At 34.3% G+C, this 72,089-nt stretch overlaps 1 protein-coding gene across 2 annotated transcripts; it reads left to right on the forward strand.

Moving 5' to 3' along the window:
* The first annotated feature begins 3,237 nt into the window (after positions 1-3,237).
* On the forward strand, positions 3,238-41,178 carry LOC143228660 (homeobox protein SIX6-like). 2 transcript variants are annotated; one of them, XR_013015399.1, is made up of 3 exons: positions 3,238-4,030; positions 10,205-10,278; positions 12,638-12,874. XR_013015399.1 is itself a non-coding variant. In XM_076459900.1 (2 exons), exons 1-2 carry the CDS (start codon positions 3,408-3,410, stop codon positions 37,939-37,941), a joined length of 903 nt encoding a protein of 300 aa, XP_076316015.1. In that variant the 5' UTR covers positions 3,238-3,407; the 3' UTR covers positions 37,942-41,178. The 2 variants fall into 2 exon arrangements, 1 of the variants encoding a protein (XP_076316015.1); XM_076459900.1 differs by lacking the exons at positions 10,205-10,278; positions 12,638-12,874 and adding an exon at positions 37,662-41,178.
* The last annotated feature ends 30,911 nt before the right edge of the window (positions 41,179-72,089 follow it).

The following is a 72,089-nucleotide window of genomic DNA, read 5'->3' on the forward strand; positions in this document are numbered from 1 at the left end:
TCTTTCTTATTTATCTCCCAGTAGACAATGGCAGCTGGAAACCATACTACATTTGGGGCACCCAACAACGATTTCTCCTCCCTAGTAATCGGTTTTAGCATGTCTAGAGTCTAAGTACTCTTCACTCCCCAAGACTGCTCATACCTATCAATGTGTTACCATTCTCACGCTTCACAGGCCTTACAAACGCGATTCGATCTCTTCTATTAGTATTGAAGCCAGTCTGTTGTTACTATTTTCAATAATATTAGTTTGCCCTACTTTATCTGCATCACAGTTTCTTTTAGTGGCTTAGGAGCTCTTTGCTTTAATCCGTTAAGCCTAAAATATGTGAACTGAGTGCATCTGTAATTGTCTTGACACGTACACATACACAGTTATTGACCATACAGACGGAGGGTACGTTATCAACGTATAGATATTTACATGAACTAAAAGAATCTCTTCGTTGTGAGTATATTTTTATAATTAAATGAAGCATGATATATAGATAGATATCACCAATAACTTCTAATCAAAGCAAACCACATACGCATGTCAAAACTAAATAAATAATGTAGCTAATTAAATACACTAGGAATATGAAATATTCTTAAATTAAAACTTACAGTTAAAATGTATTGATTTATTAACTTATTACCATTGCTGTTATCCACATTTTCGGCCATAATCCTAATATCTTACGAGATAAATGAATAGATAGACAGTAGCAGCCCAAAACTCATAAACTTGCACAATTAAAAACAAAACATTTTGTTTAATATATCTTACTACACATTGCTTTCTTGTGAGCATAACCATCTCTTAGATTAAATTATTACTGGCTTAATCCTCTGCACAACGAACTATATTCACCTTACAACTCTCAGAAATAGTTTTAAACAGTATAAGCTTTGGATTATAGTTTAGAAAATAAGATACCATGACCTACATATTGAGTCAGCTCACTGTGTCTCAAGTATGTTACTTCAAACAAGTAGGGCAAAAAGAAAAAGTCCACCACATAAAGGACAAATATACTAAACAAAAGTTTGATACAAACCGCATTTAATGATTGTAAAATATATTTCTTAGTCAGAAAGATATTTGACACAGCGCGGCAGAAATAAGTTTTCATCATAACTTAAAAATTAGAAACATACACTGGCGATTAATTTTGCATCGTCCCAAATCTGAAACTCCTATTAAACTTTTGCAGCCAATTAGGTTTAATTGGCTGTTTCTTATGAGAAATAGAAACGTGCACAAGAGAAAGAAATTCGAACAATTGAGAGTTTATTAACAGTACAGCGTTGTAGGTGATAAGTCCGGTTTATCGCCTGAAGCTGTTATTAAGAAAAACACTTGGTTTCATAACCAATCACACTAACAAACGTATACGCGCATCTAGATACACTAGGTTATCTCCATGTGTTATGAGGCTAAAATAAGTAATGATGAACAGGAATTGCTTACATAATAAAGAAATGTAATTTCTTTTACAATTTTGTCAACTTTGTACTAAAACTTCATTCTCACTTTACAGCCTAAAGGAGCAAAATCAGTATAAAAATATAATAATTTGACCAATGATACGATGTACTAGCAAAGTTTCTTTAACGCTTCGCATTTCAGTCACCTTTGCTTTATTTAACAAATATTTTTATTTTTATTTTGTGCAAGAAAGATAAAAAACAACTTGATAAAAATTTTATCAATTTGTCCATTCATTATGCACCGAACCAGGAATCTCCATCTGGAATCATCTGTGACAAACTGATTTTACAATAACCATGGTATTTCAAGAATTAGTAAAGATATCTTATTGTAATAGCAACTCTTAACTTTTTTAACTACTAGAGAAAATATTGCTTCACAATTATGTTTGCTGAATTCAATATTAGGTAGTTTAACTAACAAAGATTACGTCATTAAAGTAAATGTGCCATTAATGTATGTTGTTTCTTTTATTAGTTTTTTAATATTAAAACTCTAAATCTAGAAAACGGTTATAAAACTGCACTTATTTGTATAAAAACATAAAAGGTTCCGAATAATCTTTTATATTGGGTAATGAAATAACTTAAAGTGATTGAAAATCCTTTTAGTTTTTCGCCTATACAAAAGAAAAATTTAAAAATGGATTTATATCGTAATCACTAGATGGCGCTGAACCCTTTTTGTGGTTCCCTCCCCCCACTTTAATCGAGCAGATAATAATTTTCAAGACATATATTCAAATATTTTTATATCTTCGCCGTAACTAGCCTTCACATTATGAAGATACATGTCATAACAATTATATTTGAGCTCCATTTCTAAGGAAGTGTGTTTCGTAATTAGTAACATCATATTTGTTTCAACATGTTCAAACCGGTCGTTGAATTAATTCGTGTTTAATGAAACAAGCATCGTGAAATTCTCTGGAGTATATTAAAAACGTGCGATTTTGCAAAAATTTACAGACAGATTGCTCGTTTTTATTTGTCATTTTTCAACTCATCACCAAACTGAAAAAGACATAATCATAATTTCCATTTTGAAAAACTACAAACTAAATATTTCGCGGCTTAACATCCTTTATTAATTCACATCACAAGGTAATTGAGTACCAAAAAAAAAGCCTGCTAACATTATAAAATCTCTCCAGCTTCTTGAGCACCAATTAATATACAAAAGTTAAACTCCAGTATAAATAAAAAATGTGAATACGGATGCAGAGTTACCAGTGATTCGAAAGGGAAAAAAAAATACGTTTTTAACACTTGAATCTTTGTAAGAATAATAATTATATATATAGATATATATATATGTACGATTAACAACGCTTATACAACACAGATGGTTTCAAAAGTTATCTTGATTTCCTTGAAAGTTGTTAAACCAAATGAAATAGATCTTAAGAACACAAAGAAGTTTCTTTACTGATTCTTCACGAATTATGGGCTCGGGTTACGTGACAGCGACGACGAAGAGTCTCAGATAAGTAACCCTCTTGTACGATATTGTCAACTATTGAGCAGCATCGCAACTGTCGTTTCTGAAATCTATCTGCCACTGGCTGCGCTCATCACTATTATGCACGATTGGCATCTGTAGCATATATTGGCGTGGTCGCAATAGCAAGTGAGCCAATGAGAGCCGCCGTTATGATCAGGAACGTCAACACCAGCAAATGAGCTTTCTTTCCAGCATTGCTCCTCCCGATCAAATGTGAGTCCTATCCATAGCCCCAGCTCCTCCCTTGTGTTTATTCCCGATGGTGTTGTTCTAAGCACGAGAACAGGCGATCGTAAAAGAGATCAAGGCTCGCGTCACTTCTCACTGAGGCAGGGGATCCCAGCCTGAGAGCTACCGGACACTGACACTTTAATGCCTGTATTGTGAAGAAGCCTCATCTGTAGTGTGATTCTTAACTCTTGTAGCGAATGGCGCTAGGCCTAGGGCCTGCCGCCGTCCCCGTGTCGGGATACTCTCCCATGCTCATTCTTCCTACCCTGAACTTTACGGTGGGCCAGGTGGCTGCAGTGTGTGAGACGCTCGAAGAGAGCGGAGACATTGAACGTCTGGGGCGATTCCTGTGGTCGCTGCCCGTCGCTCATCCGAACTGTGCGGACTTGAATAAGAACGAAGCAGTGCTCCGAGCCCGGGCGCTCGTGTCTTTCCATACGGGCAACTTTCGTGAATTGTATCACATTCTAGAAAATTACCGTTTTTCTAAGCATTCCCACGCCAAGCTGCAGGCTATGTGGCTCGAGGCACACTATCACGAGGCAGAGAAGCTCCGTGGCCGACCGCTAGGTCCAGTAGACAAATATCGGGTCAGAAAGAAATTTCCCCTGCCCAGGACCATCTGGGACGGAGAACAGAAAACTCACTGTTTCAAGGAACGCACGAGAAGTCTTTTACGAGAATGGTATTTACAAGACCCCTATCCAAATCCGACGAAGAAGCGAGAACTGGCCCAAGCAACCGGCCTCACTCCGACCCAGGTGGGAAACTGGTTCAAGAACCGTCGCCAGAGGGACCGTGCCGCTGCTGCGAAAAACAGGTAAGCTTGAATTATTGGTAAATATTTGAAAATTATAAATATAAAGCATTCTGTATGCACGATATATTACTGGGAGCTGATGTGAGGTTTACTCACGTTACAAAATAAAACAGCTTATTTCTTGAACTAAACTTCGTATGATATCACCACGTATCGAAAACTATGTCTACAAATAACATTGTAGACTAATTTAGATCATTATATGACACTGAAGTCTTTTTACCCACCACGCTATTATTCAAGCTTTTGTTTTTAACGTTCACAGGATCGTGACAAATTTACAACTGTTAGAATAAAGTATGCTAAAATTGCTGAGACAAATGCGTCGCTAAGACGTATTATGCAATAAATATATAACCTTAAAACCGCATTTAGTTATCACTTTACTTAAAGAGTTCCACGTCAAGCTAAGTAGTAAACAATAATTAATGTGTGCATGTTTTCTTATAGCAAAGCCACATCGGGCTATCTGCTATGCCCACCGAGGGGAACCGAACCCCTGATTTTAGCGTCGTAAATCAGCGGGGGGGGCACAATAATAAATAATCAATGTTTTTACTCGGTAGTGATATGTTGTAAAACGTATGTTGGTGCCTTTGTCAGCTAACCTCAGACTTATTAAACATCCGTATATTAATATTGTGTTGACACGTGAAGTTAGAGTCGAATATTGTGACTATTAAAACTTCGCGTAAACGTACTGTTAAGTCGATGAATGTGCTAAGTGATTTTGTTAATGAAACAAATATTTTAATGCTAAAACATAAATAATCAACACATTATTATTTTATTGTTATGGTGTTACTACTCGATTTCTTCATTCTGACTTGTTTCAAAGTCTGGTTGTGTATGGTATACGCCTGCCCTACTGACGTAATCCCGTCACTTTGTGTCGTTACATTTTAATACGATATGAATGCATGTGTGTACACCAGTATATATTAGATGTGGTATCATACGTAACCTTTGTTAATAACAGATTAATGTATTAGATCAATACAGACATTATAGTTTCAACGTTTCTTCTCGCTTCGTATAATGGTGATCTCGATACCACGGATTATCTATATAAACACCTACTGACCATTCGATGAAGTGTACTTTTATTCTTACTGTTTAATATATTGCGTTCGTCTGGATCACGTGGATGCATGGACGAACAACTGATTTGATCCCACTATACCTTCATCGTAATCCATCACTGGATTTTTCCAAAATCTGAGTGTTTCTTTATTATTATGATATCTAAGATAAGCATTTGGTATTTACAACATGAATGGTACCTTATACGACACCAGCGATAAACGACTAGGTTACAAGCCTTAAGACACATTTACCTCTAATCTAGCATTGCCTATCAGAGAGAGAATAACAAGTCAGTACCACCCATCACCTATGCAGCTATCTTAAGCGAATAATATTATAACGCCCCGATTGCTGAAATTGCGGACAACACTAAGCAGCATATCGTAGCTCGAGCTTTGGACCTCTCGATACGCAGCCCTGCACGCCAACAACTAGCACACGTCAGGTCCTGTTAAGATAAGGTTATCGCTCACGAGAATAAAGATGAAAAATTAAATCTGTTTTGTTAACTATCTCCAATTGAAAGGTTACATTTCGTTTTTGGAAAACTCATCCATAAACGTATCAAAGCGTAGAGCAGTGAAAAATGAAAGGAATTGTATAACATGTCGCATATTTTCTAAAAGCCTGGTGTGTTATCACGTTTGACTTAACAAGGTATGTTTGTATATAGCAAGGTCCTATAACATGTTTTTGCTGTGTAAATTAATTCCGGTTCTATAGAGTGTGATACACAACCAAAACCTAGACTCAACAGTGCAACGACAATAACTGTCACTTAAAGATCTAAAATGCTTTGACCAGAGTGCGAAAGGCTTTGTGAAAATCATCGAGAATAAGTTGTTGACTTTGAGAAATCACGAGAAGAACATTATGTAATCCTTTCCATTCTTTATGTAATTATTAACGCGCTGGAAACATTTGCCTATTCTTTATGAAAACAGATAACGGCCCCGAAAATATTGTTTTTACTTGACTGCAGCAGATTACAAATAGACATAAAGTGAACTAATTAACTTGCACAAATTCTCTTCAGCTGCTTTGCGTGTATTATTAGCGAGCGTTTTTTGTTTCTTTTTTTAGCCTGAACATTACTTGACTTGATTATTCTTTCAATTCTAGAAATTGGTAAAATTGGCGAAAACTTATAACCACGGGCTTATGAACATATAGTTCGTTTGTTTTTTTTCAAACTTACTTGGCGGTAGGTGTTGTTTTTTCGCCCTGATGAAGCCTAGCTGTAACTGACTACCAAAATAAAGTAGGAGAGAGGAAATAGCTGGTAGAAAAGTCTATACAGTTTGTGTTATATGCACACGTATATTGACACCCATACGCAGTTGGAGGAAGGACAGTAAATTAACTACACATCAATCACACTACACATATATATATATATAGACACACATATACAAAAAAGGCTATATATATATATATGTTTCGGGATGTTGTTTTTCAATAAGTACGTTTATTCTACGTACATATATTGTTAATTAGATTGTATTTTCTGGCGTAAGTGTATTTTGCATTTGAAAAATTGACTGTTTTCTCAGCCCAATCCTAATATATCTACTTGTGTGCTTAAGTCTTTTTAACATACTATAATAGTGCTTGTCTGCATTTAATGTTTTACAATAATAAAAAAAGAAAAACAAACGTGATAACCATTACGAGCTTGTATAAAAAGCTGGACTCAATAAATCACATGATACGTAATGAAACACTCTGCATAATTTTCATTTATGAATAGCGAATCACCCTAAACATACCGTATAATTTCTGCTACTTTTTCACGAGACTTTCCCACCCTTTCGATAGCTATTACCCGGGGAACTATTTAACTGAAAATAATTATGATTTTTACCATAATCTGTTTGCAAATGGTAGGGAAATGAATAGTGCATCTGATATTTTTAAAAAGGGGACGCATTAATTATAGATGGTAGTTTTTGTTTCGTTTATTATTCATGTAGATAAGAAATTTATTTATGGATTTTGTACTTGAAGAAAACATATTTGGCTGTGGCTTAGGTTCGTACGTGTGACTTTTTCATAGAGCTCCAGCAGGGTGTAGTGTTTTTATTAGTTAGTACACCACTTAACACCATTTTTTAGATGAGTAGAACGCTTCTCTTTCTACACGAAATTTATGAATTATTCTGTAGCGAAACAAAGTTTTTAAAGCTGCAATTAAAAGTTTTTTTTTACAACTAATTATATATCTTAACCACCATGTTTAGAGTTTTAAAACCAAGTGGACCATCTTGAGTTAAAATCACCACGGATGTAATTAAGTGTTATTTTCTTTTTTACCAAATGTGTCGTGGATACGCAGGGAAATATAACGAATTCTTTATTCCACAGAGTCTGCAAACTTGTTAGCGTAAACAAGGACAACTCTACAGCATATGAATATACATATATTCAATATTCATAATAAAAGCTGCATAGTTTTATTAGCATGGTTCGTGATTACGGAGCACGCTCCTAACGAACCAGATCTGTTCATACGAAATACACGGTTTTACACAAGGCATGCAGCCTCTCCGGACCAGGTTTTCAAGTTGTCTCTATTTAAACCTTTTTGTTCCGCCTGACGTTCACTAGTATTGCGTGCAAGACGCTCTGCTTCGAGTCACGCTATGTATAATCGTTTCCGTCCCCGTGAGAGACCGAAGAACATCGCTGATCTCTTTCATGACGTATTGATGAAACTTGACTGGTAAAATACAAATTTTACTTCGTATTCTACTGTACACTACAGTCACTCTGGTATGGACAGTACGAAAATACTAGTGTTAACTGTGACATTAAATAGTGCATAACCATTGTTACACGCTAGTTCTATTTGTGTGTATTTATGTAACAGAAAAATAGCCCTATATATATCTAAAAGCAACTGTAATTAGACACACAAATACTGTTGAATTATTAAGACCAAACACAGCAAACTGTATTTAGCAAGATCGTGCTTTTAGCACGTATTCCACTTCCAAATGTTGAGAAATATTGTAGTTATGATATTTACTTTTCACTATTAGACAAAAACCGTTTATGTAGCGGAAGTACATTAATAAAATAACTTATTGCATAACTAGACATTTCTTTAAATATCTAAATATCAGTTTCTTTTAAAGGTCTGTCGTTGAAGTTAACATCAAAGTATCATTCATGCCAAACCTATTTACAAAGCGATCGTGTATGGTGTGTTTTGTGGAAGTGTGATATAGGTCTACTTAAACATTTAGACATAATGAGAATAAACCTTTTGGAGGTTTTTTTCTTCTGTATTTTATCGTACCAAATAGATTGTAAATAATTACATACATTTTTCACTTAAAAGCATGCTGCCCCCAATGATCTCAACGGTATGTCTGCGGACTTCAACGCTAAAAACCGGGTTTTGATACCCTTGGTGGGCAGAGCCCAGATAGCTCATTGTGTAGCTTTGTTCTTAATTCAAAACAAAATAAAGTAAAAGCATCCTAACTGATAAGATTTGTTGTATGTCAAATGTGACAAATGTTTGAGGCTTTCACATATATATATATAATAATTTATATATGTATATAAACACATAACTTCAAACGTTTTTTTTTCACAATGTTGCGCCAAATTTACGCTACCATTCCTCCGTGATTTTTACATATTCCTTAAGTATCTTGTTACGCTTAATATAACGGTAAATAATACGGTTATGCGCAGAGACTTCTCCACATAAGAATGAATTTAATATTTTTTTTTTATATTCGAATTCAAAGCACACATATACATATATGCATGGAATGGAAAAATGTTTACTTGGCCACACTGAGTCTTTGCAAATGTGAATTCCAAGCCTTCAAATCTGGGTGAAATTATTTCAAAATTTTTTCTCGTTCTATTAAACAAGTCCCGTTGTAAGTCAGTGGTGAGTTTAACGAACTTACAAGCGTAAAATTCGGGGCTCGATCCTCCTTCGTGGTGAATATAACACAGGTAGCCATCCTATTGTGTAGCTCTGCGGTAAAAGAAGAATGGAAAAAAAAATGAAAGAAGCCAAACAAAACAACAATAGTAATCTAATAAACAGGAATTGTTAGCGTATTATCTTCAACAGCCGTAGTAACCGCTCGGTGACTACAGCGACACGGGCTGAAATCACGCTCAGTCTCGGTTTAGTCTCTTCGCGAAATTTACACGGGAGTCATTAATTGAATCGTTAGGCCTTCTCCAATATCTTATGTTGTATCTTTCACTCGACATTTCCATTAGAAGCCTAAAGTAACTGAATGAGTTTGTTTTGTTTTTCTTCATTTATAAAGAAAAGACGTGTTCATATTTTCTTTTGAAATACAAAATACGATTCCCGTGGGTATGTTTGTAAAGTTGGAACGATCAATACGAAGTGCTTTTCAACAATATTCAATACACTTGTAATATTTGATAATACATTTATTTAGACTTCGAGTAAGAAGGATGTATTTCCGACTGGTCAATAATATGACATTACAAACAGCGTCGGGTTCCACGTGTATATGCTTACAATAGCTTTCGTCATATTAAGGACTTAAAGTGGAGCCTTATTGACACACACAATATCAAGAATTATTGTAGTTCACGCGTATTGTATCTTTTTGAAAACAAAAGTATCGTATTGTTGTGAAATTGTTGTTTTTACAAAGCTTTTTTTTAGTGTCCAATATGTGTTTTCTACGTGTCAAATGATTATGTTGACCTTTGCACTTTTGAACTGAATAGTGTTGTGATTTTACATTATATAAAATATACTTTTCATTACATAAGTTTTTACTATATAGATAATTATTCTCCAAGTGGCAATGATCGAGTCAGTAACCCTGACTTTTGCCATTGTGAGCTAAGTAACATAGTTTTATGCTGGACGAATTATAACTCGTTAAAATTCGACCGTTTAAAAGTTTCTTGTGCAAGAGCTCAAAGTACATACCTTTCTAATAGTACTATCTATACACTGTGGAATACCATGCGTGATAAGCCTGTGATAAAACTTTCATCACTAGATGTAACTTCTGCGTCAGTTGCACGGCCTCTTAAGTCTAATGAATAAAACTTGAAACGTTTTTCCAGTTGACCTAAACATGACTGATGGAGCACGCGTGTGAGAAAGGAATAATTACTCTACCATTAGCCGTACCACACAAGTAGGACTTTTTAAATAATTGATTACTTTACCACTAGTAGCCGAATCGCATAAGTAGGACTATTTAAATAATTGATTACTTTACCACTAGTAGCCGTATCACATAAGTAGGACTATTTAAATAATTAATTACTTTACCACTAGTAGCCGTATCACATAAATAGCACTTTTTAAAAAATTGATTACTTTATAATTAGTAACCGATCACGTAAGTGGGACTTTTTAAATAATGTGTTATTTTACCATTAATAGCCATATCACATAAGTAGGACTTTTATCACATAAGTAAGACTATTTAAATAATTGATTACTTTACCATTAGCCGTATCATGTAAGTAGGACTTTTGAAATAATTGATTACTTTAAAATTAGTAACCGATCACGTAAGTAGGCCTTTTTTTAAATAATGTGTTACTTTACCATTAATAGCCATATCACATAAGTAGGACTTTTTAAATAATGTATTACTTCACCACTAGTAGCCGTATCACATAAGTAGAACTTTTTAAACTATTGATTACTTTAAAATTAGTAACCGATCACGTAAGTAGGACTTTTTAAATAATTGATTACTTTACCATTAGCCGTATCACATAAGTAGAACTTTTTAAATAATTGATTACTTCACCATTAGCCATATCACATAAGTAGGACTATTTAAATAATTAATTACTTTACCACTAGTAGCCGTATCACATAAGTAGGACTATTTAAATAATTGATTACTTTACCACTAGTAGCCGTATCACATAAGTAGGACTATTTAAATAATTAATTACTTTACCACTAGTAGCCGTATCACATAAGTAGCACTTTTTAAAAAATTGATTACTTTATAATTAGTAACCGATCACGTAAGTGGGACTTTTTAAATAATGTGTTATTTTACCATTAATAGCCATATCACATAAGTAGGACTTTTATCACATAAGTAAGACTATTTAAATAATTGATTACTTTACCATTAGCCGTATCATGTAAGTAGGACTTTTGAAATAATTGATTACTTTAAAATTAGTAACCGATCACGTAAGTAGGCCTTTTTTTAAATAATGTGTTACTTTACCATTAATAGCCATATCACATAAGTAGGACTTTTTAAATAATGTATTACTTCACCACTAGTAGCCGTATCACATAAGTAGAACTTTTTAAATTATTGATTACTTTAAAATTAGTAACCGATCACGTAAGTAGGACTTTTTAAATAATTGATTACTTTACCATTAGCCGTATCACATAAGTAGAACTTTTTAAATAATCGATTACTTCACCATTAGCCATATCACATAAGTAGGACTATTTAAATAATTAATTACTTTACCACTAGTAGCCGTATCACATAAGTAGGACTATTTAAATAATTAATTACTTTACCACTAGTAGCCGTATCACATAAGTAGGACTATTTAAATAATTAATTACTTTACCACTAGTAGCCGTATCACATAAGTAGAACTTTTTAAATAATTGATTACTTTAAAATTAGTAACCGATCACGTAAGTAGGCCTTTTATAAATAATGTGTTACTTTACCATCAATAGCCATATCACATAAGTAGGACTTTTTAAATAATGTGTTACTTTACCATTAGCCGTATCACGTAAGTAGGACTTTTTAAATAATTGATTACTTTACCATTAGCCGTATCACAGAAGTAGAACTTTTTAAATAATTAATTACTTTACCACTAGTAGCCGTATCACATAAGTAGGACTTTTTAAATAATTAATTACTTTACTATTAGCCGTATCACATAAGTAGAACTTTTTAAATAATTAATTACTTTACCATTAGCCGTATCACATAAATGAGTAATAACATGATGTTTATTACAGCATGTGAATACTGTGGTGATTTTTTTATCATAAACTGGTTTATACAATATATAATCTGTTAATATCTGATATTAATATGAAATTATGGTTAAACCCACTAAATTATTTAATCCTACGGTAGGAGAACCTATTGTCAGAATTTACATGTATATTTGTCTCTTAAGTTTAATAAGTATGCAATATAGGAAAGTAACCGTGAACTAATTTGATATTAAATCTGTAAAACACTTGGATATTAATATCATTTGCATCATTAAATTTAACACAATTAGTATTACTTTTAATTAGCGGTTTACTACCAGTGAGTAGGTCCTTCACCTTTATCTTTATATTGTATGCCTTAAGGTGTAATGTGTAAAACACTTGGATATTAGTATCATTTGCATCATTAAATTTAACACAATTAGTATTACTTTTAATTAGCGGTTAACTACCAGTGAGTAGGTCCTTCACCTTTATCTTTATATTGTATGCCTGAAGGTGTAATGTGTACTTAACCTCCTTTCATTCTTTCCCAATAGAAGTCTGTTCTCTCTTTGGCTGGAAGGTTTATTTAGTTACTGAATCTACATGAGTCGATGTCCAACAATCCAACGGCTGTTCTGTTTTTCCTTCGATTGTCCAAGAATGAAATTTAAATTGTCTTCTTTCAATTTGTAATAAGCTTGGAAATTATTATCAACTGAATTTTTCACTGTGTTTACATTCCGTAAAAGTAAACCAAATAACTCAGTGGTTCCCAACCAGGGGTGCTCGCCTATGTACTTGATGTACTTAACACGAAAATAATAAGTAATGAAAATCTAATTTATTTAATTCTAATTAAAGAACGAGTCCTATTTACCTGAAGAACTGATACATATTTCCATGTTTGTGGAGAAATGGGAACCAGTTCTGTGCACAACCACTGATTTTGTGATTAGATTCATGTTTCGTCTTTTACGAGCATACGAAAAGAGAAAAGTATATCCAATTCTATGATAATTTTTGGATACAAACTCTAGGGTGTCTGTAAGTCTGTGCGAACAAATATATATAGACATGTGCGTGCGTCTAATGCATGAATTTATTGCTACATATGTTTTCGCAGTTTATAGAAATACAATAAACACGAAAGATATTCACTTGTTTGCGAATTAATGTGTCAGTTTATGTATGTTTAATGTATAGAATCGTACATGAGACACACACACATATATATACATTAGTTTCAATTGTGTTCAGAAAATGATAAGTGGGCGGGGTGGTTAGATTGTATAGAATGAAGCTTTTCACTAGCTACAATTAGACAGGACAGAAGTCTAGGACTACAAAGCTACATACTGTATCAATAACGCGATATACGTAACATAATAGCGTAATCTAAATGTACGCTTGTGAAAATAATAACCTTTTGATAAGGTGAGTGGTGTTGATGGGCTTTCTATACACTGCGAAGTCTATTCAGTTTTTCATGTTGTTATTACTGGTGTTCACATCTGTAGACGTGTATCTTTAACTACTAGAGAAACAACATACGTTAAACCTACAATTATGTCCATCAAATAGATATCCATAGAGTAGTCGATTTTGGGAGCGCATTCATTCACTTTAAATGCACCCTTTTGTGCCATGAAATTCAGCCTCGTAATTTAAAAACGCTGTGCACTTGTATCGTGAGTAAAGTCCTTATTTAAATTACGAATATAATGTGCATATATGGCCGGCATTTCGTTTCTATATGCAAATTTTTACAACAGCAGTTTAGAGTGAGTTATAAAGATTAACAATCCAGAACACTGTTGTATACACGGCTTTATTCTTGCGTGAGAAATATATTCAGCGACGAAAGATCTATACACCACTTCAATGTGCTACTTATTTGCTGCCTGTCTATCTACCTACGTTTGCGTAAGTGTCTATTTACATGGATACCCTTCCAAATCGTTTAGAAAGAATCTGTCAACTTTAATGTATAGTAAATAGCGATCGTGAGCCTATTGTTTATGATTGCAACTTTTTGAGCCCTACGCGTGTTGTGATAACTTTCCATTGGTGATCTAAGTGTTGACACCTTGTTTTCAGTACAATTAACAGCATATGAACACGTATATTACAATTTGCTTGGTTTCTCCCTCAAACACCCCAATAGATTCACTGTACATAGTCCCAGGATAAGAAGTTTAAAGACACATACATAGATATCAATTCTCAGTTCGTCCCTCAAATCTAAAAACCAGTAAAACAAAATGCTCGTTTCGTTTGTTCTTTCTTTAACACCATCCTACTATAATGTGTCTGAACCATACATTTCATTCGCTAGTGTCATCGTCCGCGTAAACACATATGTGTAAGTAGTTTTTTTTTGTTTTTTTTTGTTGTAGTCGTTTAGTGCGTAAATATGCGCTTATGATATCCGCTGTTCTACCTAAAACTTTAGCGGACCCCTTTTCCGCAGTAATAATGACCTTCCATTGCTTCTTGTTCGATTGTAGACCATTCATAGAGGAAATGGTCTGCAACCGATTCACAGCTGTCGGATTACGTTGGCGAATGTGACGCTCAAACTCATTCCATAGGTGCTCAACTGAAATAAGATCCAATGCCAGTACTGGAAATAACCGAAGTTTTTTGCCGTGTTCGACGAACCAGTTTAGGACAATACGAGTGTGTTGATTGTTGCACTATTGCTTTATGAAAGCCCTCGTTCTTCAGGGAGAAAATGCACCCCTCCCCCAGGCCTTATTATAAGAACTTTTCCTAGGCTATTATTATACCACTTTTAGCAGCTTACACTTTTGGAACAACATAGGCTGGTTCAAGCGTCGCACGTACTTTTATTTACATTTTCACGCTACTGTCAGAAAAGATTTAGACGCGATTTATCAGACATCACACGCTTGCTTCCCAGTTTGCGTTATAAGCAACACTAAAAAGAGGCCACTCGGAAGCTAATTAAAAGTGGTCAGGCCAAGTGGAATTAAAGAAATCGGCCGGGGCTCGGGGGTCTGCCAGCGCCCCGGTGACCGGTCGTAGATCTTGGTGAGGTAAGACCTCAGAAGCTACAGCGTTTGTGTGTGTGTTTTTTTTGGTGAATGTAACAAAATAACCCAATTACTGTAATTACGTTTATTATTTCTTTTTCCTTTCTGTGAGATGTAATATTTTATAGCGGTCGGTATCAACATTATCATACATACAGTGAGTTGTAGTATGTATTTCAGGTTGAAGATCCGTCCACAGTTGTAATGAAATCGTTTGTACCCCTTGCCACACCTGCAGGCACATACTTTCCAAATACACTTTCTCCTGTGGTCAGATTACAGCACACCAACTTGCTTCTTTATCTAGACACAAACTGTCAGCCGTTTATTTATTTATGTTTTTACAACAACTTGTTTAAATGAGATTAATTCATGGTGGCTTTCATGGCTTCATGCGTCTCGTTACTTTCTTATTTATAGTTGATATAAAAGGTTTTTAGACTGGTTTTCATCTGTCATTAGGCAGTTTTTTTATTTGTTTGCAATATTCTTCCCGATAATCGAATCCTCACTAGTGTTGTGGAAGGTAGCTAACTGAAGCGTGGTCCAATGTTTATTACACTTTATAAGCCTGTCCAGGAGTCTTTTCCTTTAGTTAAAGACTGATGCTTGGCGACCAAAATTCTTGTTCTATTTTTATTGGTGCTAGATTCCAGTGACAGATTTCTTTCAGCAGTCAGTTAAGAAAAAGATATCCGATAATAACTCTCTTGCTGGACAGCATGATGCCCCTTTGAAAGTCTCATAAAGTCTTGCTCTTGCCCCTTTGCCTTTATACTAACCACTACTTAACTACATTTCTTAGTTTATAATGTTCAAGTAACTACCTGAAACATTACAATACAAGTCTGCATAACATGTAACTGACTTTCGTATTTTCACTTATTTTGTCAAATAGCAACAGATGTTGTAAGTCTAGTGAAAAAAAAAAGGTCTTTGTTTAACCGTAGATATTTATCTGCTTGGAGAATATATATAAAAGAACAACATTACCGTACACAAATTTAAATTTAACAAGTTTCTGTAAATATACGCACATATACATTTACCAAAATCAGCTCTTAACACCCATGGGAATCAAATGAACATAAAAGTAAAGTAACACCTTTTTTTTTTGTATTATTCGCGGTTTATTTGTTAGCTTCTTCATCCAACTGGAGTGAATGTCTTTTTAGATTCTCATGTGAGATTTCTTATACTTCACTGACATTGCTTTATACCAAGTTACATTTTGATTTCATTTTAATTTAATAGAGCAAACTAAAATGGCAGGAATAACATTTCTATTCTGTGTCACTTGGTTGAACTTTAATGAACTAACTGTTTAGCTACGTTAACTATACAATATTTTACAAAATGGATGTGAATGTATCTACTAACAATATTGGATTTCTCTATACGTGTAAAGTATGGAAGAATAGATGATGTTTGTCTTTTCTTAATTTTATAAACAAGTGTAGGTAAGTGTTGTCTTACAACAAAGCCACGGAACGCTATCTGCTAAGTCCACCGAGAGGAATCGAATCCCTGATTTTAGCGTTGTTAATACCAGCGGGGAACTTTATGAACAGCAGTTCCACACAATGATGTTCATCATGGTCTTGGAAAACAAAGTTTTTAGTTGTAGCTCCTAGCCACCAGGTGACAGAGCATTTCTTGGAAGCCTATTTTATATCTAGGAGTTACTTTAATGAGTTCATTGTGTTACAATGTGATTGATTATAATATACATTTAACCTATGATGAAAAATAAGATTGGCAAATATGTAAGTTTGTATATTCTTTTCAATGGAAAGATAATATGGGTAATGCATATCAAATATTAATCATTAAGTTATCTATGTGTAGATCAGGGTTTCTCAACCTTTTGCACCTTTAGGCTCACTTAGTTATTTGAGAGAATCGTAAAGGTCTTCGTGTGCAGTTGTCCTCGCCCGCAGCGGTTTATAACTGTGTCTATCACAACCCTTTGGTTAATAGGAATCACTGATGTAAACAATATGACATTAGTACATAGTAGCTTGTCTTTGGTGTTAATCAAACAGTATGTTGCTTGAAGCTTCAAATATTTATTTATGTTTTCTGTGTGTGTGTGTGATGTGTGTAAATATTGATTGTTGTTTCTTTATTTATATTAGCGCAGATAGCCCTCGAGTAGTTTTGCGCCAAATTCAAAACAAACAAACAATTATTTATATTTCCTAGTTTGCCCAACAGACGGCGCTTTTGTTGTGCTTTGGTTGGCTAACTAAGATTTTCTGAGAATAATAACGTTATTCTAGGGGTAAAAGTGTATCGAAAATGTTACAAAAAATTAAAGAAAAATGTTATTAACAATTCGTGTCCTTAACTTTTTAAAGTGCCCCAGTGCAACAGCGGTATGTCTGCAGACAGCGCTAGAAACTGGGTTTCGATACCCATGGTTGGTAGAACGCATATAGTCCGCTGTGTAGCAAATCTTATTAAAATGATAGTTGTTCCTTAGTGATTTTAAACTTATATACAAAATAAAGCTTGTGAGTTAATGCTTTATGTCTAGGTTTATCCCAAAACTTAGACCCTGAATCAATGGGCCTCCAGTGGGACGACGGGATGTCTACGGACAAACAATGCTAAAAATCGGGCAGAGGACAAATAGCCCATTGTGGGGATTTGTGCTTAATTCAAAACAACCACTACAACTGAATTAGTGTTAGCTCTAAGCTGCGCGGACACACAACAACCAATCAAATACCTCTCACATCCCCAATAATGGCGAGGAGTTCCAACACGTTAAAAGTCCTGATGACCCTGGAAGTCGATAGGTCTAACGCCAAAATAACCAAAAGGTGGCATTTTAAGTTGGCCTAATGATCCAATAAGGTTGATGGTTTAAAAATACATCCTCCCCACATGGATAGAAAACTTGAAGGAACATTAATGTGAATATGCTTTTATCATTTACCTAATAATTCTTCGTAGGTATTTAAGTCAGATGGCGTCGTCATTCATTTGTGCTCAGAAGAACGTAAAACTAGTCGTAGGCAAAAAAGGTAATGTACCATTATATCACTATAATACGTCTGTTATGGTAATATTTAATTAATTGATAAATCTGAAACTACCATAATTACATAATAAATACTCCAACGATCGTATTTAAACAACGTACTAACATTTCAGTTTGAAAAATAAACGAACAGTAAGAGTTAAAATAATATTATCCACGTACAACCATCGTATTCCACATGTGAACGACATATGAAAGTTGAGTGGGAAACGTCTACCATTAAATGACTGATTTAGAACTTAGATGGTACATAAGACATGTGATAAAAACGAGATTAAAGTAGACTGATGAGCAGACTATTGTAATAACGTGATTTTAAATAAAGACATGTGAAGGTCGGGCAAATAAATGCTCGGCTCCATGAGGGTATCTGTGTGGACAAAATTGTACCAAGTTCATGAGGATGTTAAAATAGAAGTTGTCCTTCAATGATCTTGTACTGTATTTATTTTAAAGAGTCATTTCTTATTGTACTTGTTCTGTGTAGAAAATATTACAAGAAATTAAACAAAAAAGGTATTAGAGAATTATAGTAATTTCAAGGGACCCACGAAACTACATGATTGGTCAAAATTATGCTTTATCCTTAACAATTCTTGTCCTTTACTTATTAAAATGCCCCCCAATGGCACAGCGGAAAGTTTGCAGACAGCGCTAGAAACCGGCTGTCGGTGCTCATGGTGGGCAGAACGCACATAGCCCCTTGTGCAGCTTTGCTCTGTACTGCAAACAAACAATCCATACCTATTATACGAAAACATGTTTCATTATAGTCGTTTCTTAATCATTTTCTCCTGTATTTATTACACAAAATGTTTTGTTTTTTTAACTGTTGTTAGTGATTCTTGTTTGCTATCTACTATACAAAATATTTTAGGTTATATTTGTTTCCGAGTGATTCTTGTCCTGTACTTGTAATACAAAATGTTATTTGTTTATATTTGTTTCCGAGTGATTCTTGTCTTGTACTTGTAATACAAAATATTACTTGTTTATATTTGTTTCTAAGTGATTCTTGTCCTGTACTTGTAATACAAAATGTTATTTGTTTATATTTGTTACCGAGTGATTCTTGTCCTGTACTTGTAATACAAAATGTTATTTGTTTATATTTGTTTCCGAGTGATTCTTGTCTTGTACTTGTAATACAAAATATTACTTGTTTATATTTGTTACCGAGTGATTCTTGTCTTGTACTTGTAATACAAAATGTTATTTGTTTATATTTGTTACCGAGTGATACTTGTCTTGTACTTGTAATATAAAATGTTATTTGTTTATATTTGTTACCGAGTGATTCTTGTCCTGTACTTGTAATACAAAATGTTATTTGTTTATATTTGTTTCCAGTGATTCTTCTCTTGTACTTGTAATACAAAATATTACTTGTTTATATTTGTTACCGAGTGATTCTTGTCTTGTACTTGTAATACAAAATGTTATTTGTTTATATTTGTTACCGAGTGATTCTTGTCTTGTACTTGTAATACAAAATATTACTTGTTTATATTTGTTACCGAGTGATTCTTGTCTTGTACTTGTAATACAAAATGTTATTTGTTTATATTTGTTACCGAGTGATACTTGTCTTGTACTTGTAATATAAAATGTTATTTGTTTATATTTGTTACCGAGTGATTCTTGTCTTGTACTTGTAATACAAAATATTACTTGTTTATATTTGTTACCGAGTGATTCTTGTCTTGTACTTGTAATACAAAATGTTATTTGTTTATATTTGTTTCGAGTGATTCTTGTCTTGTACTTGTAATACAAAATGTTATTTGTTTATATTTGTTACCGAGTGATTCTTGTCTTGTACTTGTAATACAAAATATTACTTGTTTATATTTGTTACCGAGTGATTCTTGTCTTGTACTTGTAATACAAAATGTTATTTGTTTATATTTGTTTCCAGTGATTCTTGTCTTGTACTTGTAATACAAAATATTACTTGTTTATATTTGTTTCTAAGTGATTCTTGTCCTGTACTTGTAATACAAAATGTTATTTGTTTATATTTGTTTCCGAGTGATTCTTGTCCTGTACTTGTAATACAAAATGTTATTTGTTTATATTTGTTTCGAGTGATTCTTCTCTTGTACTTGTAATACAAAATATTACTTGTTTATATTTGTTACCGAGTGATTCTTGTCTTGTACTTGTAATACAAAATGTTATTTGTTTATATTTGTTACCAGTGATTCTTGTCTTGTACTTGTAATACAAAATATTACTTGTTTATATTTGTTACCGAGTGATTCTTGTCTTGTACTTGTAATACAAAATGTTATTTGTTTATATTTGTTACCGAGTGATACTTGTCTTGTACTTGTAATATAAAATGTTATTTGTTTATATTTGTTACCGAGTGATTCTTGTCTTGTACTTGTAATACAAAATATTACTTGTTTATATTTGTTACCGAGTGATTCTTGTCTTGTACTTGTAATACAAAATGTTATTTGTTTATATTTGTTTCCGAGTGATTCTTTTCTTGTACTTGTAATACAAAATGTTATTTGTTTATATTTGTTACCGAGTGATTCTTGTCTTGTACTTGTAATACAAAATATTACTTGTTTATATTTGTTACCGAGTGATTCTTGTCTTGTACTTGTAATACAAAATGTTATTTGTTTATATTTGTTTCCGAGTGATTCTTGTCTTGTACTTGTAATACAAAATGTTATTTGTTTATATTTGTTACCGAGTGATTCTTGTCTTGTACTTGTAATACAAAATATTACTTGTTTATATTTGTTACCGAGTGATTCTTGTCTTGTACTTGTAATACAAAATGTTATTTGTTTATATTTGTTTCCGAGTGATTCTTGTCTTGTACTTGTAATACAAAATATTACTTGTTTATATTTGTTTCTAAGTGATTCTTGTCCTGTACTTGTAATACAAAATGTTATTTGTTTATATTTGTTTCCGAGTGATTCTTGTCCTGTACTTGTAATACAAAATGTTATTTGTTTATATTTGTTTCCGAGTGATTCTTCTCTTGTACTTGTAATACAAAATATTACTTGTTTATATTTGTTACCGAGTGATTCTTGTCTTGTACTTGTAATACAAAATGTTATTTGTTTATATTTGTTACCGAGTGATTCTTCTCTTGTACTTGTAATACAAAATATTACTTGTTTATATTTGTTACCGAGTGATTCTTGTCTTGTACTTGTAATACAAAATGTTATTTGTTTATATTTGTTACCGAGTGATTCTTGTCTTGTACTTGTAATACAAAATATTACTTGTTTATATTTGTTACCGAGTGATTCTTGTCTTGTACTTGTAATACAAAATGTTATTTGTTTATATTTGTTACCGAGTGATACTTGTCTTGTACTTGTAATATAAAATGTTATTTGTTTATATTTGTTACCGAGTGATTCTTGTCTTGTACTTGTAATACAAAATATTACTTGTTTATATTTGTTACCGAGTGATTCTTGTCTTGTACTTGTAATACAAAATGTTATTTGTTTATATTTGTTTCCAGTGATTCTTTTCTTGTACTTGTAATACAAAATGTTATTTGTTTATATTTGTTACCGAGTGATTCTTGTCTTGTACTTGTAATACAAAATATTACTTGTTTATATTTGTTACCGAGTGATTCTTGTCTTGTACTTGTAATACAAAATGTTATTTGTTTATATTTGTTTCCGAGTGATTCTTGTCTTGTACTTGTAATACAAAATGTTATTTGTTTATATTTGTTACCGAGTGATTCTTGTCTTGTACTTGTAATACAAAATATTACTTGTTTATATTTGTTACCGAGTGATTCTTGTCTTGTACTTGTAATACAAAATGTTATTTGTTTATATTTGTTTCCAGTGATTCTTGTCTTGTACTTGTAATACAAAATATTACTTGTTTATATTTGTTTCTAAGTGATTCTTGTCCTGTACTTGTAATACAAAATGTTATTTGTTTATATTTGTTTCCGAGTGATTCTTGTCCTGTACTTGTAATACAAAATGTTATTTGTTTATATTTGTTTCCGAGTGATTCTTCTCTTGTACTTGTAATACAAAATATTACTTGTTTATATTTGTTACCGAGTGATTCTTGTCTTGTACTTGTAATACAAAATGTTATTTGTTTATATTTGTTACCGAGTGATTCTTGTCTTGTACTTGTAATACAAAATATTACTTGTTTATATTTGTTACCGAGTGATTCTTGTCTTGTACTTGTAATACAAAATGTTATTTGTTTATATTTGTTACCGAGTGATACTTGTCTTGTACTTGTAATATAAAATGTTATTTGTTTATATTTGTTACCGAGTGATTCTTGTCTTGTACTTGTAATACAAAATATTACTTGTTTATATTTGTTACCGAGTGATTCTTGTCTTGTACTTGTAATACAAAATGTTATTTGTTTATATTTGTTTCCGAGTGATTCTTTTCTTGTACTTGTAATACAAAATGTTATTTGTTTATATTTGTTACCGAGTGATTCTTGTCTTGTACTTGTAATACAAAATGTTATTTGTTTATATTTGTTACCGAGTGATTCTTGTCTTGTACTTGTAATACAAAATATTATTTGTTTATATTTGTTACCGAGTGATTCTTGTCTTGTACTTGTAATACAAAATGTTATTTGTTTATATTTGTTTCCGAGTGATTCTTGTCTTGTACTTGTAATAAAAAATGTTATTTGTTTATATTTGTTTCCGAGTGATTCTTGTCCTGTATCTATTTTACAAAATTGCTTTTTTATACTTAGGACTCAGCAGATAGTCCGATGTAGCTTTGCTATAAGAAAACACAAACACTCCTTAGGACTTATTGTCCTGTACTTATTATACACAATTGTTTGTTTATTATATTTACTCCTCAGTAATTATGTTTATTATAAACATTCGATATCTTATTGTACCTGTTTATTTGTCATTCTTGTGTTGTAATTTTTATATAGAATATTTTCTATTACACTTCTTTATTAGTAATTTTGTCCTATTCTTATTATACAAAACCTTTTTTATTATATTGTACATAATATTCATCATTGTAGAAGAAACTATATTTTTATTTATGGTGATTCTTTACTTACATTTACCCAGTATTGCAAGGTTATTAAAAACTAAAACATATCGATTTTATTCTTTTTTTGCCTATTTGGAACCTAGGTTTGTTAAAAAAACAAAAAAACACTATTTTTTTGCGCGTAATGTTTCTAGTTATGCAAATGTTGAGTTGATAACTGTATAAATTGACGACTTAAGCAATATCTCTATATTTACATACCAAACCAACTGACTGTCTCTTGATATGTGTACGTATTAAATGTCTCGACATTCCTGCGTTAATTTCTTTTTTAATTTTGGTTAACATCTGAAACTTTACACGTCAGCATTATGGTATCCTTCCGCGAGGAACATGGGAGAGAGAGAGATTTGTAATGTTGACTGAACGAACTAACGAGGTTGAATTGGGTCTTTAAACAATGTGTACGTTTTGTAAATAAAAGCAATGATATATCATTGACAGGAGTTAGTGCATAGTATTATATTGTGTTTATATATTTCACACATTCACACACAGTTAAGAAAAACACGTATTCCAGTTTTATTTGTTGTTGTTGGGTGTGTTTTTTTAAAGAAAACTGAGAAATACTTCGGAATATTACATTACAACTTTTATTTTTACACGCCTACATACATTCACACATACCTAAGAAAAACAAGATATCCAACTTTGTTGTTTTTTTAATAGAATTCAGTGCTTTTTCTCCATGTGTCCTGAGGTACTTGTGTCGTTCACTCAAGGGCTATTATGCCGTCAACTTTAACCATAACTTAGATTTAGTTATTATACAAAACCTTCCTTTGATTGTATTTGTTCCTTAGAGATTCTTGAACTGTTCTTGTCCTGTATGTATGAATTATGATATTCGCTGTTACCTTTGATCAGAAGGAAGATCATACATTAATTAAATTCTGTAGACTGTTAAGTTCGGAAGCGCCACCCTAATCTTAACACATTAAGTAATAATAAAAAGGAAGGCAACTAGCCAAATCTTATTGGATGAAATAATCTGCTTTAAACGTCACACTCCAATAAGCCAACCAAATCCCCAAATATCTTGGCATTGCCCACCCAGACCATAGATCTTTAGAATACCTTTGGAACGATTTAGAAATGTAAGCAGCAGGGGTAATTTGTCACCAAGTTTTTTTTTATGCGAATTTGCACTCGATATAACCATATTGCGAATCTCGTGAACATGTTTTTCAAATTATCAATGTATTCTTAGAAAGTTGGGCATGCGCAGTTTCGGACTCTCTAGATCAGAAACATATCTCTGTTTAGAATTTTCTGCATTTCAGTGTTTGGTTTTATTTTGTTGAATTCAAATAAAAGTTAAGCGAGAGATATTTGTGTTAGCTTGTTCTCAATTTTAAAATTATAGATTAGAGGAAACGCTGATAGAAAACACGACCTACAAATTTGTTTACTTTTTGTCTGATCGATTAGTAGATTTTGATCGTCATTTGGGAGTAAGTGGAATCAGATTTCACATCCACAGTCCAAGCAACAACTGGACTGCGTTCGGACAAACCTTACTTGGTTAAGATTGTGTAAAAAAATCAGATTGTATTTTTGCAACAAATATGCATCCAGTATACTCACGTAAGTGCGCGCAGCATCTATGAGTTCTGTACAGTTTACTTTCCTTGAATATGGGTGTTTTGTAAGCGGTGTGATATTAAGCCTAACATCTGACCCTCACTTTGAAAATATGGAATCGTTTCGTTTTTTATTCAGTACGCCATCACTGAGACTGTGGTGAGTGATTGTGAATTTCGTGCAGCGATATTAAATAGTTTGAAATGATGGTGGATTAACAATTTGACAGTTATTTTATTATTTCTAATGACGATATCTCTCAATAGGGGAAAATAATAATGTGAACTGTATTATGCAGAAGAAATTGTACCAATGTGTACGTCAAAATGGCCACTGATATTAAGAGATCTTAGACGAACCACGTTCCAAAAAATCTCTTGAAATGTTTGTTTCCTTAAGAGTCAGCAGGATATTTTGTTGTTCCATCACAGAACTCTTACAACCCGTTTACAATTTAATATATATACACACACACACATACATGTCTCGGAGTGGCTTGCAAGTATCCCAGATCTATAAAGAACATCTTTGAGATGATTTGCAGGAGGTAATTTGAAATTTAGACAAGAGTGAAGATCATATGTTCACCAAATTCCACAAACTGTAAAGTTCAGAAGCCACACTCTTATCTTAACACATTAGACAATAAGCAAGAGAGGAAGCAACTACCCAGCTCTAAGTCTGTTACTCTCAGATAGAACAGCGTGATTTATATGATGAAATATTACTAACTGGCCAACTTTTTGAAAGAACAATGAAAGCAAGAAACACTGAGTGTCTGCTACAACCTAACCGCGAGCATAACTTGTAGAATAAAAGAAGTTGTTCTACATATTGCTGCACTGGTGATCACTAGGTCCATCTTTCTTGACTACTTGTTCTGATACGTTTTGCAGGGCAAAATATACACGTGGATAAACAAATGAAAGCTTAGAACAGTTTTATAAAGAGACGAAATCACTGATTTTCAAAACTCAAAAATAAGTTCAAAAATCAAGCCGTTAAGGAAGCTTTCCTTCCACAGCTATGAAACGAAACTGTTACTGGTTTTGTAGTGACAATTTATGAACACATCATATTCATTCTAAATCTGTTTCCCCTACGTTTGTGAAAATATTAAAAATTCATTGCTTTATTGTATTCTCTGGATTGTAGGCTAGATCGTGCTTAGAATTTTCTGGACTTTACTGACCACATTTTTCAAAACAAAATAGGCGAACTTATCACATTTATATAATAATTTTGGGTTTCGCTTTTCCCATTACTACAGTATACTAGAATAGCTTGTTTAAGCCTGTTTAAAGTATAGACCCAAGCAACTTGACATCTGATACTACTGGAGTGTACGCTTGAACAAGTTATGAGAATACCACACGGGCCAGTGACTCCATTAAATTCAATAATTCAAAATACTGCCTGGTTTCTTTATGTATTTGGCCCATTGGAATAACTAGGAATCTATTTACTAGTACTCTTTCTATATAAATTCATTCTCTGATCGCAACAAAATGTATGTAGAGCAATCGCATGGGTAACTTATCATAATAATTGGTTGTTGGTTAAAATCTAAATCTAGATAGTTAAGGTGGGCTGAATACTGGCCGCTTGTCAACGCATGGCTAAATCTTTCTTCTAAAGAGCTCTGGCGGCTGTATATGGCATTATTACCAAACCACAGGGAATCTTGGGAGTTGGGCTAACTTCCGGACACACGCGGAGACTTTGAATCATACCAAGCCTACTGTTTCAGAGATAGTTCCATCCTGCTGACTAGGATATTCGGTCTAGAAACAAATAAGTTCTTAATGGTAAACTTAACGTAGACGTTGTTTCTCGTAGACGTATTAAATATTAATATATACTCTAAAAAAAAAGACCTTTCACAACATATTTCTTCCCTCGCCACAATCATAGAAATGAGTTTGAATTTACACGTTTAAATTGACATACCTAAAAAAAAAGTTTAAACAATATATTTGTGATCATTTATCTAACTGGAACTGATCTTTGGTGAAACATATTAACTGACAACCTATAAATTAAACGAACAGAGAGAGGCGAATAAAATCACAAAATGATCAGGTCTCGTTATAATACTGCTCTAAATAGACTACACGTGTTTAATTCATCTACATTTCCGTATCTACAGAGTCAGGTCTCATTATAATACTGCTCTAAATAGACTACACGTGTTTAATTCATCTACATTTCCGTATCTAAAGAGTCAGGTCTCGTTATAATACTGCTCTAAATTGACTACACGTGTTTAATTCATTTCCGTATCTAAAGAGTCAGGTCTCATTATAATACTGCTCTAAATAGACCACACGTGTTTAATTCATTTCCGTATCTAAAGAGTCAGGTCTCGTTATAATACTGCTCTAAATAGACCACACGTGTTTAATTCATTTCCGTATCTAAAGAGTCAGGTCTCATTATAATACTGCTCTAAATAGACTACACGTGTTTAATTCATTTCCGTATCTAAAGAGTCAGGTCTCATTATAATACTGCTCTAAATAGACTACACGTGTTTAATTCTTCGGATGTAAAGAGACCTTTTTTCATCAGATGAAAAAAATAATAGCTTTGACACTTGACAAACTTATTTCTTACACTAAAACATTATTATGCTTCATGCCTAAAATACGCTATACTGTTATCATTTGCCCTCTGATAAAAACATCTTACTTACTCTATGATGCTCAAAAAACGTAGTTTTAAAATTAAATAACAACATTGAATTATTATCTTTTTTAACTGAATAAACTCTTTTATCTCTGGCTGATGGTCATGAAAAGGACTGAAAAAGGTTCAAATAATTAACTTACACTACATTCATAAGTTTGTTGGTGTATTCAAATAATTAGCTTACCCTACATAGTTTCTGTATTCAAATAATTAACTTACCCTACATAGTTTCTGTATTTAAAAAATTAACTCACACTACATAGTTTCTGTATTTAAAAAAAATTAACTCACACTACATAGTTTCTGTATTCAAATAATTAACTTACCCTACATAGTTTCTGTATTTAAAAAATTAACTCACACTACATAGTTTCTGTATTCAAATAATTAACTTACCCTACATAGTTTCTGTATTTAAAAAATTAACTTACGCTCCATAGTTTCTGTATTCAAATAATTAAATTACGCTACATAGTTTCTGTATTCAAATAATTAATTTACGCTACATAGTTTCTGTATTCAAATAATTAACTTACGCTACATAGTTTCTGTATTCAAATAATTAACGTACACTACATAGTTTCTGTATTCAAATAATTAACTTACACTAAAGTCATAAGCTAGTTGATGTATTAAAATAATCAACTTACACTACATTCATAAGCTAGTTGGTGTATTCAAATAATTAACTTACGCTACATAGTTTCTGTATTCAAATAATTAACTTACGCTACATACTTTGTGTATTAAATTAAACAAAAGTTTATTTTCTTCAACTATACATATCGTATATTTAGTTAATGTTTGATGCAGTTTGGTTTTCATAATATATGGAGTTTGTGACAGTTTTATTTAAATGTTGATATATATATCACTTCAGGGAAAGCCAAACAAACCTTGACATATAGTTATAATTTTATAGGATTTCAAAAAGAACCCAATTGTTTTAGGTCTTCTATAAAGTTATAAAATTCATTTAGAATATCTATTCTAACGTGCACTGTTAGTTGTGTAATTGGGTTCATAGATCATTCTTTAAACACTCACTGTAGAAGTTGTATTCGAATTACACTTTGCGGACCACTTTTCCTTTTATTTTGTTGTGTTTTTAAATTATTCAAGAGACGGTGTATTTTTTTTTCCTTATAGCAAAACCACACCAGATTATATCTTGTGTCAACTGAAAGAAACCTTAATTTTTAGCGTTGTGAATCCGTAGACTTACCGCTGTCCCAACCGAGGACAACGGATTGTTTAGATATAAATTGTTATTGTTTTTAAAACAATTTATAAAGTAAAACGGTATCATTAAAACTGATGAGCACATTAAAACAAATAATTAATTGTTTTTTTTCATAAGTTAGTTATTTGTGTATATTTAAAAAAACAATGTGTATCAGTTACTTACTGATAAACTTTACAAATATTCCAGTTTACAAGACTTCTGTAACATGATAGCTTCTGTTACGTAGAATTCATTGTGTAGTTGGTCGAACATTATCACCAAAGTATTCAAATCGTTCACGTCTTCTTTTAAAACAATGCTATAAACGTAGACACCAGTACTGGGTAGGCCAGGGGTTACGTGCTCCCAGTAATTACAAAATAAACACGATAAACCTGGCGTATAAAATTATATAATGTGCATAACGAAGCAAATGTGACTCTGTCGGACACACCAAGCAATCTAATTTGTGTGTTGTATATTTTTGTATGCATAATAGAGTCCGTGTTATTGCGTAAAATTGTCGAATAGTGTTTTAAAATGTTTTTTTTTCTTTTACTATGAAACAATTGTTATTCATTTACATCTGGGCTTGGCATGTCCAGGTGGTTAAGGTGTTCGACTCGTAATCTGAGGGACACGGGTTCGAATCCCCATTGCACCAAACATGCTCGCCCTTTCAGCCGTTATGATGTGACGGTCAATCCCACTATTCGTTTGTAAAAAGTAGCCCCAGAGTTGGCGGTGGGTGGTGATGACTAGCTGCCCTCTCTTTAGTCTTACACTACTAAATTAGGGACGGCTAGCGATGATAGCCCTCGTGTAGCTTGGCGCGAAATTCAAACTAACCATTTACATCTTCCTCTCCCAAATGTTTATATTTTCCGATGTGCCTGGTATTATATGACTGCAGATCATCTTCAACGGTAACTCTGAGGGGTTCTGATGCTTAAAATCGTGTTTCGACACCCGCGGTTGGCAGAATACGGATAGCCCAAACATAATAATAGCAGAATCCCAAAATAAATCATTACGCATTGTTCGTACAGTCACTAGGCCGCAAAAATTACGAGTAAACATTCGGAATATAGTTCAATATACGACATTCATTTTATCATATAATGTTCCACATGGGCACAGCAGTGAATCATGAGGTTGTTTTTCCATGATAAATTTGCACGAAATGGATGCAATTTAACAGGCGTAACAAAAGTATTAAAACCCGTGTCATTTCAAATTGTAGCTTAATATGTCTTACCATAAAACGTTAAACCTAAACCGATATCGCTTTTATATCCTCAGCTATATTAACTTTTTTATATCTCTAATATCATATGTTTCTCTGAAACATTTGTTTATCCAATTGCAGCGCTTACCATGGTCATGTGATCTGGTACTGTAAACCTGCTTAATACGTTTTGCCTTTAGGGAAAACAAGTCACCAAGGTAAATAATTGGAAAACAGGCTTTTTATTTCTTAAACCGGTTTAATAATGGTTTCCTTACTACCAATAATATTGGTATCAGTCACACATTGGTGGATATAGACCAGCGCCGATAAAACATGCAAAATTAAAAAGCACATAATTCATAGGTTGTTTGTTTTTTTGAATTTCGCGCAAAAATACTCGAGGGCTATCTGAGCCAGCCGTCCCTAATTTAGTAGTGCAAAACTAGAAGGAAGGCAGCTAGCCTTCACCACCCACCGCCAACTCTTGGGCTACTTTTTTACCAACGAATAGTGGGATTGACTGACTGGGAGGGCGAGCATGTTTGGTGCGACCCGCATTCGAATCCGTGACCCTCCGATTACGAGTCGAACGCCTTAACACGCTTGGCCATGCCGGGCCTCATAATTCAGAGAGTTTTCGGAGTCATAGAAGTTTAGTGACGATTACCTTAAAATTTCTTTGTGTGTGTGTGTGTGTGAGAGAGAGAGAGAGACAACACACATAAAAAATATTCGAGTTTGTACACAACCAAAACTAAAATATACACCTGCGCCGATAGTTTTTGTGTGACGTTACTGGTTAAATACTAATTATTTTTTTCTATAAATTTTTATTAGTCCGTTTGCTTAATATAATCTGTATTGAAATAAATGTTTGGCAAAAATATCTAACGTTGTATATATTGTGTAGTATCTTTACAAATCTTTTTTTTTGTTTATTTTCCTTTTCTATTATCTCCTACACGTTTCGTGATTTTATCAATTTTTACCATTTTCGTGACTTCAAATGTCACAATTCACGATGTAACTTCAAAAAAAAATAATTTTGTGTTCCTGTTTGCAATTCACAGTCATGGTCTTTGACCGGTGCACAATTTTATCTCATCTTATTCAACTAATTATATTTCTGCTCTTTATTTCAGTTAACATAATGCGAATATAAAATCAGTATTGATTTAAATATAATCTATTAGTTAAGGCAATTTGAAACAACAAGGATTTTTATTATTTCGTTACAACTGTTCAATTTTATATATTCCCTATAAGTCTGTAGTAAAGAAACAAACACATGACTCACTGCTGCAGTGCACATGCGGAACAGTTTATTGATAAAATTAATGTCGTATTTTGAACTTCGTTCAGAAATTTATTCGCAATCCTTGTGGGTTATCGACTGTTCAAACGAGTTACACTTATGTTTCTTCTTATTGAAATTTCGCAGTATAGAACCGGTAAAAAAAAAAAAGATTTATAAAATAGGTCTAACCAATAGATCACGCGTTGCTAGGATTAGGTGTTATATGCCATGATAATTGATATATTTGTATGACTTGGAAGTTTTGTTTGTTTGTTTTTGAATTTCGCGCAAAGCTACACGAGGGCTATCTGCGCTAGCCGTCCATAATTTAGTAGTGTAAGACAAGAGAAAAGGCAGCTAGTCATCACCACTCACCGCCAGCTCTTGGGCTATTTTTTTACCAACGAGTAGTGGGATTGACCGTCATATTATAACGCCACCACGGCTGAAAGAGCGAGCATATTTGGTGCAACGAGGATTCGAACCCGCGAACCCTCAGATTATGAGTCGAACGCCTTAACCCACCTGGCCATGCCGCGCCTGACTTAGAAGTAAAGTTGTTATTTGTTAAAAAAATTATGTTTCATGGTACAACTGTGCTTAAGTTTCGTATCCTTTTGTATGTGAGAAAAAGATTTTAAAATAATGAATACAGCTTAACTTGTGTATTTTAAATTAGTATTCTTAAATTTAAAGCTTCATTCAGAGGATTTTCATAATCGTATTTTTTCTTAATTTTCACTTTATCTTATACGTATTAACAAACCCATCTTACCTGTTGCATTATTTTAACCTTTAGAAAGTTTCTAAGTCACTTATTTTTGTTTAAAGCAATCAGTTATTTATTTATTTAAAACAAATTTCGATCTTGGCCTAAAATAAATATTCTGCTGAAAGAAAAAATATTATATTATTTGACTGTTTGTTCTTCATATCATGGACAGTGTGTGATCTGGGAGGTTAGTCTGCCAAGTTTCCTCGATATGCCCCTGAAAATTCTCCACCATTTCATTTGTGAGGGCGTGAAAACTGCTTATGTTATTATTCGGGTTATGAGTATAAGCACATCTAAATTAAAGGATTATGCCAATCAACAACTTCAGGCGTCTCTGAAACAGTCGTTTATCCAGTATGTCTCATAAGGAGAGGTTGAAACAGAAAGTATAAATTTATCTTGGTTTGGCGTGTTTATTGCAGCCGTAACAAATTTTGGAACAATGCAACTAAACTACCAGAGGAGTCAGATCTTGTATGGTGTAATGAATAGGTTGTGTTGTACTGTTAACCACATATTGTCTTGAATTACTGTTTAACTATAGTGGAAACTTACCACGACAGTTGTTAAACAGCTACGGTCACATTCTCGAACATAATTTTGAACTGAATGCATCTAATAAGCGGAAAATATTTCGTAAATTGGTTTTCGAGATTGTTTTCTGTTTTTGCCTATTTGAAATGCTTTTGGGACGTCACAGACCAAATCGTTTTTTTTACAAACCTGTTCCTGAAAGAGCACACTGGATCACTCTGCCGCAAAATATGTCGGAGGTAAAAATACAGTTTCTACAATGGACACAAGTAGCTTTGAAGCGTGACATTTTAAAGATGAACACAAGTTTTTTCAAAGGGTAATAGGTTAAAGAAGAATACAAATTATTTTGAAGTGTCATGTTTTAAAAACGAACTCAAGTTGTTTCGGAGTATAATGTTTTTAAAGATGGATACAAGTCGTTTAGAGTGTGTTTGTGTGTGTGTTTTTCTTATAGCAAAGCCACATCAGACTATCTGTTATGTCCACCGAGGGGAATCGAACCCCAAATTTTAGCGTTGTAAATCGGAAGACCAACCGCTGTCCCAGCGGGGGACAGCTGTTTCGAAGTGTAATGCTTTAAAGATTGACACAACTTGTTTCCAAGTGTAATATTTTAAATATGGACACAAGTTGTTTTGAAGCGTAACGTTTTAAAGATGGACACAAGTTGTTTTGAAGGGTAATGGTTTAAAGATGGACACAAGTTGTTTCGAAGGGTAATAGTTTAAATAATGACACAAATTGTTTTGAAGTGTCATGTTTTAAAAATCGACATAAGTTATTTTGAAGTGTAATGTTTTAAATACGGACACAAGTTTTTTCAGGATATGATGTTCGTTACCACGGACACAAGACTTCTCAGATTTTACTGTATATAACCACGGACACAAGTCTTTTCAGATTTTACTGTATATAACCACGAATAAAATTCGTTTCAATTTCTGATTTAAATCTCCACGTTGTGTAAAATTACACTTAACAAGTGTTCGCTAATATAAATAAATCGAGTACCCGCCTCAACTGAGTAGTGCAAAAAAGCAGCCGACCAGGCTTGTGACTTCTCACGTAAATGAGTCTTCATGCCAAAACGTTCATTATATTCCCTTGGAATTGGTGGTTACCTCGCAGATGGCGCAGTATTCACGTTAACTGAAGTTTGTGTTTCAAGTACCACACTCTATAATAGTTATACACGCATGTGTATGTATACAAACAACCAAATGTAACAAATTTTGCTTTAACCACGTACGCGAATGTTTTGTATTCTGTAAAATGTAAGCTTGTATAGAAACACTTCACTGCAACTGTAATACTATATTCGTCACTGTCTAGAAATGAAATGTAATTTTCGTAAATCCTTCTCTTCTCGTAGGTATAATACAAGTATCATCTCAATTACCATAAAAATCGTGTTATTTATTCCACGATTGCCTAAACTGTCTTTACATCCTTAAATTCTCTCCGATGTTGTTGTTAACGTGTTATGCCGTTCTTGTTGTTGTTATTAGTGTAAAATGCTTATTCGTGTCTCAACCATATTTTGAATGTGTAATTACAAAGTTACTTCTTTAAACTGGATAAACATCGTAGGCACGTTCAATAAAGATTTACGTAATTTATCTCAATTAGATATCACTGGTATAATACAATTATGTGAAACCGTGATACTGACATATTAGAATATCTCTTGATCGAACGTATATGTCCTCTTTCTTTCACTCTTAATCTATGTTTTACATCTGTAGAACAGAAATAAGTTTGTGCTTTCACTGTGTGAGACTTATATTAATCTGAATTATCTATTTAAACAGTATGGAATACTTAAGGCTTATTCTTATTTGTACCGAATTGTGTACCGTTTTCCAAAATTTACCCTGGAAATAAGAGGTTTATTAAAAGTAGTAAAAGATGTAACCATCTCTCTATTATTTCCGTGTGTTTACTCGGCTTTGTCCGTGGGTTTCATCACGCAAGCTGAACGTGTACAAGAGTTGGAATAAAAATCACTTTTTCTCGCTTCGCGAATGAAGTCATTGTACAGACATTCGCGCACACAAAATATATTGTCATGGCCTATTGGAGATAACTCGCCAGTTCTGCGGAGATATTTAGCTGTTAGGCTTAGCTGAATAACGTTCATGGTTCCCCGAATAACATGTCGTGTTAAACAGGGGGGTGGCCACAAAGATTTATATTAATTCAAAACAGTAAAGAACAGCTGATAACCGTACAGTAGAGAAATAGAGCGTATGTGGGTTTATTATATTTTATAATTTCTGACTTCTGAGAAAGCTGCTAGTGGGAAAAGATTTCGACTTTCGTGTTTTTAGTAAATGTGTTCTACTTACGCGGATATTTCAACCTTGGCAATAGTTGGAATCTATGATGTGGTTCGAGTTGTTTGTGATTTAATTTATTGTTCAGCAGTTGCAACCGGAATATTCGGAATGTTTCCAAAGATTAATGATCTAACTTATATGGGATGTGACACATTAATCAACTCCTGTGTGAGATATGCCACATAAATTAATTCCTGTTTGAGATGTGCCACATTAATTAACTCTTGTATGAGATGTGCCACATTAATCAACTCCTGTGTGAAATGTGCCACATTAATTAACTCTTGTATGAGATGTGCCACATTAATCAACTCCTGTGTGAGATGTACTACATTAATCAATTCGTGTATGAAATGTATCACGTTAATCAACTCCTGTGTGAGATGTCCCACATTAATTAACTCCTGTTTGAGATGTCCCACATTAATTAACTCTTGTATGAGAAGTGCCACATTAATCAACTCCTGTATGAGATGTACTACATTAATCAACTCGTGTATGAAATGTATCACATTAATCAACTCGTGTATGAAATGTATCACATTAATCAACACCTGTGTGAGATGTGCCACATTAATTAACTCCTGTTTGAGATGTGCCACATTAATCAACTCCTGTATGAGATGTGCCACATTAATCAACTCCTGTGTGAGGTGTGCCACATTAATCAACTTCTGTATGAGATGTACCATATTAATCAACTCCTGTTTGAGATGTGCCACATTAATCAACTCCTGTATGAGATGTACCATATTAATTAACTCCTGTTTGAGATGTGCCACATTAATTAACTCCTGTATGAGATGTGCCACATTAATCAACTCCTGTGTGAGGTGTGCCACATTAATCAACTTCTGTATGAGATGTACCATATTAATCAACTCCTGTTTGAGATGTACCACATTAATTAACTCCTGTATGAGATGTGCCACATTAATCAACTCCTGAGTGTAAATAACAATTATTTCCGTCATTAATAACATAGAACGTCATTTCCTTGGTCTACTCATTTAAAAAACTGTTTCCACACAAAACTGAGTTTGTGTATGATATTCATCTTAAATTCTCATGTAGATATACAGCACACATATACATATATAGCATGTTTATCAGGCAGTCTCCTGCGTTTTTGTCCTTATTTTACTACAAAATATTTAATTTACATAGTAAGTCTTTCACAAATGGTAGAATTCATTTTAACGCTTAAAGTAAATGTTAAAATCGGATGGGTAGCACGAGATCCAAAAATTTTTTTTTTCTTTAATCTGATATTTTTATTTCAGATTGTTGGGACGAGTTTCGTTCGTTATGAATTGATATATGAGAAACACATTCATTAAAATCTAAACTATCTCTTGCTACAATTTCAACCAGAGAAACGAAACGAATGTGTTTCAGTCTTGAAACATTGAAAGATCAAATAACACGTTTCAGCCTATCGCGTTGAAAGCTAAAAAAAAAAAAAAAGCTTCACTCTGTTACGTAGAAAGATCAGAGAACTCATTTTCAACCTTGAAATACTGAAAGATAAAAAACTCTTCTTCAGTCGAGAAATACAGAAAATCCAAATAATATTTTTTCATCTTGTTATATCGAAGAACAAAAAAAAAACTTTTTACAGGCTTGAAATGTTGAAAGATCGAAAAACATGTTTCAGCCTGTTACATTAAAAGATCAAATGACCCGTGTTTGAACTTACACACTAAAAGCTCAAACTCGATTGAAATATATGATCCTCTGAAGAAATTAGAAGTGAGAGTTGAGCGGGATTGGATCGTGGAGGTGTTCTAACCAATTAAACTACGGGGATTACAAGCTCACCGCCTCTCAACTTTCACTCAGTTCGTTTGTAAGAGTGAAACCGTGATTTTCACGAGTGGGGCGAAGAGGGATACAAATATCCCTGAACACCTCAGCTGGGAAAGCTTGCTTTCCTTTGAAACTAAATATCTGTCATAGTTTTCGGAGTTTCTGAACTATATACACCAGTCATTATGTAGAGTGCAGAAACAATTTCAGTATTGCGTTTAAATAACTAGTGTAGTTTAATGTTTTCATTTTTACTTTAGTTGTAAGGGATTGGAAAGTGGCATGCAACCATGTTATGTTAAAATGTTCTTTAAAGGAGTGAAAACTGACTCTGAAAGGGACTTGAACCTGAAAAGAATCCTAGTATGGTGCGAACACATGTAAGTATACGCGGCATATCATTGGTTTAAAACTGAAACATAAAAACAACTTAAAAAGGAAACTGCAGAAGATTGTAGGCAAAAAATTAGTTTCGTAATAAAGAAAAACAATACATTGAAACTTAACGAAGCCAACAGCTGATGTCACTGCACTTGTCAGTAGGCGTTCCAATGCTTGTTTTGTTTTGCTAATGTCAATACCCACACCAAAATATCAAGAGTTTTTTCGCTCTAATAGAAAATAACGTATTTTTTGTCTTCGTTTTCTGTGAGATAAGATTGCGCAGATGCTTATTTTATTTTACCCTTAATATTCTGGAGATACGAACCTGTTTACTGAACAGTGTTCAATATTAAAATTGGTTTGTTAATGTTGTAAGACCAGAGAAAATAAAACAAAATATTGGCGTGATATTAACCGCGCACAGTGGTGTGTGATTTATATTTATTGGATTTCACTATTTAGATGTTCTAAGCGCTCTAATATATGTAAAACGTTTCTTAACCCTCGTATTGTTTCCACTCTACAGATTACTTCAACAACAGCTTCACCGTCACCAACAGCAACACCTAAGTCGGCATATATCGGGCGGTAATGATACGGCGACCAGCCAGGGCAACCCGTCTCCGGTGAATCAGCGAACTTCCCACTCTTCGGAACGAAGACCGACGACCGAGGAAACGGAGAGCACCAACGGGAGTTGTGGCAGTTGCGGCGGTATTAGCTTTCCGCTTGAAAGCCCCGCAGCCGTGTCGACCAGTACGGAATCCAGTTGTAGTCCTTCGCCTGTCCACGCTCTCGGACAGTGACCCTGATTGAAAGATGGACGTTTTACTTACCGTCTCACGATAAGTTTATTTAAAGATATTACAATTGTACAGGTCAGAAGGGAAAAATAGACATTCTGTCTATTTCTTGTTGCTCGTTTACTTTGTCAAAAAAAAAAAAAAGGAATGAAAGAGAAAGAGAGAACATTATCTACAGCCTTTGAAGGTTTTATTTACATTTACTTGTGCAGCCTTTGCACAGTTTGTACATAGAGATACGTTGTATTCCACTGAGCTCTACCCGTGGTATAAAGTAATTCCTAACCGTACCTCTCTCTCTGTTCACACTAGAAACTAATAAAATGCACATATCCGAACTTCTGTGAATTTTGCTATGTTCGGCACTTCAAACCTATATGGAATACAGGCACGTCGAACCCTATTTATCATGCCTGGTTTGATATAGAGGGCCGTTTTCTTGTCATCAAAGATATACTGTAATTTGAAATCCGTTATTGACTTTAGTTTCATTTGCGCTTTACGCTATTCTGATCAGATGCCAAGAACTAGCAAACAAGAAACGTTAAATAAATAAGTTATTCAGCAGTGTAGGAAACATGGTGCAACTTAATAAGAACAGAACTCAACTAGGTATCTTAACCCGAAGAAGTAATTATTTGTTAAATATATATATAAATCCTGCTTATCATTGTTACTTTAGGAATGTTGTTTCCCAGTTTCCAGACACATTGTGATTATAACTCCTATATACCACAACGTGCTTAAGACGGTGTAAAGTCTGCAGTAACATTTGAAAATAATCAACTGAATTATGGGTTTGATTACGTATATAAATTTGATTTTACAAGAGCAATATATAATACAGACGTGAAAAAATAAGGCCAGTGAACGTTATGATATAGTACATTAACTATTGTGAACAGAAGGCTTATTTTTATTATGTCTCGTTATATATCGTTCAATGTGAATTGGAGAGAACATTTATAAAATACACTCTCATCCACCTTTATAAAGACTCAGCGACAAGCTGTCAGTGAATGGTTTTATGAGTAATATTATGATTTAGTAAATTCACCTATACAGTTATCACACCCCTCACCTATCGAAATGCACGTGACATTAAAAATAAATATTTCAGGCTTACGTGTCACGTGTTAAGTACGTTACTGTTATTATGTGATATTTGGTTAAATATGTTTGACTAAAATAATAAGAAATGCACTACACTAATCTCCGTTATAATGGGTAAATTTCCCCTGAGTGGCCAAGGGGTACATAGTGGTATATGATTGTGGAGCCTATGGAGCTGTCTAATAGATCAAACTCTTATATAATAAATGTTTACGTAAATCTTTTAAAGTCTCCCTCGTCTCCTGTACAGTATTGTGTTAATTCTGCAGTTCCAGTGACTAGAAAACAAAGTGTCTTACTAGCAATAAATAGAGGGTTAAACTTATATATTAGTTCTTACAGCTAAGTTTTTTTAGAAGGAGCTTGGAACCCCCTAGAGATTTCGGTGGTAACGTATTCTGGATACCGTGGGCGATCAATTCATTCTGGTTCCTCTAACATACTTTATTTTGTCCAAATGGATTCATATTTGGTTGTGAGTACCGTAAATGTATTGGAATCTTTTATCTCACCCCCAGTTATAATTAGCTAAAAACAAAAATATGTTATTAGAGAACGAGAGAACTTCAGTGATATAATCAAAGTCATACGGTCATAAATAAGTTCAGCCAGATATATTGGTGATATTCGATGACGTATTTTGAAGTTAATGGACCTAAACTTTTACAAAAAACTGACATAATATTAAGTAACGTTAAGGTAATATAATCAGAAAATAGCACCATATATTCCTGGAATCTACATATTATCTAACAGTAATATTAAACTGCTGCAATTTGTATTTCGTATTCATGCTACTCTGGAAACATATAAAAGAATTCTTAACGTTTAAACGAATGATTTTGACTCTGAACTTAACACTGATCAATACGGTAGCAGTTTGTTAGCCTTAGTGTTTTTCTGGTTTGTAATAAATCTAATATTATTGATTAAGGATTTGTCAAACAAAGGTGCAATCAATAATTTATTAGTTAGTGATGTAGCTCGTTTCGTTTTTAGTGTTCTTATAAGATAAATATAAATTTTAAAACTGGAACATCCTATTTACTTGGCTTCATTGCTGGAATAATCTGAAAATCCCGTATACTAAGCTCATTGCTGGAATAATCTGAAAGTCCCATCTGCTAAGCTTCATTGCTGAAATAATTTGAAAATCCCATCCAATAAGCTTCATTGCTGAAATAATCTGAAAATCCCATCCAATAAGCTTCATTGCTGAAATAATCTGATAAAATCCCATCTACTAAGCTTCATTGCTGAAATAATTTGAAAATCCCATCCAATAAGCTTCATTGCTGAAATAATCTGAAAAAAGTCCCATCTACTGAGCTTCATTGCTAAAATAATCTCAATAACCCGTCTACCAGGCGCCACTGCTGAAATAATCTGAATATCCTAGCCATAAGGCTTTACTTCTATATAGATATACGTCTGGACGAGTCTCGTCACTTTAGCTGCAGTGACAAATTAACATCTGCTCCGTTTTGAGGACCTCTGCTAGGCGCCTGTTGTCCAAAACGTTGAGTCCTAGCGTGACAGGAGGTTTTCTGCTTCTATATACCCCTCGCCCCTTCGGAATAATGATTCATCGAGTGGAGTTAGTGTGGTGTATTATTATAAGTGGTTTTAACTTTAGTTCTGTTTATCTTGTAACCAATGTAAAATACATGTTTTATTACTCGGTGAGTTGCTTTTACACTAGCCTTTCCAGTTGATTTTCTTGTAAACCTCAGTTAATATATAAAAAGAGGCGGGACTGTTTACTGGCGCATCAAACCTGAATTTTCACGTGTCGCTTTTATATACGATTTTAGTGTAAAGTGGAAGATTCATACTGTGTGAATATTCTGTTTGTCCTGGTTATTGTTGAAGCAAGATTATGATTACTGTCAATGGAAGAAGTAAATGTGTTGTAACAATATTTTCACTCTAGCTGGGTAAAAATAAGGTTTGTATAGGTATAAATATATATAATAAGAACAGTCTCAGCCAGATGTTCTAAAACGGCTGAGACGGTGTGTACATTTAATGTATACCATTAACGTTGGAAACTCTGTAATAACTTCCAGTTGTTTATGTGTTTCAATAATAATGTTTTACATCACAACGCTTGAGTAATGTTGTTACATTCCTTTAAACTATTTATCAAACAGAGCAATTACTCGGTAAAAGATCACCGTGAAGCAAGTAAGATGAAATATAATTTTTTTTTTATTTCAAATGTTGAAATAATAAATACAAATATATATATATATTACTTAAATACTATATATATTACTTAAATACTTTTAAGTTATTTCAAAACAGATGCAAACTATTCAAGTATTCTCAACGTGTGAAATACACGTTTTAATGTTCTGCATTTCGAAAATTTTCAACGAAACATGTGAATTATAAGTTTAAATCTAATTTGTTGTTTAGCTAATAATAATGTTATCTTCTCCCATATTACACGTTGTCTAATGTGATTTGCCTTCCGTCATATATTACTCGCTATCTCATAACATCTTTTTCTCATATTTTATGACTCCACATATGTTTGATCTAACACAATATAACGTGTTTCTTGTTCTTTAGTTGACTTTTACATCACGATGACCATTGTTTAATACACCATAGTAATCAATTTTTTTTTTTTAATACAGGTTGTTTAATAGAACTTACCTTATCCACCCCACAAACCAGGAATGGATATCAGTCACATAGATATTTATGTATTTTTACCTGCAGTGTTATGCGTAAAATAAAATTATGACAGGCAAGAAAGACAATAAACGTAATTTTTACCTACAGTGTTATGCGTAAAATAAAATTATGACACGCAAGAAAGACAATAAACGCAATTTTTACCTACAGTGTTATGCGTAAAATAAAATTATGACAGGCAAGAAAGACAATAAACGCAAAATGGCATAATTAGCGAACTACTCTATTAAATGTAGATTTAATCGTGGTAATTAATAAAACACAATAAGCAGAAAAAAACATTTCGATACATAAATTTCACGAGGAAAATAGAACTGCGAAATGTAAACTTTCTTAAAAACTGAATTACAAGTCCTGTCAGTGTCATTGAAATCAAACTAATGTTTATGTTGGATGTTATGGTTTTAGTTTTACAATGTTTGTTTGAGTATTCTGATATCAACTGTACCTGGATTTATTAGATTTTTTTTTCACAAAGTCATTTTGCTTAAGTATCTTGAAACGCAGCTGTTTAAACCGTCAGTTTGGATAATGAGAACCTTGAAACGTAGTTTAAACTGTCAGTGATATAATGAGGACCTTGAAACGTGGTTGTTTAAACCGTCAGTCTGGATAATGAAGATCTTGAAACGTGGCTGTTTAAACCGTCGGTCTGGACATAAGGACCTTGAAACGTGGCTATTTAAACCGTCAATCTAAACCTAAGAATCTAGAAATGTAGCTGTTTAAACTGTCAATCTGGACATCAGGACCTAGAAAAGAAAGTTGTTTAAATCGTCAGCCTGGACATGAGGACCTTGAAACGTGGCTGTTTAAACCATCAATCTGGACATGAGAACCTTGAAACGTGGCTGTTTAAACCATCAATCTGGATATGAGGGCCTTGACACGAAGTTATTTAAACCGTCAGTCTGGATATAAGGACCTTAAAACTTGGCCCTTTAAGCCGTCATTTTGGACGTGAGAACCTTGAAATGTATCTGTTCAAACGGTCAGTCTGAATGTAGGAATCTTGAAACCAAGCTGTTTAAATAGTTAGTATGAGTACTACTCTGAAATCTAGTCGACCGTAAAAGTAAACTGAATTTTTCTGAATAATATAAATCCGAGGTCGGACTGTATTCGAACATACGACTCTACTTATCTGGTAGGTGCTTTTCCCATCTAAAATTTATATTGTATTTGAAATACCACAACCCAGTTTTAAATTCATTAATTATTAGTCCTTACTAATGGAATGAGAATTGGAGATTAGAGCATTTAAGTTGCAAAGCTTAATTAATTAAACATCTGACTATTACCTAAATTTGAGTTCTATTCGGTCTCAGTTCTAGTTTATTCCAAAAAGTTTTAAATTCACAGGAGGGTGTGCTACCTTTAACCTTTTCACTGATCTGACAACATGAACTATTTTCCCGTAAAATAAAATTAGTCCTTGTGAGGAAAACATCTGGACTTTGACATATAAGCACTTCAAACTGTAATATGAACTCTGGACTCATGGTTAACTGATTTTGGCTGACTTATATTGAAAACAGTTTCATACAGTTTGTGTGTTTGTTTTTTGAATTTCGCGAAAAGCTACACGAGGGCTATCTGCGCTAGCCGTCCCTAATTTAGCAGTTAGTCATTACCACCCACCTCTTGGGCTACTCTTTTACCAACGAATAGTGCGATTGACCGTCACATTATGACGCCCCCACGGATGAAAGGGCGAGCATGTTTGGTGTGACGGGGATTCAAACCAGCTACCCTCAGATTATGAGCCATGCTGAGCCGTTTCGTGCAGAGAACGATTTGTAGTTTTATAATTCACCATTCAGTCCTTTGGCTTGTTCGTTACTGCATCGTTAAATACGATTTAATATTAAAGTTATACAATCAGTCGGTTTACAGCCAACCGCAAATTATTAAATCTAAATAAACCGTTCGCTACTGGTTCAGGTTTTAGTAAGTTTCTGAACACCTCAGGATTTTGCTAGAAAGACAAGTATTTTTGTACGAAGAATTGAATTTAATACCTGTGGTACATGGTGAAACAAACAAAATCTCACAATCAGCAATGAAGTGAATAGTATTTATATGTTAAAACTGTAAGACATCATATTACTTTACTAAAGTGTTCCTGTTAAAACAGCAAGACAACACACATTTTTGTTAAAACTGGGATACAAGAAATACTTAATCATTGAGCAGAATAATTAAGATTGGTTGAAAGTGTTAAGCCTATTTAAAGATGGCAACATTATACTGAAAGATTATTAAACGTTGGTTTAAAGTGAAATTGTTAAGCTTATTTAATGATGGCTACATTACACTAAAAGATTATGAAACGTTGGTTTAAAGTGAAATTGTTAAGCCTATTTAAAAATGGCGACGTTGTACTGAAAGATTATGAAACGTTAGTTTAAAGTGAAATTGTTAAGCCTATTTAAAAAACGCTTAACCTCGTAAACTAATTGTCCTCATTCTCAAAATCTTTGACTCGTCTTAGTCAAAATGGTGCTTGATTTTGATTATCGCTTCGGTTTCGTCTTTGCATGCATGTTGATAAAACATAACACATTGACACAAGTGTTTATTGTGTTATTTCCTGTTTTTTTTTTTAATTTGGCCTTAAAGTTGGAGAAAATTGAATAATATTGCCTTTCTAGCATTTTTTGTTTTATTTTTCACGAAACACGATATACGAAACCATATTAACATACGACATCAATTTTACATGTTCTAGATACGTGTGTTATATTACACTTGAAAAAAAAATCTATCTAACCTTGTAAGAGAGTGTATCGGTTATCATATTTCACCAGAAGCTATCAAGATTACAACCTTTTATTCAATTGCTTCTCATATTATCAATATCTAAAGTGATATACGTACAGCTAGTGTTAATCACACTTTGTAAAACGATGTTCTACGTCACGTGTTACCTTTTTAACTTGCATTCTTCTTCCACAGTCGATATCTTTTATTCTGATCGATGTGATTACTTACGAGAGTGCCCAACATCACAACTTTCATTATAATAAGCCTTTGCGACAGATGGCAAAGCCAGTTTCAGGCGACACTGCACTGTGCATAGACATGAACTCTAAACATACGTGCGAGCCATATGCACAAAGTGCACAAGCAGATAATTTTGCAGGAATGTCTCGTGAGAGGACATTACGTGCACTGTACTTCATGGTTCTTAGGAACGCTCTTGTGGAATTGGACATACGACTCGTTTGTTTTTTGAATTTCGCTCAAAGCTACATGAAGGCTATCTACGCTAGCCGTCCCTAATTTAGCGATGTAAGACTAGAAGGAAGATAGCTATTCATTACCACCCACAGCCATCAGCTATAGGGTTACCTTTTTACCACAAATAGTGGGATTACCCGTCACATTATAATGCCCTCACGGCTGAAATGGCGAGCATGGTTGGTGTAACGGGGAAAGAGAACCCACGACTCTCAGATTACGAATCGAACTCCCTAACCATGCCGGATCATTTTACTGTGTACTCTTTACATACGAAACTTGCAACAATCACAAATCACAATGTGCCCCGTTTTTGGTGCAGTATCTCAAGTACACCCAGATCTCTTTCCATATTTCAATAAACTTCCATCTCTCTCGTGGCTTAATAGCTAGCGTCCTGAGCTGCCAACTGGAGGTCCAAGGTTTGAGTCTCACCCCGCTGTCAAACACGCTGTGTATTTTAAACTGTGGAGAGGTTAATTCTGTTAACCTTCAGTTCGGTTAAGTGAGCCACTCTTTAAAAATAGGACTTTTTTCACGAAACGATTTGCGACTTATTCCACAGCCATAAGTGAACTACTTTAGTGGGACCTAACCATGAACAAAATATGTGGGTGCTAAACATATTATCCGTGTCGCCACAGCTTACGTCAGAGATGAAACATCATTGTATTAGCGTATGGAAATCGTTCTTATAATCCTCGTTTAATCCTATATATTATATATATATATATAATAAGTGGCCCTTTTATTTTATTGTTCTTAATCAGTTTCTTATGTTATTTTTCTGTTATTTTAAATATAATAAATGTTTCTGGCTAATTTATTTCTAACTCTTTCTGATATTAATAAATACGACGTATTTCGTGTATCACTCTCTATGTCCTTTTCTAAAAAGTTTTGCCGCAACTTTGTATTTATCAGTAACGTTGTTTTATTTATTTTTTCATGACATATTTTCTATTATAATGTTTGTATTTCCTTTACTTTCTGTGTCTTCATGTATTTGTAACAATAACAATAAAGATATTAAACATAATATATAATACCTCTATGAGTTTAAAACAACACATACATAACAAACAACTTCATATTTAAAACAAACACACATACCATGTGTGACCCAGCATGGCCAGGTGGTTAAGGCACACGAATGGTAATATTAGGGACGCAGATTCGAATTCCCCTCACTCCAAACATGCTCGCCCTTTCAGCCGTGGGGGCGTTATAATGGGCCAGTCAATCCCATTATTCGTTAATAAAAGAGTAGCCCAAGAGTTGGCGGCGAGTGTGAATGACTAGCTGCCTTTCTTCTAGTCTTACACTGCTAAATTAGGGACGGCTAGCGCAAATAGTCCTCGCGTAGCTTTGCGCGAATTTAAAAAACAAACAAACCACAAACCATTTAACTATCAAAATACTGGCGGTTAGCAAATAAAAGTCTGAAAGATTTCTTATATTTAAAATATCAAACTTACATAAATATACTTAAAGGCTTATTTATCAAATGATTGTAAGTTAAAAAATATAGTAAGACTAAAATCTCTTATATTATGAACATCACCGTTCAGCCTACTAATTTTCATTCACTGAAAGTTAAAGCTTTTACATTGGTTTCTTTCCACAAAGGACCAAATTGTTTTTCTTACAAAATCGCTTCAAACCAAACTGCTAAAATTTCTCAAATAACTAAATAGTTGCTGTTACATTGTAGTTTCGAAGCTTAAAGTTGAGAGCCTTTCAGTACAAAAATCAAACAATTATTGTTACAATTCAATTTGAAACTATATAAAGTTCAGCCTTCTTCACTGGTAATCAAATAGTTATTACGTTCTTATTTTGAAACTTAGTCTGTGTTACATTTCATTTTAAACCTTAAAGCAATCAAATATATATCCAAATAGTATTTGTTACATTCAAATATTTAAAAAAAACATTATGTTAAAATAATTTTTTTCCATTATTAACCAAAACTAAGTTTCAGAATGCAACATTAAACTCTTTTCACCAACAACCAAACAACTTTCGAAAAACTAATTACGTTTGTTTGTTTTGAATTTCGCGCAAAGCTACTCGAGGGTTATCTGCACTAGCCGTCCCCAATTTAGCAGTGTAAGAATAGAGCGAAGGCAGCTAGTCATCGCTACCCACCACGAACTCTTGGGCTACTTCTTTTATCAACGAATAGTGGAATTGACTGTCAAATTATAACGTCCCCACGGCTGAAATGGCGAGCATGTTTGGTGCGACCGGGATTCGAACCCGTGACCCTTGCATTATGAGTCGAACACCTTAACACTCTTGGCCATGCCGGGCTCCCTTACAAACGAACAGTTAGTATTGCATACCAGCCCGTCAAATTCAAACCTTTTCCCAATACAAACGACAACATCAACAACTAATCTCTAAAAGTAGACAAACATTAATTAAAGACACCCTTGAGTTTTCTGCTCAATAAAGCATAAGGTTTTAAATGTGAGAAGGTATATACCGACATGTCAGTTAATATTTGTAAAATAGATTATTACAAGCATTTAAGTCTTTATTTCTTTGCTTATAATTTTGACGTATTTCCAATTTTCGAAGCGAGTTATTCTCGATTTAATGTTTTTCGTCTCACGATGTGCTCTAGTACAACAAATGTCTGCGGTGCTTTTGATCTCTTATCTTCTTGATCAGTGATTCTCAACCGTTTTAGGCTCTGGTACCAGCTTTTATTTAATTTAAAAAAAAATAGAAATCCAGAAATAATTTTACAAAGGGGTAAAACCCAGTAACAAAAACATATTTTTAACACTTACCCATTAATGTGAAGGATGCAACTCTTTTTCTGACACGATTGAAGAATATGTGGTATCATTTTTGTCAGTTTTAGGGGAACGACATACTGATAAGTCAATGGTAAGGAGTGTAGTGTGTATGTGTAGTGGAAATTTCAGATAGTATTTATTACAAATCTTATGATTTTTTTATATTAAGTGTATTGTGTACCACCGATATTAACGCTACATACCACAGTTTGAGAATTCCTGTTCTAGTCGAACATACGTTCATACAGCATTTGGGTCACTCACTGGTTGGCAACTATGAATAATGTTGATGCAGTTGAATCTGGTTGGAAGCTATAGATGTTGATACAGCTGGGTCTATGGTTGGAAGCTATAGATGTTGGTGCATTTGCATTTGATAGGCACCTATAAACGTTTATGAAATTTGGTCTCTCGTTGGAAGCTATAGATGTTGATACAGTTAGGTCTGGTCGGTAGCTATAATAATAATAGACAGTTGCACTTCTGCTTTTGTAATTATAGAAGTTAGTAAAGTTGAATAGGTTGGCAGTTATAGAAGTCCATACAATTGTGTCTGTTTGGAAGGTCCAGCAAATATGTATTGACCCGTTTGGATGTAGTTTGCTTTTATTTTAATAGACGCATATATAGTTCTGCCTGGTTGTTAACTCACCTCAATAAATTTTACGTTGTTAGATCTGTTTGACAACTGGTTTTATAATCTTTCGTGCAGTTTATTCTCTTTACTGGTTGTGTCATATAGACATTCATAAAGTTAGATCTAAGTGGCAGCTGTTTCATATATTCGTTGATGCAGATGGATCTGGGTGTCAGCTGTTGTGTATAGATGCTTGTGGAAAAAGTTCAGTTGACAGAGATTTAAGAGTTCTGAATAATATACTGTTTCATAAGGCTGCAATATTGTTTTATTTTTTTTAATGCCTTTGTGAACTTCAATGTCACACGTAAACATGTTATAGAAACGTAATGTGGATCACATATAGAACACGCAATCGTAAGTGTATAAACAAATGTCTTTTATTAAATGGATAAGCAAAACAGTTCCTCAACAGCCTAAAATTAGTTACAGGTTTCTTTCACACTTGTTTGGTTACCACCTTGTATCAAATCTCTTTCACACTTGTTTGGTTACCACCTTGTATCAAATCTACTCACTGTTTACAATATCAAAATACGCGATTTGGACTGGCCTTGAAAAAGTAAATAAAAAGGTATATCACCTTAATTGTTACATACGATAACTAGTTGGTTTTTTACTTTGAAAGAACCAACGGATATCATTCAGAGAAATAAGTACTAACACGTTTCAGGCGAACCAGAACCAAGTAACCCAAGGACTTAGACCTCAAATATCTACAATAATAAATCTCTTTGTTTTCTTTATCAGTTTTATTGTTATGTCTGATTACCGAAAAAGATATTGTTTTCTTATCATGTAACGTAATCGGATCAATATAGACATGATATATTAAAATACGGATAATCAGAAACTAAAATTGCTAGAGTAATTGCTTTTGATAAAATGATAAAAGAACACAATGAAACTAAAAATATTTTCATCACTCACACAAATTATTTAACTTGTAATACTTGTTATTTATCAATTGTATTTATATCGTAAATACTTCCTGGAGTAAAAGAAGACACTCCTGTACTCGCAAGAATTACACAGAGAAGGTCATTAATATATATGTATTTAGCTTAATCCGAGTCCTAAGACCTTCAATATACCTCCAAAAACTAAAGTAAATGTATATATATATATATATCCAAATATCACAACTGATGTTCGTTCCGAAAAAACAACTTATTTAGTGAAATTAATCTCACAGTTAGAGTAATAAGTTCAAATAATGCCTACAGGTACATCCTACAGTCCTTGTATGAGAAACGTATTTCGTACATGATGCAACATTCCACTAATAATGTCATTGTTTTGCAATTAAATAATGTTGTTGTGACAAGATAGAATATAGTTGCTCCTGTGAACTATGATGTGCACTTACCTCATATGGTACTTCTTAACTACTGTGTGATCTAACAATACCTACTATTAATGCTGACGTCGCTTATCATATTGTATAGTTTAATTATATGTATAAACAGTTTTAACCTCGTCATAGTTTTGTGTAATTTAAATGATGTTCATCTCGTTTATCATACTGTATATTTTAACTATATCTAAAAACAGTCGTATTTTCTGTCATATAAATGACGTTCACTTCGCTTATCATATTGTGAAATTTTACTATATACCGTGGAGCATTTCTTTTGGTTATCATGTTGTGTGATAAGTTAGCGTATGACATTCATATTCTCCATTACGTTTTATAATTTCACCTTATACCTAGCGTGAGAAGATACCGTGAAACCTTATAAGTGTAGTGAGTGTTAGTATTATAAGCCCAAAGTAAAGTGGCTTAACCTAGCCCAGAACCAAATGCATAAAATCTATCGTTAAAGTAAATATATCGATTCAGTTTTAAAGTCAAATCGTGTCTGATTCAGGTTGTTTTCTGTTGTATCATTAATACTTTTAATAAAAGCAAACATTTTTAATCAACAAAAAGTCTAAGTTAAGAAATCAACAAATAGTTTTTCAGTCTTCTTGTCTATCACCTTTTATTTCAGTTTTTCGGTGCATACACTGACAATATTAGGTCATACTTTTGTAGCTTAAGCAACATAACATAAAAAAATCATAGTTGGAACTTCGTGTTATCAAAATATACTAACTTTTCCATACATTAAAAGTTGTTAGTCTACTTGATTTTTACCAATAATTATTCTATGAACACTTCACGATTACTCTAAAAATTCATACCATGAATGATCTTAAATGTGATTGACTCACAAAGGAATTTACTGACGTTTGACTTCCTCGACTGTACTTTTCTGCATCTTTGTTGGACAAGCTTGATTTCGTAAGTTTATTTATTTCAGTTAGCTATGACATGTGAGGTTAGGATATAGTATGGGTATACCATCATTTTTGACGGACTATACTCTAGATCTTTGATAAAGAGTACCACACAAGTTGGTGGTGTTCATTAGATGCACTCCATCTAGTATCCACCCCGAGTGGCACAGCGGCATTCTGCAGACTTACAACTCTAAAAATAACGCTTCGATACCTGCTGTGTATCTTTGTGTTCAATTATAAACAAATTATAGCAGCATATAAAATACATCTTTGTGCAAGCCTTCGGTGTAGTGGTACTTACAAGCCCGGCTAACTATTTTTTTAAACATTTTGATAGCTTTATGTACAAACCTGTATTGAGTAATTGTAAGCTTTCACCGTTACAGTACATATAAACCTTACTAATTCTCTCTAAAGCTTTGGTTCAACAGGATTTACACACCCTACAATATATTTCTCTAAATCTGCACTTTAGCCTTATTTATGAACCACAAGGTATTTGCCATCCTTCACTGTAAAGGCATTTATCAACCCTAAAAATAATTTTTTAAAACTTTTCCTCTAGCAGCATATACACACCTTACTAGCCTCCCAGATCCCAATCTGTGGATTTACAACGCTAAAATCAGGGGCTCGATTTCCCTCGGTAGGCATAGCAGATAGCCCAATGTAACTTTCCTGTAAGAAACACACACACACGCCTTCTAGTCTCACAGCGGTATGTCTGTGGACTAACAACACCAGAAAAGCGGTTTTTGATATTCGCGGTAGGCAAAGCACAAAGAGCCCATTGCGTAGCTTTGCGCGTAATTTAAACCAAACTCATTTCATTAAGATTTACCCGGCATGGCCAGATGGTTAAGGCATTCAAATCGTAATCCCCGTCATACCAAACATGATCTCTCTTTCAGCCGTTGGGGCGTTATAATGTGATGATCAACCCCACTATTCGTTGGTAAAAAGTAGCCCAAGAGTTTGCTGTGGATGGTGATGACTAGCTGCCTTCCCTCTAGTCTTACACTGCTAAAATAGGGACGACTAGTGCAGATAGCCCTCGTGTAGCTTTGCGCGAAATTCAAAAACAAACAAACAAACAGACAAACACTAAGATTTGTAAACCTTCACTATAACAATAATAATAAACCTTACTAAATGTACATGTGTAAGTTTTTACTGTAGTTGTATTTACACACCTTGTTAAATATCTGTAGACTTTCACTTTGGTTTTTCTTTTCTACTTGTTGAATTTATTCTAAACCTTCAATAAAATACTTGGCCTGGCATGGCCAAGCGTGTTAAGGCGTGCGACTCGTAATCTGAGGGTCGCGAGTTCGCATCCCCGTCGCGCCAAACATGCTCGCCCTTTCAGCCGGAGGGGGGCGTTATAACGTGACGGTCAATCCCACTACTCGTTGGTAAAAGAGTAGCCCAAGAGTTGGCGGTGGGTGGTGATGACTAGCTGCCTTCCCTCTGGTCTGACACTGCTAACTTAGGGACGGCTAGCACAGATAGCCCTCGAGTAACTTTGTGCGAAATTCCAAAACAAACAAACAAACAATCTATAAAATACTAAATACACTCATTTTCTCTTTGATGCTGATTGGATGAAATGCATCTATAAATATGTTACTTTTTCTATTTGTCCTACAGATGGTGAGTACCTTATCTCAAAACGATTTTGAAATATCATGTCGTTGCTACAGTCCAATTTCTACGTCTTGTCGTGCTTTGTCTGACGATCGTGCATCTTGACTATCGTCTTGCAGCGTAGTTTACATTGAAAAAGGCTTTATGGTAAAACTGCTATGTTTAAAGCACACCACTGTTTCCTATATCTGTTCCGTAATCCATATAGTGTACGAAAACAATGGTTCCTAATGCAAATTTCAATAGTATAATCATCTATAAATCCATAAGAGCTGTGTCTAATTAATTGACACATATGGAATAGCGTGAATATACGCATCATTCTTCAACTGCATTGAACACGCAACAGTTGAACATTTACTTTGTGGAAACAATATTTGTATCCTCTTTAATTATGTTGTGCATTGTGTTGCTTGTGGCACATGGACTGCTTTCTCCGCAGTTCTTTTATGTTCATAAATTCTAACCTGTTACAAAATGCCGCGATTTGTTTATAACAAGAAGAGTTGGAGTTATTTTTCTGGATGGTTCTGTTAACATAAAAGTGATAAACATTTTTGGATTAAATGGAAATTTTAAATCCGCGATATAAAATAGCAACTCTGTAAATGTGGGTCCTAGGCCTATAGATATGCTAGTTTGTATAGGTTTTGTCGAATTACAGAAGTGAAATTTATCGAAAATCTAAAAGTATTATATATTTTTTACAGCTGTACGTAAAATGCTTTCTGACTTCACCTCAGGTTAGATTATATGCGGTTAAATAATATTCAATTTCTCGTTACATTTGTTGCATTATAAATAGCAATGCGATCTCGCCAGAACCAATTTACTGCTCAAGTAAGGTTATAATTATGGTAAGCTGCGCTATAAAATAATTCAGTTTCTTTCATTCAGTTCGCTGGTGTAAAAATCAGGTATCAAAACATGATATAAAACGCAAATTGATTGTCATTCAGCCTGTGCTATAAATAGGGGTCTTATGACTCTTTCAGGAGTCACTTTGAAATAAAACACTGCGCTCAAACTTCTCCACATTGTTCAAGAGTCATGGCTAGGCCCCAAATGAGGCATTTGTATGTTTTATACCCGTGGAGAATATTCGGAAAAAGGAAGATAGAATTCAAACATGGTTCCAAGTGAGTTAGGCCCGACATGGCACTCAACTCGCAATCTTAGGGTAGCGGGTTCGAATTTCCGTCACACCAAACATGCTCGCCTTTTCAGCCTCAGGGTCGTTATAATGTTACGGTTAATTCAACTATTCGTTGTTAAAAGAGTAGCCCAAGAGTTGGCGGTAGATAGTAATGACTAGCTGTCTTCCTTCTCGTCTTACACTGCTAAATCAGGAAAGGATAACGCAGATAGCCCTTGTGTAGCTTTGCGCGAAATTCAAAACAAACCAAACCAAGTGAGTTAGCAGAATTTAGAGCTGCTTCCAAATCAGGTTTACAAGCATCTGGACAAAAACAGTCCATCAGCCACAACACAAGAAGACGACAAATGTTTGTCGAATATGAGTCGTTGCAGTTGTAAGTCTCAGCCACAACAAGGCGTCATGTCAGTGTACAGATGATTAGCAGCAGTCGTCCCAAGAAGACCCATTTCTCTTATGGCTGGACACAAACCAGCTGCTCCCAATGGTGCTAAAAACACTTTCATCATACAAATGAAATCTGAAGCAACATACTTTCTTACAGAAGAGTTGCACTTCACCGTGCAGTAATCTCAAACTCACATGGAGAGCCTCTGGAACCAGATACACCTCAAAGCAGGAAACAAACTTTGGTGTTTTTGGAAACGTGGTGCGATCAGCAGTCAGCATTGTTGAGAACAACGAACTTGAGAATCACTAAATCTCACAACGTGATTTCTGCCTAACAAGTGGTAACGCCCCCCATAGTGGTAAATTGTTTTACACAAGTATTCCTGAAATAAGGAAGAAGTGACTGAATAGAGTGGACTTCACGCATATCGGACTTGCATGCGATATGGGATGTTCTTGGGAGACGCGTCGCATTCCGTCAGTTGTTTATAGTAACATTTAGTGAATGTTCTCTTTTAGCCTTGTTTCCTTAACGACGCAATTTTGTTTTGACAACTTTAAAGCCCTTGAGTGAATACTATACAGAACTAGTAACAACACACACACGAGTCTTGGAAAGATAAACGAACATTACCATATAACATTACCATATATGTCAAATTCGTATTGGGTTCCACTTTCATGTCCCAGTGAGTATACGAGTGATTTATAAGCTTTTAAAGATACAAGGAGATCTTGTTTCTCTGTTCATGTTGCCAGAAAGAATAAAAACTTCTTTATGAATTGAAAGTGATGAAAAACAGTCATAAATCTTCTCTTTCCGGTAGCGGTAAGAAATAAGCACTAACATACAATAGTTTAGACTTTTATAATGCTCGAACATGAACAAAGATACAAACCTCCAAACTTTAAGCAAAGAAGTTATAGAATGTGAAACGTTTTCATCTATGTACACGTACTATATGTTATTATATATCATTCGTTTTTTACGATACGTATCCTTCTATAAAAAGATGGCGGAACAAAAAAAATTGTTTGCTTGTGTTTTTTAACTTTGCGCAAAGCTACACGAGGGCTATCTGCGCTAGCCGTCCCTAATTTAGCAGTGTAAGACTAGGAGGAAGGCAGCTGGTCACCACCACCTATCGCCAACTCTTGGGCCACTGTTTTACCAGCGAAGAGCGGGATTGACCGTCGCATTATAACGCCCCACACGGCTGAAAGGGCGATTATGTTTGGTGTAACAGGGATTCGAGCCAACGACCTTAAAATTACGAGTCGAGTGTCTTAACCACCTGGCCATGCGGGGCCGTAAAAAAATTAGTACTGTTTACGTTATCTCGATTTCAAGGCAGAAACACATCAGTGCCTAATTTTGTTTTTAATTCGATGCAATTTCACTTTTCTTAGTTTTCAAGATAACCATTAAAAGGATAAGAAACGAAAAATCAGAACACGATAATTGTCTAATGTGGATTGTGTGTTTTAGTTAGTACAACATAAAACTCTGTATTCAAAATTCCAACAGACAGTTTAACTGCACCTTTGTTTAGAAGTAATCACAAGTTCATGTGATTTACAACTTAGGTAAAACAATACAAAAACAACGTATATCATATTCAATTTGGGTAATGCGTTTCCTTCTTATGCCAAAAAGATATTATTAGTAGTAAAATTAATAAGACCAATTTAATTAGTTTAAACTGAAAGCTGTCATGAAAAATATCCAAGTTCAAGGAAAGCTCTCGTAGCATCATATGACTATAAGTTCATACTATTCTCTTACTTATTACTCTTTCGGGAAATCAGTTTATATAAGTAAGATTATACGGTGCAAAATGTTTAAAACTTCGCACAACACAATGTCGGTTTTCAAAGCATTAATTACAATATCATTAAAATACGGCTATAGTCAGGGACTAACTACCATTTCTGTTTCACTGAAGACATGTGAAACTTATTCGAATTTCTTCAGGTGTGCTTCGAGCTATTAATAATTACAATATAATTAAAATAAAATAATTAAAATACGGCTACAGTCAGGGACTAACTACCATTTTTGTTTCACTGAAGACATGCGAAACTGATTCGAATTTCTTCAGGTGTGCTTCGAGCTGTCAATAATTACAATATAATTAAAATAAAAGAATTAAAATACGGCTATAGTCAGGGACTAACTACCATTTCTGTTTCACTGAAGACATGCGAAACTGATTCGAATTTCTTCAGGTGTGCTTTGAGCTGTCAATAATTACAATATAATTAAAATAAAATAATTAAAATACGGCTATAGTCAGGGACTAACTACCATTTCTGTTTCACTGAAGACATGCGAAACTGATTCGAATTTCTTCAGGTGTGCTTCGAGCTATCAATAATTACAATATAATTAAAATAAAATAACTAAAATACGGCTACAGTCAGGGACTAACTACCATTTTTGTTTCACTGTAGACATGTGAAACTGATTCGAATTTCTTCAGGTGTGCTTTGAGCTGTCAATAATTACAATATAATTAAAATAAAATAATTAAAATACGGCTATAGTCAGGGACTAACTACCATTTCTGTTTCACTGAAGACATGCGAAACTGATTCGAATTTCTTCAGGTGTGCTTTGAGCTGTCAATAATTACAATATAATTAAAATAAAATAATTAAAATACGGCTATAGTCAGGGACTAACTACCATTTTTGTTTCACTGAAGACATGTGAAACTGATTCAAATTTCTTCAGGTGTGCTTTGAGCTGTCAATAATTACAATATAATTAAAATAAAAGAATTAAAATACGGCTATAGTCAGGGACTAACTACCATTTCTGTTTCACTGTGAAACTGATTCGAATTTCTTCAGGTGTGCTTCGAGCTGTCATTTCTTCACGCTTCAGTACGCACACTCTTTGTCATTAATGCCTTCCAGAGTAAATCTAAGAACAGGTCTGCTGGCACTGGCTTACGCCGGATTTTCAAAGCAGGAAGACATGAGTGTATTTCACACATTGCAGGTTCTTCTGTACAGGTGAGATATGCGTTTCTTCTTATCTTTATCTGCAACACTTTCTCTTTTAAACTTAACAGAGTTATCAAAGTTTTCTGTACACGTTTCTGTCTTACTTGCACTATCAGTAAGTTAGCGTGCTCTTCTAGTTAGTTGCTGTGTGTTTTCTAGAACATATTATTAAGTTATTTACTCTGTATGATGGCTTTTTATGTAGATATAAAGAACTGTGTGGAATATTCATTTTCTGGGAAAATTATATTTCTACAAATGTGACGGAACAAACAGTTTTGTAATATATATATTTCTATACACTCGATAAAATAAAGTTGTTGTTTTTTTTGCTGTATATTAACCTACAGTTATGGTGAAACAAATAATTTTGCACGATACACTTTTCTACAGATGGCCCAAAGTGGCACAGTTGTGTGTCTCAGGACGTACAACGCTAGAAACCGAGCACAGATAACCATTTGTGCTTAAATTCAAACAATTCTACAAACTGAATGAAATAAAGGCTTTTACTATATAACCTACAGATGTGGTGAAATAAATAGCTTTGTATAATACATCATTCTACAGATGTGGTGGCATAATGAATTATTTACTGTATATTCTTCAACAGATAATGAACTGTTTACCAGATACCCTTCTATAAGTGTAATGGAATAATTTGTTTTTTAAACATTGCTATTTTGAATAGGTTTGATGGAGTTACTTATTTTATAACATGAACCCCTCAACAGAAATGGTGGGCTTCCCAGTTTTATAATATGCCTTATTACATCGTTAGTGAGATAAAACGTGTGTTTGCTAATCGAATCTGACTGTGGATATTTCAAGAGAACATGTTCATATGTGTATTATTATTATTATTATCACATTATCATGTTTTTAATTCTCCAAGAGACTGAAATTCCAAATAACGAGTTATTGTTATTACTATTGTCCAGAAGCTTTAGGAAGATAGAACATATTCTTTTTTCATATATGTAATATACAATTAACTGATATATATATATATGTAAAAATATATACATATATATTACCCCTCAGTGGACTCAGCAGATAGCTTAATGTGGCTTCTTTGCTGTAAGAAAACACACACAGACATATATATTGATAACTATTTTGAAGGACCTGGCGTGGCCGGCCATGTGATTAAGGCGCTCGACTTGTAATCATATGGTCGCAGGATCGAATCTCCGTCACACCAAATATGCTTGCCCTTTCAGCCGTGGGGGCCTTATAATGTTACGGTCAATCCTATTATTTGTTGATAAAAGAGCTGGAGGGGGGTGGTGATGACTAGCTGCCTTCCCTCTAGTCTTACAGTGCAAAATTAGAGACGACTAGCGCAGATAGCCCTTATGTAAGTTTGCGCGAAATTCAAAACAAAACAAACCCAACAACCTTCCGGAAACAAAACAAAATCCTACTTGTAACATCCCTATGAGACGCTCCCGAGACTTGGACAACCATAGATAGGTTTTAATGAATATTAAATTAGAAAAACTCTTCCGAGTAAATGCAACAGTTGTTGGTGTTATAAGTAGCACTCTCAGAGAAATAAATATAGAGAGATTTCTTTATCTTAATAAATAAAACGTAGTGTTTTAAGAGCGTCAAATACTTTTGCAATAATTCAAGCCTATAAACTTTGAAGTTCGACCACTAAATCAGTTCCATCAACATGTGTTATCTTTAGTTGGCTCTACAACTGCTTCCATTCATCTAGCTATCTTCAATTCAGTCTTTCAGTTGAATATTAGAGCCAGTTACACTAAGATAACCCTTGTGTAACTTTCTAAGACATTCTGAAACAAAAATTGTTCAACGTAATACAAAAATCCAAACACTCGTTTGACAACGGAGCAACTCAAATCTATTTCCCAATTTTATAAAATCACAGTTCATTGCAAAACAAAAAGTAGTTTTGAATCATTGTTGAAAAACAATGATTTGTTCATATTTCTAATAGTATGATAATTCTTCCGGCTGAAACGAATGTCTGGTAATTTGGCAACAACTGATAATTATTTTACATTAGCACTCTTAATGATACCTTCGAAACCATTTTCTCCACTTCTCACAGAAGCACAGCGATATGTCTCGGGACTCACGCTGCTGGAAACCGGCTTTCGATACCTGTGGTGGGTAGAATACAGATAAACCATTGTGTAGTGTTTTTTTTTTTTTTGCCTAATTCCAAATAATCATTCAAAAACCATTTTCAGTAAATTAAAAATATGTTTATCGTGTGCTGAGAACTAACTTACTAATAACATCATTTCTCGTAAATAGGTTCACCATTTGCTTCTTAAATAAAATTTAGATGTGCAGGTCAACAAATGACTTGACCCAAGATGATATAAATGTGCGGTGGATATGAATGTATTATATTAGGTTTTTACATCGTATGGTATTACATAGGTGGTGTGACGTCACCGAAATATTAGTCGCATATACTTTGATGATAAAGAAGTGGGCAGATGAAAGATTTAGACTTTCAGAGGCGGGGATTTCTCTTATATTTAATGACATTGGAAAATAATGGATTATGTATTAACTTGGGGCACCAAAACCATCTAATAAGTTATACTATAGCCGTGTTAAGCAAAACGCGGCGTCTTATAATCACCAGAGAGAGAATTCGCAAACAGTGAGATCAGTTGGAAAACCGCTGCACGAGCCCAATGCAACGCTTCACAACACAATTAAGAAGGCTGGAAAAATAACATAAGTCAGGTATATGCAAATTGCTTTCACAACATAACTCAAGCAACTGGATATTGAAACGGGCATTCATCCTACATTATTAGAAGGCTTACTGGTAAAATCGTCTGGCGCAGTGGCTGTGGATTTCTGTGCCATCGGACTGTTGAAATGTGTATTGGTGAGCCGTCGTATTCACACACGAGATTGATTTTGGAAAGCACGCATAGATGAAAGGGATGCTTTGGTCATGACAGCCTTGCAGGGCTATTGCCAGGATACATCCTTGTCTTATAAAGTATGCTCGACATGGTGAAGTAGAGCGAAACGGCATGTCGAGGCTACAAAAATTATTTTTACATAAAGAACGCAGCCTTCATGGTTCCCTTTACTTGCACTAAAGTTGCCAATATACTACACTCGCAAGTTATATTGTACACTCTCTTTATCATCGGAATGAGGTTTAAAAGTGATATATAACGGAAAACCTTAGTGTAGTCTAGCTGCAAATTAATGTTGCCAAAAATAGTATATATTCCCTGAAGCAAACAAAAAGTTAAAAAGTGTTGAGCAGTTGTAAGAGGGTACATCAAGTATCACACAGTTGTTACAGGACTCTTGGAATGGGGTACATCAAGTATCACACAGTTGTTACAGGACTCTTGGAATGGGGTACATCAAGTATCACACAGTTGTTACAGGACTCTTGGAATGGCAGTCACATGAAATGAAAATGTTATTTCATTAAATTACAACAATCTAAACTACATATCCTTGCTTCTCATACGTGTACCATTGTCATATCCCTGACCTCGAAAATCATTCTGTGTACTTGTGTGTGTTTCGTCATCTCTTCAAGAATGACCTCTGGCAGAGCAGAGCCTACAAGCGGTTTCTTCCACTTTAATTAATTAAAGTAAATTGTCTTCAACATTTACCTACGGTTCTTCGATATTCGCCGTTCCTAACATTAGTAAGAAATGGTCTTGACAACTTACTGCAGGAGTTAAATAATGGTACTTCATATGTTTCATGTTGAAAAGATTTCAGTTAATGACTTATTTTGAGAACGTATCCATTAACTCAGTCTGAACTTAAGGACGAAAATATCGTTGACCGCGTTGCTTATGAACCAAAGAATGTGTTCATTCTTTACTCGATTAAACTTCGTAACAAATTTTACTCCAACTTATTACGTTTCAAGGATGATATCACTTATGAACAGTTTCAGAAAAGTTTAATTTCTCATGATAAACACATAACTGTTGTAATTATACTATTGGATACTGTAGTTAAACACTGCAATTCAATTTCGATATAGGGTTAAGCTGTTGTATCTCTTGAGGAACTTGTGTCAGCCTGAGTTACTAATAACTTCCATTTCATAGAGCATTACATGAGAGAGAGAGAAAAAGCGTTTCTCGTGAAAGGTTTTTTAGTATATTTTGCCAATAACGAAAACCATCACCAGATAGATTAATTTTCTTGTCGTTAGAAATTTAAAGAAAAACAGAAACACGGCTATTAGTTTTAAAAATACAGCAACCACAGACTTGTAGCTTTTTTTCGTATTTCCTGTCACACAGAAAGCGCTCCCATAGTAACGTACAGTTTTGTTTGTTTGTTTTGAATTTCGCGCAAAGCTACTCAAGGGCTATCTGCGCTAGCCGTCCCTAATTTAGGAGTGTAAAACCAGAGGAAAGGCAGCTAGTTATCACCACCCACCGCCAACTCTTTTATCAATGAATAGTTGGATTGACCGTCACATTATAACGCCCACCACGGCTGAAAAGGCAAGCATGTTTGGTGCGACGGGGATGCAAACTCGCGACCCCCAGATTACGAGTCGAACGCCTTAACCCACCTGGCCAAGTCGTGGTCTTCTAAACATATTTACTTTAGGTTGAGAAATGACAACATGAACATCTTACTAACATAACTCTTGTAGGTATAAATCAGTATCCAAAACATCGAGTTTTCTATCACTTTCTTCTCTCGCTGTTTCTTCTAAATTGTACGTTCTCAACCTTATTACTTATCTTACGATTAAATATTAATTTAAATAATTATCAATTAATATTAAGAGATAGCTCAAGAAGGTCCTGACACTTGCCTAGCACGTGACATGGTTAACTCGTGCCTGTAATCACAGTTATGTTTCGTGAGCTGCATGGACTATTAATGCAAAAAATGTTGAATAAAATATAATAAAAATAGCAAACATTCTATTGCTCTAAATTAACACGTTAAAGTAAACATAATAATTATATAAATAGTTTATGTTAAACATAATATAAATTTAAGATAAAAACATACCTCAAACTGTTTGATAAGATCAAAGTGTGTATTGGGCCCTGACGTATCTGTAAAAGAGTTTGTGAATTGTGTACACATTAAACAAGTGTCAGCCTATTTATCCAATTGTCTTTGCTCTCCACGAATTAAAACATTATTTCAAAGGAAACTGTCTCACAATAATATGGATACACGGAACGGACGTTAACATGTTCTAAGGTGTGGTCTTTTATGTCACACGATAGCTCTGTTTATCTTTACGATGCTCGTCATGAAATAAAAAAAATGTGATAATGGAAAATAATAATCTTCACGGACAGCTGTAGTGATTTGAAGCAACTGTTTATTTTTTTAGCAAAAAACATATTTTCATTCATTCAGATCTATACATTCTGAAACAATGTGAAGACCCTAAGTTTAGGTATTCTTATCCTTTTTTATCAGGCCTGGCATGGCCAGGTGGGTTAAGGCATGCGACTCGGAATCCGAGAGTCGTGGGTTCAAATCCCCGTCACACCATACGTGCTCACTCTTTCAGCCGTGGAGGCGTTATAATGTGACGATCAATCCCACTATTCGTTGGTAAAAGAGTAGCCCAAGAGTTGGCGGTGGGTGGTGATGACTAGCTGTCTTCCCTTTAGTCTTACACAGCTAAATTAGGGACGGCTAGCGCAGATAGCCCTCGAGTAGCTTTGCGCGAAATTCAAAAACAAACAAATATTATTTTTATTACGCAAAGTGCGTTTAGTTTATAACAACAAGTTGTTTATATCCTTATGTAGTTTGGCTGGTATTTCAGTTTCTAATTCCTATGCACCTCATTTCTCATACACGTATTTTTAAAACATGTTGAAACGACAACGACAAAAACAACAAACATATAAACAGGTCTATTTGATGTTATATGTTAAAATAACTTTGGTTTGCTTGTTTATATAGATACTTACTAATCACCTACAGAAATGTATTAAGACGTAAATGCATACTGAAGACTATATCTAAACACACATACACAGTTATATGTTTTTAAGTAACTACAGTAAAACATGTATTCTTATTAAATTCCGCAGTAAAACAAACTATACCACATAGCTGCATTAAAAAAAAGATTGAATTATTTAGAAAGTATAAACAATACACACAAATCTCTCTTTTTTTATTCTCTGTTGGTTAAAGACTCACGACATTTATGAAAATGGTTCATTTGTTTCGTGTTAGGTGAACAAGCCATATATTAGGAAGCTCGCATTGTGTGTAGGCAGACTATAAACCCCGTAATTAAATCAGCTTGGACCATGTGGTTAGATTGTATAAAATTGCAGTCTCTCTATTCAGTTTCCTTCAAAGTGATGGATCTCCAGTGTAGATACGATCCGAAACCTCACGCAACCATTCCTTATACAACAGCAAATTTGTCGAGAGGGCTTGTCTGTTGCTACATGGTTAGTATACACATCTACAGACAGAGAGAGCCAGTGAGACAGCGTCCCAACCGGTGGCTTCCCACGTATCAGTAGGCTCATGAATCCTCGTGAACAATGCCACTGAGATGCTCAGCTTGGAGGAAAAATTCGAGTTTTGCGTGCTAAAGTTCCACAAAAAGCCCTCTTCTAAAGCATCACTTTATTCAATTATAGGGTAATCCATGAGATTGAATCTAAACTTAGCATTTTCTGCTTAAATTCGAGCCTAGAAGCAGTGGAAATTCTCCGAAATATTCCTTCGTGTGTTACTAGTTTGGGAACATTACTGTATCCTTTTCTTAGTTCATTACCACAACATGCATTGAAAGTTCTTTGTGGAACTGCAAGGGCTGGTGTTTATTCCAATGGTCGTTTTCTTCTGTACGTCCACCTATTTCTTAAAGCTAACGATGCTTCCATCTTTGGTGAAACCATCACAACGGTAAATGTGTTCTTTAGTACAAAATACGTCATACGAATTTGATATACTGATTGTCGATATTTTATAGACTGGTCTCAGTTCCTCGGCTTCCCAAAGCCTATCTGTATCTATGGTGAAATTGCGTAGAATTTTATACTTTTCAAATATCTAAATATACTCTTCAAATATCTAAATATACTCATGTATTTACAATAAAACATTACAACAAACGCTACGTTTCATAAATCAAAAATCCCAAAAACTTAAGTTAGAAAATTACGCATTTTATCAAATCTACAATGAAAACTTCAGATCTATTTACATCAGTTAATTCATTACATCCTAAATACATAAGAAAAGGAATATTAATTTTGCCCCCAACAGGCGGGCCTTGCATATTCAGTGATAAATTATCGCATTATTTTTTTCTTTTTAGCGTTAGTATAAATTGTACATTTTCTTACCTGAATCAAACAACAAATAAGTCATATTTCCAAGATAATGGAAATTCATAACCTACATGGTTCTTCAATTTTTTTTTTTTGCAGTTTTATTTGCATACAAATCAGTGGTGCCATCTGGCCGCTTAATATTATATGAAAAAATCTTGCAAAATCCGAACTGCGTAAGGTCAACCTTTACTTTAACGAAAAATACATTTATTATATTATAAAGTTATGAATTCATCTATTCAATACCGTGGTAATGAGTTTAACCGCATCCACTTAAATATAAACCAAATTTTTACCTGTAATTACAGACTCCAGGCTACGTGCTGCCCAAACGTATTCCATTAAGAATACATCTAACATCTACAGAACGAAGTACTGTATTGTTATTACTACCATTACCTCCGGATTATTTACATCTGTTTCCTCTCTTTGAATCGTTTTCCTGTGATCATTATAAATTTTCAAATGATGCTAAAAGGATGTGTCAAGTTTCAACAAAATTGATTGACTGCCTTAGCTCTCTTTTACTCTTAAAGTGCTACAATATCTGCATCACGTCAACTCACAAGAAGAAACAGGAGGGAATCCTCAACATCCGTGGCGCATTAAATTATTTTAGGCAGAATTAGAGTAAAGTAATCTATGGGAGATTTTTTCCCCCTGTTTACTAGCTTTGTTTTTGTGCACAAGCAACACTAATCGTAGGGCGTTTATTAATCACCAGAATCTCTACCCTCAAATTGAAGTTCCTTTAGACAGGATTAGAATAAATTAATTTATGAGACTTTTGGTGTGGTCAAACACATCAATCGAAAAACTTTGACCTCCTAAGCCCAAAATTGTAATTAGACCTAAATCGGTCAAGATATGACGGAACTATGAGCCAAAAGTTTCTACTTGAAAACTCAGAACCATTCTATAGGCCGTTATGCCGCGGCTGAAATGTTAGAGCAAATTAGAAATTAAATTGATGTACAAAAGCTTTAGAACTGAACATTTATACTTTGTCAGTCTTAATATTTCCCATTATATCAGGATGAGAGACAAACTATATTCATACCTTAACACTAAACTTGACTTTGAAATATGAACTTTAATTTATTGACCTTGTTTGTTTGTTTGTTTTGAATTTTGTGCAAAGCTACACGAGGGCTATCTGCGCTAGCCTTCCCTAATTTAGCAGTTTAAAACTAGAGGGAAGACAGCTAGTCATCACCACCCACCGCCAACTCATGGGCTACTCTTTTACCAACTAATAGTGGGATTAACCATACTATATAACGCTCCCACGGCTGAAAGGACGAGCATGTTCGGTGCGACGGAGATTTTATTGACCTTAACATGTCAAATATTAATTAAACATCTTTGTCCGTTACAAGCAGACCTATGCTGAAAATTGATGTAACAGTAAAACAAAAAAAAGGTTTTTCTGTTAATGTTGGTAAATATATTAGTCCAACCATATTACTCGATATCGAACAGTAGTTCGGATCTTCTATTAGGCATTTAATCTTAAGATAACTCTCTGCTGTTCAGTATTGAAACAATACCATAAAATACCAAATATTAAATTCTGATTTTTATTCAGCTAATCGTCATTGTAGCAGAAACTACATGACTGAAGTAGCTTTTTTTCGCTTGTATAAATTAATAAATAAATATTTATATTAACCATTTGTAAACAGCTTTGAGACCAACAAAATTCGTGGTGTCAGCGCCTTTCTCTCTGAACTGATTTTGAAGAATGGTTTTCACTTAATAAACTAAAAGGTGATTATTCGAAAGAAATGCTATTTATTATCATACGATGCAGTATCTCAAAACTAATCTTGATAGTATTTGTTGCTTAGTTTCTGTTTTTTAGAACTAATAACGTTGATTGGAGTGTGGGGTGGTGTTAGTCAAACGTTCAGGATTCAGTCAGTAAAATTCGTTTACAAAATAGATGAGTAGTTTATTTATTTTTTAGATCCAACTTTTGACACATAAGTATTGCAACGGTATTTTCAACGTAAACAGCACCTTGTAAGACACATAGTTTTAAGAAACATAGCAAAGATCTAACGATTTAGGCGTAGCCACCTCTAATTCAGAACTGCTGTTCAGCCAGAAGTAACTGCTATCTACACGGTTACTCTTAGCCTAAGAGGAGTTTGACTGCCACTCTAATAACTCTCCCACAGCCGAAAGTGTAGAGGTTCATCAAAAACTTAACACAGATAAAACCTTGGAACTTCCAATCCACACTCTTAGCAACGTTAGCCACTAAGACATGCAAGACCAACTCTAAGGAAACGGCTTATTTTCTGTATTTCTTAAAGAAGCAACAATGCCATTACTGTACGTTTCCAACAATTGTTTCTTTGTCATTCTTTGTCACAGAGTCACTTGATCTCATTTAGAAATCTAATTATTGAGACTATTGTTTTCGATGTTATTAATATTGTTGTTCTGTGCTATTGTTGAAACACCATACATGAAAACTAAATTATCATTGATTGTTTACTTTACTTAATACTCTTAAGATAATTAGTGATAAAACACAATTGATAATGTAGTCTTCGGATGTTGCGAGTAAATCGACCACTGATGCTTTTCTTGAAATACAATAACTAAATACTCTTCAACACATATTTGTCATAATGCTAGGCCTATTATCGCTTTCAATACTACATTCTTTTTCTAATCCCTTAGAGATTCTCAATAATTAGAAGAGTGTATAATAACAGTATTAGAATCATATTTGTCATATCCATAGCCGATGGTACGTTCCACTCAATCCAGCAGTAGTCGGAATACTATTTATATAATAATAGGTATACATTACTTTATTTTCACCAAAGGGGTAGATTAAAAGAAAATCTGTTACGCAAAGATATAATGCTTTGATTGGCAGAGGGCCCGGCATGGCCAGGTGGGTTAAGACGTGGGACTCGTAATCTGAGGGTCGCGGGTTCGCATCCCCGTCGCGCCAAACATGCTCGCCCTTTCAGTCGTGGGGGCGTTATAATGTGACGGTCAAATCCCACAATTCGTTGGTGAAAGAGTAGCCCAAGAGTTGGCGATGACTAGCTGCCTTCCCTCTAGTCTTATTAGGGACGGTTAGCGCAGATAGCTCTCGAATAGCTTTGCGCTAAATTCAAATACAAAAAAAAATCAAAACAAAAACAATCGATTGGTAGAGCCCTGTACTGTCGACTACAGTTTCGCCAATTCAAAGCTAGTCAGTACATTTTGGATTAGCAAACCAAAGAAACACAGTTAGACTTGTTATAATAATAATGTGCTTATAATAGGTGTGGGGTTTCAGAGTTATTTTTCAAGAAAAGAATTAAACTTCTCCGTGACGATTTCTCTTTACAATTTTACCTTTTGTAAAAAAGAAAAGAAATATGTAACATGTATATGATCATTAAATACTTGGTATGATATCGAGAAACAAATTACGCGCAAATACTTGATATGATATCGAGAAACAAATTACGCGCAATTTCATGATATTATATACATACTTAAATTAATATCGGTTATTCTACGCCCCTCAGTGGCACAGCGGTTTGTCTGCGGACTTTCACCCCTGAAAACCGGGTTTCGATACCCGTGGTGGGCAGAGTACAGATAGCGCATCGCGTTGCTTTGTGCTCAATTCTAAACAAAAAAACACGGTTAGTGTATGGTATGTTATAAAGGACTCAAATCCCGATAACTATTTATATATTGTTACAGCAACGTGTGTAATGGTGTGAAAACTTTCTACCGACATTTTACACGTGATTGAGAAACGTATTATTACACAAAATAAATTGTTAGCTTTCACAAAACCGTGTACCTCACTCACTGTTGCCTTTTCACCTGCATACGTATACTAACGAGTGTGTGTTTTGGTATACCAAAACCACATCGGGCTATCTGTTGTGTCCACCGTGGGGAATCGAACCCCTGATATTAGTTTTTTGAATCCTAAGGCCCTCTGTCAGTACAGCAGTAAGTCTACGGATTTACAACACTACAATTAGGGGTTAGATCCCCCTCGGTGGGCTCAACGGATAGCCCGATGTTGTTTTACTCTTGAAAAAAAAAACATACAAACACACAAATCTTAAGGTTAACCACTGTCCCACCGGGGGACTATACTAGTGATCCCGTGGGCCATAAGCCCACATTTACAGGGTCGCTATAATGTAATTTTAGGCCCGGCATGGCCAGGTGGTTAAGGCGTTCGACCTGCAATCTTTGGGTCGAGGGTTCGAATTCCCCGTTGCACCAAACATGCTCACCCTTTCCACCGTTGGCATTCCCTTTAAAGTGTTTTCGCGAAATACCCAAGTTTCCTAAGAGGTTGATTAAAAAGTTTTACCTTCGTGCAAACTTCGAGATCGAGATAATTCGTTTCACACCATTTACATATTGGTGCGACCAGTAATTTAAAACGAACCACGTGACACACACACTGAATCTTAATTAATAAAATAATTACAATTTAAACATGGTAGGCAAACAATTCCTGTAACATACTTGTCATAAGACATTGAGTTAGGCCTACTACATGTTTAATCTTATATTAATTTAGTGGGGCCTGGCATGGCCTAGCGCGTTATGGCGTGCGCTTCGTAATCTGAGGATCGCGGGTTCGCGCCCGAGTCGCGCCAAACATGCTCGCCCTCCCAGCCGTGGGGGCGTTATAATGTGACGGTCAATCCCACTTTTCGTTGGTAAAAGAGTAGCCCAAGAGTTGGCGGTGGGTGGTGATGACTAGCTGCCTTCCCTCTAGTCTTACACTGCTACATTAGGGACGGCTAGCACAGATAGCCCTCGAGTAGCTTTGTGCGAAATTCCAAAACAAACAAACAAACAAAACAAAATTAATTTAGTGGTCCTATAGATATAGATATAAAAACACTTAAAAAGAAAATTAAAGTACTTTATTAAGAACTCCTTTCCTGCAAAACCCGGTATGGCCAGGTGGGTAAGGCGCTCGGCTCCTAATCCGAGGGTTGCGAGTTCGAATCTCCGTTGCATCAAACATGCTCGCCCTTTTAGCCGTGGGGGGTGTTATAACGTAACAGGCAATTCCATTATTCGTTGGTAAAAAAGTAGCCCAAGAGTTGGCGGTGGATGGTGATGACTAGCTACCTTCCCTCTAGTCTTACACTGCTAAATTAGGGACGGCTAGCGCAGATAGCCCTCATGTAGCTTTGCGCGAAATTCGAACCAAACTTTCCTGTAAACACAAGATTTAATAATTTCATTTTCAAGCTAATAAAAGTCAAGGAAAGTAGAAGTAACATTTAAATCTCCATTACTTACCAAATAAATGGTTATTAAATTACACTTTTCAAAGAATGTGTATCACACGTATAGAGAAGAAAATATGTACAATTTTACTTTTTTTTTTTCTTTCATTAATTTACTGTATATCCGAAGAGAACAATTTTAGTTACGGAAAATACTCAAAAGAATTTTAATTTTATCGAAAAATAACTTTATATTGCAATACAAACAATAAACCGTTAGAAAAGTATATCATTATTATTTTTTGTTCCAGTGAAGGTTTGGTTGAAATAAATTGAATACTTCGGGTTTTTGGGAAATTGAGCAAATGTCTACTTATATTACCAGTTCTTTAATTTTGCAGTCTACGGTTTATAAGTAGATCTGTTTAAAGACAAACAAAAAGAAAGTGAACTACCATTGAATTTAGATACAGGAAGAAGAGACTCTGCACATTTACCTCGAGGAACCAGTCATTAAAGGATTTTAATGAAACGTAAAATGTTTTACAAGTTGTCGGCACATAACGTTTTTATGGAAACCTAATTGTTTTTAGTCACGATCAATTAATAATTACAACCGTTTATGCTATTTAAATAGCATCCATGCTGTATGATGTTAGCATATAAAAGAGGTTTTTTTAAGATAAATTTTACTTTCTCGTCTTTTGTACTTTTCTAACTGCTAGTCTCATTAAGTGAACTATTAAAGCCAGTTTAGAGGTGTATAGTTTGTGTGTTTTTTTTCTCAGATTTCTCTTGTAATGTTCTGAATGATGTGGTATATTCATCAGAGTCTTGTTGACGCCCGTACATGATAAATGAGATGTGACATTTAAGCTCTGATAATTGAAAGTAATGTTCGCCTTAAACTATTTACGATTTGTGTATCTGAATCTGAAAAATGCGGGTTTATTTGAAGTCAAGCACAGAGCTACACAATGGTCTATCAGATTACTGCCCAGCACTGGTATCGAAACCCGGTTTCTAGCGCTGTAAATCCTTAGACATGCTGCTGTGCCACTAGGGGACACATACTGTGGAAAGTCTACATTTTATGACTTCTTAACAATACATTTAATACTTCCTGTTTTTATAGATAGATAAACAGAGTGAGCTAAGTGGCCAGATAAAGATTGTTATTATAGAACTATTGACTAAAGGGAAGGCAACTAATCACCAACACCCGCCGCCTTAGAAGCAATGTCTGGTTATTTGAACCAAATAAAGTTTTCAAGCCCAGACCATTCATTAGACCCCGCCCATCCTGACAGAAAGATAGAAAAAAATATTTATTTATGCTTCTCTGGAAGGTAGAGCGGGAGATATACGACCTTAGAAAATGATCCCAGAAAATTACATCAGTTAAACGTAAGTGAATTTCTCTAAATATTTTAATATGATTATGAGCTTCCTAATTTCACCACCAGGCTAGTTCTAATCATACTGCACAACAAAGTTTTTGCTTCTTGAACACTGTTGGGTGTTTATTATAGATTTTTAGCTGCTGATCACGAAAATCACATCCAAATTTTCTCATCACGTACCGTTTCAACGAAATCTTCAGTTTTGCTACAACGGAAAAACGATATCAGGGCAACTGGAATCCGTCAATGCTTGCCGACTACTGTTGGACACTGCAACGTGATGCACCGGACATTGAATACTAACGAAAATCAGGAGCAAACCACTTTTAATTATGTTTAACTTAATGGCGTATTAGAAACATAAACGCAATTAAATACGTTATTGCCGGTAAACAGTTAACTGTCTATTTCTCAGAGTTCCTACGTGATGAAGCAAAACCAAAACTATATTTGTGCATGCCCACGAGGTGGCTGTCACAATCAGCGAAAACTTTTGAGGAAGCAAAACTTTTCAAAAAAATTGTTGTGCAGTGTAATTATTTTGAAACTTATGTGTTTGAAAATTTGAACCTTGATGTTCTCGTATACTCACGTATTCTAGTATGTTAAAATGTCAACTTGATGCTGTTATTTGGCGATTGGCGTAATATGTTGAGACCGTCTTAAAAGTAGAAGTTTTATGGAATATCTGCGTTTATTTTTACATCACATTTAGTGTTTTTCGTTCGCTTTGAGCTTTAGACATAAACGTCATAGATTTCATTGGAAATAAAATATAAAGTACACGTTTATACGAAAACTACGTCTTCTGGTATGTTTGTTTATTTGTTTTTTAATTTCGCGCAAAGCTACACGAGAGCTATCCGCGCTAGCCGTCCCTAATTTAGCAGTATAAGACTAGAGGGAAGGCAGCTAGTCATCACCACCCACCACCAACTCTTGGGCTACTCTTTTACCAACGAAGAGTGGGATTGACCCTCAACTTATAACGCCCCCACGGTTGAAAGGGCGAACATGTTTGGTGCGACGGGGACTCGAACCCGCGACCTTCTGATTACGAGTCGAGTGCCTTAACCCACCTAACCATGCCGGACCATTCTGGTACGTAAAAAGTTTTGTGCACCGTGATAAAGCCTTACACATTTTTTATGTTAAATGTTTGTTGAAAGTAAAAACAAAC

This window comes from Tachypleus tridentatus, chromosome 1 (assembly GCF_004210375.1).
Source record: "Tachypleus tridentatus isolate NWPU-2018 chromosome 1, ASM421037v1, whole genome shotgun sequence".
Taxonomy (NCBI): domain Eukaryota; kingdom Metazoa; phylum Arthropoda; class Merostomata; order Xiphosura; family Limulidae; genus Tachypleus; species Tachypleus tridentatus.

Bases quoted from the DNA above. Each gene is read 5' to 3' on its own strand.
- LOC143228660 (XM_076459900.1), top strand. From the start codon at position 3,408: ATGGCGCTAGGCCTAGGGCCTGCCGCCGTCCCCGTGTCGGGATACTCT. The intron at 4,031-37,661 runs GTAAGCTTGAAT...TCCACTCTACAG, and splicing joins GCCGCTGCTGCGAAAAACAG to ATTACTTCAACAACAGCTTC.